The sequence below is a fragment of the Parasteatoda tepidariorum genome, chromosome 8 (genome assembly GCF_982258835.1).
Source record: "Parasteatoda tepidariorum strain Cologne lab strain chromosome 8, Ptep-v5.0, whole genome shotgun sequence".
Taxonomy (NCBI): domain Eukaryota; kingdom Metazoa; phylum Arthropoda; class Arachnida; order Araneae; family Theridiidae; genus Parasteatoda; species Parasteatoda tepidariorum.
In genome coordinates, this window is record NC_141762.1 from 107,532,430 (window position 1) to 107,604,518 (window position 72,089).

The 72,089-nt window shown below is 30.4% G+C and overlaps 2 protein-coding genes and 1 long non-coding RNA gene across 6 annotated transcripts in view; 1 reads left to right on the plus strand and 2 right to left on the minus strand.

The window, feature by feature from the left end:
• Positions 1-1,616: 1,616 nt before the first annotated feature.
• LOC107448776 (transmembrane protein 126) lies at positions 1,617-40,914 on the minus strand. 4 transcript variants are annotated; one of them, XM_016064116.5, is made up of 3 exons: positions 40,784-40,914; positions 31,752-31,873; positions 1,617-2,182 (listed from the first exon to the last, which is right to left on the minus strand). In XM_016064116.5, the coding sequence occupies exons 2-3, from the start codon at positions 31,853-31,855 to the stop codon at positions 1,699-1,701; spliced, it is 588 nt and encodes a 195-aa protein (XP_015919602.1). In that variant the 5' UTR covers positions 31,856-31,873; positions 40,784-40,914; the 3' UTR covers positions 1,617-1,698. The 4 variants fall into 4 exon arrangements, with proteins under 4 accessions (XP_015919602.1, XP_015919594.1, XP_021000514.1 ...); XM_016064108.4 differs by having other exon boundaries at positions 40,461-40,886; XM_021144855.4 differs by having other exon boundaries at positions 40,792-40,866.
• A 48-nt stretch (positions 40,915-40,962) lies between these two features.
• LOC107448768 (JNK1/MAPK8-associated membrane protein) lies at positions 40,963-43,445 on the plus strand. The gene has a single exon (XM_016064097.4). It carries the CDS (start codon positions 41,103-41,105, stop codon positions 42,006-42,008), a length of 906 nt encoding a protein of 301 aa, XP_015919583.1. The 5' UTR covers positions 40,963-41,102; the 3' UTR covers positions 42,009-43,445.
• Positions 43,446-67,721: 24,276 nt separating this feature from the next.
• The window catches only part of LOC147806659 (uncharacterized), a 10,771-nt gene continuing 6,403 nt past the window's right edge, over positions 67,722-72,089 (minus strand). Inside the window, exon 2 of the long non-coding RNA XR_015428472.1 lies at positions 67,722-72,089. This exon is cut by the window's right edge and continues 3,304 nt beyond it. This is a non-coding gene — a long non-coding RNA (uncharacterized LOC147806659).

Below are 72,089 nucleotides of genomic sequence, written 5' to 3' on the forward strand. Positions count from 1 at the left end.
ACATCTCTGTTATCATTGGTGTATTCATCTTAAGAAATGCAGTCAAAACCATAATAAGTTATCAAAAGGTTTATTAAAAGTTATGCTGGTGGTTATAACTGTTCACATCAGCACTCCACAAGGGAGGGGGTGTGGACAAGACTCCGGATGGTTCCGGCAGATGTTTATTGGAACACGTTATTCAGCAAGAGACATGCGAAAACCTTCGGTTAAATACTACGGAGAATGGTGTAATTAGGTTCTAGTCATACATACCTTTGAACTCTACGCATTATGGAAAATCATTTAATGCTTCCTAATATGGAAGTGAAAGAGAGAGAAGATTTTAAAAATAACTCCTCCTTTGAAATATAAATCTAATTATTATTTCATGGTATGTTTTCAGCCTTGAATTCCCAAAATAGAATCTCTCTACTCTTACTCTTTAACAAAGACATTTTATGAAACCGAAAGAGTTTTAATTCTTTTATTAATACAAAAGTATTTATAATTTTTGTATTACATTTATATATATATATATTCCGCTTTTTCTGAAAACTCGGTCGTTGAAATAAAATAATTGGATCTATTTCCGATTTGATTATAATATATCGAAAGATATATAGAAAATTCAAACTACGTAGCTGCCGACCCTTCCGCGTATCCACTTATTTCAGCTATTAACTTTTAAGAGCAGAAAATAAGATTTTTCTCATTTTTACCCATCCCCTAGATAGCTTGTATTTTTGTATTTACCTGATTTAAAAGTTGCGCGTTACGATTTTTATTCATGTAATTTCAATATCGTTCATTGCAATTATTACTTACGAGATTTAAAATTCCATTATCGCGATTTGTATTGAGGCATTTTTAAAATTCTATGTAACGACTCATATTCACGCTAGTTTATCTAATGTCGGGATTCGTTTTTACGGTTGAAATATCAACATCTATTTTCGTATTTAAAAATCAGGCTTTGGATTCGTTTTCACGCCATTTAGAAATTATGCATCGTAGTTCGTATTTACGCTATCTGAAAATTACCCATCGTGATTTGTTATTTTCACATTTTTGAAATCCAATATCGAATTCCATTCATATGATTTCAATATCGGGATCTATATTCACGTGATTTTAAAATCCAAAATCGCTATTTGTGTTCGCGCAATTTTAAAATCCTTTATCGCTAATGCAAAGACTGTTGTGTAGTGAGTTCAACCAGAATAACTGCCAATTCAAATTTCAAGAAAGTAACCTAAAATTTTAAATCTTTGAAAGTTTGCAGTTACTTCAACTATCATTAAATCATAATTATTATTAAATCATAACTACAGACACTCAAAAACATAAATTTATTATTTTATTAATCTATACATGCATTTTAAATAAATTACTAAGCCAATTAACTCGATATATATGTTAATTTATTAATATGATTGCTTTGCTACTTTTAGTAAAGTAAAAAAATTCTTTCACTAATTGACAATGTTATTTAATAGAACGTGTGAAGTCCATAGAAAGCCTTTTTAGTCCATGCCTTTTTAGAATAATAATGCCCTTTTTTTAAACGTTTGCACCCTGCCCTTTTTTCTGCCTAGAAGAGCTCTGTATGTTTGTAAAAATAAGAAAAAAAAACATTTCTTAGACATGAAACACAGAAAAGGTTTTATTTTCAAACACTAAAGAAAAATGTCTACATTATAACAACTATAGTCTGTTTTAGAAATTGCTAATTACAAAAGCCATTTTCTGCTGCGTTATTAGAGTAGCCAAAAATACTTGAGCTGCGGCACTGATAAAGATGGGTCGGGGAATCTTTAGAATAAACTTTAACCATAACTGATAGACTTCTCTAGGAGCACGTCCTAGTGGAGGAATAGGATATGTGAGTAACTTATCAGCAATATAGAAGTTAACAGTAGGAGCCATCAATAGTGGATAGATCAGTCCTACACCCAGCTGTAAGTAGGATGCTTTTGTTAGAATGCACAATGGACAGCGATCAGCACTGAGGATATTTGAGTTAATGATACCACTTTGAACAACAAAGCAAGCAGCTGTAGAAAGGCCGACGACCGGTGTGTAGCAAGTAAGTTTTGAATAGTGTCTAAGTTTGAGTTGTTTGCGAAAGAAGTAGCTTATGTAGAAAGAAGTCAAAGCGGCACTGCCACATAGAATATCATCACCGTGCTTAAATGACCACCTGAAAAAGAAACAATTTAAATTTAATGTTTTTTCTCTTAAAAAAAATATCTTCTAGATGTAACTTAGCCAAGTGAAAAATAACCCCAAAACAAAAATGTAGTCAAATTTGCATAGAAAGAGTTGCCACTCCACAGGGAATTTTAAAAATCACCTGAAATAACAGGGAATTTTGTTTTGTATAAAATGGTTACCACTCAAGGCGTAATCTATGCAGGATATCCGCAACACCTGGAAAGTCATGAATTTCGGTATTGAAAATTTTTTTTCGTGAAATGTCATGATTTTAACTATTTTTTTTTAAAAAAATCATGGAAATAGCTCACTGGATTTTGCCCCTCCCTCTAAATTTATAGTGTTCCGAATATTTGAATTTGTTACAAATCCCCACTCTCAGTCATGTTTTATTAGAATATAAAATGTTTTTATAATGTTCTTTAAAAATGATGGTGTTCTTTCAAAACATGAAAAAAAAGAACATTTCTAGAGTGAATTATCTTTTAAACTTCTGTGATATCAGAATTATATTATTATTTTTTTTTTATTGTATCAATTTAAAATTCTAGCTGAAGCAAACCAGTCATTGGCGAATTTTTTTTTTAATTCCAGAAGGAGAACAGAAAAATCAGGAGTATTTCTTTACTTTCTGATGAACAAGAAAATTATCTTTAAATTATAATTCTGCAGGAAAAATTTTTTTTTGCTTTTGTATTTTTTTCAGCTATTTTATTGTTTCATCTTTTTTTTTTCTCTGTTTTTTAAATTTATAAATATGAAGATGCAGAGTATAACTGTTTTGGTTATACCTATCATTTCAATGAATGTTATTTATAATACTGTTTTAAATTTATTGTTGTGTTTTTGCCGGGAGAAAATAGTAACTTTGTTAAGTCATGAAAAGTTCTTGGAATTAGTCACGAATTTGAAAATCTAGAATGTAGCAGATACCTTGTCTATGGGATATTTAACCACAATATTTTAGCTATACTAAACTATTTCATTTACTATAGCATTATTTAAGAATGTTCAGCTGTTTTTTCCAGCAATTAAAAACTAATAAATATAGTTAGTCCACTATAGCTCACACAAGAGCACAGTAATTGTTGTTTTTCCTCTTAGTTTTGTTATGACCTTATTTTAATATGCCACATGGTCAAATTTATTTTTATGAGTAAATCTTGATAATTGAGTTAATCATCATTAAAATTGCTTAAGTAAAATATATAACTTGTGATCATCATTTCTAGACATATATTTTTATGTTACTTTATTTGTATGTGTTGGTGATGATTTGGGATAGGCCTTAGTTGTAAAATGCATTAGTACTAAATTTGGCAATTATCCCACTATACTTTACCCAAATTGTCACCACAATATAGTGTGAATAATATGTACAGGGAATTTTTGTTTTACTGATTTGAGTGGCAATCCTGATAAAAGATGTTAAAAATAGTATAAAAAATATCTCAAATTAATCTCGCACAATATATATAAAACTTCTAAAAAAAGATTGAAAAAATTTCACATACAGGGTATCTGCTAAATTTTAGATTTTCAAATTCGTGACTTTCCACGACTAATTCCAAAAGTTTTTCATGACTTAACAAAGTTACTATTTTCTCCGAACTAAACACAACAATGAATTTAAAAAAGCATTAATTGAAATGATAGGTATAACCAAAACTGTTATACTCTGCATCTTCAGATTTATAGATTCTAAATTTAAAAAACAGTAAAGAAAGAGTTGAAGCAATAAAATTGCTGGAAAAAAAACAAAAGCAAATAATTATTTTTTCTGAAGAATTATATTCTAAGGATACTTTTCTTGCTCATCGAAAAGGAAAGAAATACTCCTGATTTTTCTGTTCTCATTTCGGAATGAAAAAAATTCAGGAATGACAGGCTTGCTTCAGCTAGAATTTGAAATTTATAAAATAAAAATTCTGAAATTACGGAAGTTTGAAAAATAATTCGCTCTAGAAATGATATTTTTCTTTCATTTTTTGAATGAATACCATAATTTTTAAAGAACAGGATAAAACATTTAATATTTTAATAAAGGGACTTTGTTACAAATTCAGATATTCGGAACACCATGAAATGGGGGAGGGGGTTAAATTCCAATTTAAAAAATCCATGACATTTTCATGACAAATTTTGTTCAATTCAATACTGAAATCCAGGTGCACGCATACCCTGCACATAATTTAACTGATAAAAAAAATGTTGTGTGGGGAATCGACGACAATGCAACTTCATCTATGAAAAGGTACCCCCTTGTAGAATCGAGTTAACATGTCCTATACCAGTGAATTGGTATTGTATTTTTGTAGTGGTAGATACGCTACAGTACCCCCCCCACACCAGAATTATATCTGTGATAGAATTCAATGAATGGATATCACTAGTTGCATCATTGCTGTATTGTGAGAGAAACCGGAAGAGCTGTATTAAGTTCACTGTCGTGGTTGTGCCTGTGTTGCCATTAGCAGTCGAGTGTATGCAGGCCAACGTTGTGTGAAATCGAGACTGAGTAGCTATAGAACAAGGAGGTGGATACTGTTGCAGTCACAAGTAACAAGTCAACTTTTTAATGTGGACCATTCATCGAAGTAGGCGTGTTCAACTCTAAGAGGAAGTTTCTGTCAAAGTAGGCGTATTCATATCGAACTGTGCATTTCTGTCAAGGCATGCATGTTCACCGGGTCACCAATGTGGTGATAGGGTTATCGACGACAATGTCAACCTTTATCTATGAAAAGGTACACCACCATAGAATCGAGTTAACATGCCTTATATACCAGTGAATTGGTATTGTATTTTTGTAGTGGTAGATACGCTACAGTTGTTTTAGCCAATTCAAATGGAAAATTAGCACCTGTTCACACTTCATTTTCAATAATAGGACCTAATTATGGGGTATTCTTTGAGTGAAAAAACAGATAGTATGGCAGTAAATGAGTATAGGGTGTAGAAGAGCATTGGTATAAATGCTATAACAATAGAAGGAATTTTTTGACTTGTACACATGTTGTATCAGCCACAATCATACGGTTAAAAGAATGATTAGGACAATTAGTCAAATTCTTAAAAAGATTGTGAGTTGCTAAAAATATTCAATCTTTCTAGCGTAATAAAATAATTAAAATGTTTTAATGTTGTATTATCATACATGTAGATGAATTTGTAGTGTATCTACCACTACAAAAATACAATTCCAATTCACTAGTATATAAGACATGTTAACTTGATTCTATATTGGGGTTCCTTTTCATAGATGAAGGTTGACATTGTCGATAAATACACTCCCACATTGGTGAACTCCGGATGTGATGTGAAAACGCCTATCTTGACAGAAACTCCCACTTCGAAATGAACACACCTATCTTAAGAATAACACTCACTTCGATTTGAACAGCCCTACTTCGATGGATGGTCCACATTGAACAATTGACTTGCGACATTATCCACCTCCTTGCGCTGTTGCTACTCAGTCTCAATCACACACAACGTCAACCAGCATACACTCGGCTGCTAATGGCAATACAGGAGCGACCATGAGCTTAATACAGCTCTCACGACCAGCAAAAGTACAATGATCCTAATACAGCTCTCCCGGTTTCTCACAAAATAGCAATGAATTAACTAGTGGTATCCCATTCATCGAATTCTATCACAGATAAAATTCTGGTGGGGGAGTACTGTAGTGTATCTACCACTACAAAAATACAATTCCAATTCACTAGTATATAAAGACATGTTAACTCGATTCTATATTGGGGTACCTTTTCATAGATGAAGGTTGACATTGTCGTTAATCACTATCCCCACAAATTCGTTCATATTTAGATGCTATAAATTAGACAATGTTAAAAAACTGTTTATATTTTAAATTTCTTTATTTACATTAAAGATAGAAATAGCGTCTGAATATTTTTGTGACTGCACCTTTGGAAATGTTAGACGTATGAAATGCATTATATCTAACACTTATTGATTCCAGAAAAATTGGCAAATTTCATATTTTTAAATGTAGTTTGTTTCATCAGATTCTGCATTTTATAAACATTTAGCCAGGAACATTAAAAAATGTCAAATAAGCAACAGTAGGTATAGAATCCAGTCAATTGTTGATTTGCACAATTACATCCTTTGTTATTGCATAACATGATTAACTTCACATAGTTTCCTTACATTGTTTATTTTTTCCTCAATTTTTCAAAAAATATATAGATATTGAACATGGTAACTTATTAAATCTGGTATCTTATTAAATTAGGGCTCTAAATTTAACTGTACTGAATGTTAAAACACAAATAAGAAGAAAAAAAAACACAAAACAAAATATAGAATACAAATATGCAGATTATAGGTATTATGTTTCTCTTATTTCAAATTCTTATTTATTGTAAGAATTCTTTTGTAAATAATACAGTTTTGTATTTTCTGCCTCTTAGCAGAACACAAGAAAGGCAAAAAATGCATTAAAAAACTTGTGATATTAGTTTATGTAAATATTTAATACCAAATTAAAATAATTCTATAATATATATTGCAAGGGCAAAGTGAAAAACATATGGATTGTACATTCATTATTTATTCAAGACATTTTAAAGAGTCGCAGAGCTTCAAATCGCACCACGAAATCGGTGTGCTAGAGCACTTATCTTAGGATAAGTAACACAAGTTAGTCTCTATAATATGTTACGCCTTATGGAAAAAGGGAAACCTTTAGGCATTACAACTGGTCCATTAAACGTGTCGAGGGAATAACATGGTTCTCACAGTTAGTGAAAAGAAAACTTTAAAATGTTAATTCCTGCGTACTTGAATCCGAAAAGAGAAGTGAATAATTAAGTGTGAGAAAATGTTGAATAACAAATAAAGGAGAACTTGGATAAATGTTGTCATTCCCAAGGAAGGATTGCTATGTTTTTTTTTCTTTTTACTACCGCCAGATGGCGTTCTTTTTTTATGTATTTGTCTGCTTTTTGTTAATAAATGTATACTTTCTGTCTGAATTTTGATCTCCACGAATTACAATAAAGAAATAACATAAAAAGATTAGCTTTTTAAGTTCTCCCAAAATTTTAACTACCATCTAAAAAAATTTTAATTAAATATTATTTACTTGCAATACTTTCCCTATACTCGAAACACAATCAACATAAAAATATCCACATGCTAACAAATATATAAAGTAATACATATGAGTTATAAAAAACACACTTCTGTCTATAGTTGCGCCACTTATAAATTGAATTTGATCTTCATTTTTAACAGACTTCTTTTAGTTCTAAGTCATTAGTTTGATAAAACTTTTCACTAAGAGACACACTTCATTATAACACAATTCAAATAAATTTTTCAATCAAACGTAATCATGGTTTCATCATATAGTGGCAAAATTTTTTTCGAGCTTTGTGTGACAAAACTCTCCAACACTAGTATCTTTCTGCAAGATATTTTTCGCATTTTGTTGGGGGGTTGACGCACATATATACCTTCTCATTTTGCAAATAATTACCACATTAAAAAAATAATTAAAAATCGTGAAATCCGTAGTAGTAACTGCTGAAAAAAAAATATTGACGACAAAATAGTGCGAATCAGATTCCTCGAATGCATGTCTCGTTTCGAGAATAGGTTCTTTTAATAAATAATATTGTATAAAAAACATCGAATTTAAAAACTATAGAGAAATCAAAAGCAATAAGAGCCAAAAATTCAATAGAATTGGCTTAAAAAGTAAATACTCAAATGCACGATTCGAATTTTCTATATTGAGAGAAAGAGTTTAATGTTGAATAATAAATTAAGCAGAATTTAGATAAAGAGATTAGTTATAACTTTTTATGTTACATATATATCTTCTTAATGAAAACACAGACATTTGACTTTGGTTCTACCCAAAAGATGAAAATTTTTTAACCTTTCAAGATTATGTAAAAATATTAAAATTAAATTATTCTAAAACTAATGAAATTAAAAAAAAAAGCTTCAAATTCCCAACAAAAAAAATTTTGATTTCTCAGATAACAGGAAGTAAACTGAATCATGCAACGCCAAAAAGAAATCTTCAACTCTGATGTAAAACAAGTCAGTAAGCAATAACTGCCTATAAAATTTCCATGAGTGAGATGTAACTACCACTATGAATATTGCATACCAATTCACTAGTATCAGGAGTCTGTCCAGGACATATTTACTACCGTTTAGCGGTACCTTCACAAATTCAACTTTAGGAAAAACGGTAGTTTCACAAAATACTTTTTCTTAATATTTCATTTTTGTATCCCATAAGAAACGATAAATATGTATTTTAATCAAATTTTTGTGTTGATTTTTTAATATAATTTTTAGTTTTCACAAATTATGTTTAAATTTTCACAAAATTGGTATTTCTCAAAAAAACCTAGACAGACCCCTGAGTATAATAAGACATATTAACTTAATTCCATCTTGATACATGAGAGACGAACGTTCACATAGTCTATATTCAGGGGTCTGTCCAGGCCAAATTTACTACCGTTTAGCGGTACCTTCACAAATTCAACTTATGGACAAACTTTCACAAAATACTTTTTCTTAAAATTTTATTTTTGTGTCTCATAAGAAACAATAAATCCATATTTTTTAATATAATTTTTAATTTTAAAAAATTATGTCTGAATTTTCACAAAATAGGTACTTCTCAGAAAAACCTAGACAGACCCCTGATATTAGACACCCCATATCGGTGACCTCCGGACATGATGTGAACTCGCCAGCAGCGATGGATCGTCCACATTGAATAAGTGATTTGTTCATAAAAAAGTGCTCAAAAATCCAGTGAAGTAAATACAATCTCCCAGACAATAAAGAAAAAAATAATGAGCTAAAAATAAATAAAAGCATGAATCATTAGTGGCATTTGTTCATCGAATTCTATCACAGATTAAATTTCGAAGAGGAGTAATGCGGCGCAACTTTCACTATAAATATTAAACATCAATTCACTAGTATATAAGACATGTTCCATTTTGAAGTACTTTTTGATAGATGCTCCCCGGCAGAATTTTTTCGAGCTATCCGCGAAAAACTCTCGAGCATTAAGTACTTTCTACAATAGGGGTGCACAACCTGCGGCCCTTCGACTACTGAAGTGCGGCCCGCGAGAGTTTCTGTCATGCCTCCATGTTGTGATGGCGCTGTCATCAAGGTAGATGTTGTAAAAAGACAGAGGAGGGAACGCTCTGATGGAGAGCGGAAGCGAATTCTTTAGATGTCTTGGTCATATTAATTTTTTATTTTTTTTTCATTATTAATAAATGTTTCTTTTGTGTTGTTAATTGGTTACCATTTATTTGGCCAATTGTGATTTTGGGAAGTATCTGAATGAAGAAGGGAAAAGGAGGAAAAAGTATACGTTATATCACAGCACGCTCTCATACGAGAAACAGAGCATAAATCAAGGTATGAGATTTATCATATTCTGCTTATAAAGAACATTTTAAGAATTGAATTATGAGAAGTATTGATTTTAAGTGATATTCTGAAAGAGGAGAATAATTGTATTAGATAGTAGAGAGTTGTAGGAGATTTAAAGAAATTATAATTATTTTGGGAATAGAAATAAATAGAACAATTATGTTTAACATAAGGGGGATGAAAAAAGAAGATTTGGTAGTAGCTGCCGAAGAATTAGGTTTAGAAGTAAAATCGGAGCATAAAGTTGTTGATTTAAAGGATTTGATAGAAAAAAGTGATCAATTTAAAAATGACTTTGATTTTGTGAAAGAATTTTTATTTACTACTGTTTCCGAACGTATTGAACGAGAGAGAAAAGAAGCAGAATTGTTAAATGCAGAAAAGAATCAAAACAAAACAACAACTGAAGCAGCATTAGAACTCGAGAAGACTAGGCTTGAGATTGTTAAAGCACAATTAGAATTAACTAGAATGCAGACAGAGAGTAATAGCTGTAACTCCAATGTAGGGAATGATTTTAGTTCAAATAATAATAACTTAGAAACATTAATCAAAAGCGTTAAAACTTTAACTATTTCCGTTCCTAGTAAACCCGAATCTTGGAATTTATTTTTTACGTCTCTTGAAAAAGCATTTGTAATAAAAAATGTTCCGGAAGAATTAAAAGTCGAAATATTATTTAACTTGTTAGGTGAACGAGCGGCACATTTGGTAGTTTATGCAAACGCGGAAGAAATAAAAGATTATCCTAAAGTTAAAGCTTTAATTTTAAAAGAATTTCAACCTACCCCAGAAGCCTGCCTAGATAACTTTCTAAACGCCAAAAGATCTAAAAATGAAAACCATATGCAATTTGCTAGTAGATTAAGAGCCAATTGGGACTTTTATTGTGAACTTAAAAATGTAAAAGATTTTGAAACGCTGAATGAATTAATAGTTAGCGATAGATTACTAAGTGCGTTAGACAACGAAACTCGAAGCTATGTTAGAATAAAACAATTAGACACTTGGCTTAAACCTAGGCAGATCGCTGAATTGTGCGATAATTGGTTTACCTCTAAAGGTAGAAATTTTTCAGAATTGTATGATAATTCGGTCAACAATCGCAATCCGAATGGAAACACTAAGTATATTCCACCACCTTTGAGAAAATCCCCATTTACTAGAGAAAACAAATATTTTCCCCACACACGCGAATGTTATATCTGTTCTAGTAACTCACATATGGCTAAGAGTTGCCCAAATAGAAGAAATAAATACTATGAACAATCAAATAAAGTCGGTAATGATATTCAAAACAAAACGCGAAGTAACACCCAAACGTCTATGAATAAATCCAGTGGTAATACTGCAGTTGTTACAAATATAAATTCGAAACATTTGCAGAGTTCTAAAACTTTAAATGAAATTAATTTGTACCCGTTACAAAAAGTCTCCATTTCTATTGCAAGTAGACAAATAGACGCGATCATCGATAGCGGAGCTGAGATTTCAATTTTGAATACGACCCTACTTCCGTCTTTAGAAATAGAAGCTAAGGGAAAAATAATTTTACAATCCGCATTTAAAGAACAAGTCGAGGCGAAATTAGCTATATTGCCAGTCTATTATAAAAACCCTAACGATTGTCTATTTTATAGTTCAAATATTTTGTTTGCTTTAACAGATAAATTAAACATCCCTTGTTTAATTACACCGGACGCTTATAATTCTTTGATTTATCAAAATGATGATTCAGCTAAAATCGAAAACACTTTAGTTTTAGAATGCGACACGTCAGTAGACGAGGGGGAAGAAATGAATAAAAGTTCATCAAGGCCAGAGGATTCATTTTCACAATCAGAAGAAAGTGAAACAGGGTGCGGTATTTATTTAATGTCGAATACTAATAAATTATGCAGTTCTAGTGATGAATATTCGGAGGCTAATAAATTTCGAGAAATGCAGAATGATTGTTTAACTTTAAAGAACTCTTTTAAAGATGCTAGTTTGAAAAAGAATAATTTCTTTTTGCGGGATGATTTATTATTTCATAAAGATAAAATTTGTGGCGATACAATATATCAATTAGTATTACCTAAAATTTATAGGGATAAAGTGCTTCAATTAGCTCATAATGAGAATCATTTAGGAATACGAAAAACTAAGGAACGCATAAAATTATCTTTTTATTGGCCTAATGTTTCAAAAGATGTTGAAAATTATTGTAAAACTTGCAAAAATTGTCAATTAAAAAGTCCGGAGCGAAAATCTGATAAAATTCCTATAACCCCTGTCGTTAGAGCTCCATATCCTTTTCACACGGTAAATATAGATTTAATTGGAGAAATTGTTCCACCCTCGGGTAGAAAACATAAGTATTGTTTATGTTTAATTGATCAAAATTCTAGATGGCCCGAAGTCGTCCCACTAAAAAATTTGTCTGCTAAGACAACATGCGATGCCCTTTTAGAGATATTCATGCGTACTGGAATTCCAGAAGTAATTTGCAGTGACCAGGGTACTAATTTTACTTCGCAATTGACGAAAGAATTTGAAAATAGGTTAGGAGCAAGTCCTAGATTTTCCACTCCATCTTACCCAGCTTCGAATGGTTTAGTAGAGAAATGGAATAGGGTATTTAAACAGATGTTACACCATGTTATCCGTTCAGATCCTACCGATTGGGATAAACATATTCCATATTTACTTTTTGCGTACCGCGAAGTACCAAATTGTACGACGGGAATATCTCCTTTTAAACTTATGTATGGACGCGAAGCTAGAGGCCCTTTGTCAGTTCTAAAATCTTCTTGGTCAGGTGAGATTCCATTACCCCTAAATCTTTGCAATTCGCCTGTAGATTATTTACAGGAATTAAAAATAAATTTGGAAAAGGCCGCAGATCTCGCTTCTTTGACTACGACTAAGAAACAAAATTCTTATGCTCATTATTTTAATCGAAGTACAAGAATGAAAGAGTTTAAGAAAGGTGAATTAGTCTATTTACTCATTCCGGATTCTTCGAATAAACTATACGCAAGATGGACGGGACCAGGCGAAATATTAGAACGAGTTAATCCTAATTCATATAAGGTTAAATTACCAGATGGCAATGTGCGACATATTCATGCTAACAAAATAAGACATTTTCATGCTAGAACACAAACCGTGGGAGTTATTTTTGAAGATGATGTTGAATTTGGTGAAATTCATCCCACACCAATTATAACACCTTCGTTAGGAAAAGATGACATTGAGGTAGATGTTAGTCATTTAGAAGAAAGTAAACGAACAGAGTTGCTTGAACTTTTGCACAAGCATGCATCATTATTCTCCGGTAAAGTACAAGTCGCTAATGTAGGTGAACATAAAATTCGATTAATACCAGGTGCTGAGAGGAAGAAACCCTACATTTACAAAATCCCCGAATCTTTAAAGACTGAAGTTAACAAACAAATTTCGGAATTAGAAAATCTAGGTCTTATTGAGCCCAGTGAAGCAGATATTGCTTACCCAGTAGTTTGCGTGGCAAAGAAGGATGGTAGTATGCGTTTATGCATCGATTTCAGACATTTAAATGATGTAACAAAACCCTTTGATTACCCAATGGAAAATTCATCAGATCTCATCAACCAAATTGGACATGCTAAAATTATAACTTGCCTAGATGTATTGAAAGGGTACTGGGAAATTCCTTTAGAAGAGGAAAGCCGTGATCTTACTTCATTTAAAACTCATCGTGCCCAATATAGATGGAAGGTAATGCCATTCGGTCTCCGCAACGCAGCAGCTTCTTTTCAGAAAGTGATGAACAGTGCTTTAAGTGAATATCGTGAATTCTGCAAAGCATATCTCGATGATATAGCTATATTTTCTTGTGACTGGGATACACATCTTAAACAATTAGATATGGTACTGTATAAATTAACTGATCTGAAATTCACTGTTAATGTCAAGAAATGTGTTTTCGCAAAAACACAAATCAAGTATTTAGGTCATATTATAGGAGATGGTAGACATGAACCAGATCCTGAAAAGCTTCGTGCTATTGAAATCATCGAAACACCTAAAACCAAGTCAGCTTTAAAAAGTGTCTTAGGTCTCTTTAATTATTACAGAAATTATATACAAAATTATGCTGAGATAGCAAAACCACTGACGGATTTAACCAAAAAGAAAGTTCCAGAGCTTATTCCTTGGACTAACGTAGAGGAATTATCCTTCCAAAAACTAAAGAAGAAGTTGATTGAAGCTCCTTCTCTTTATACTCCAGATCCTAAAAAACCGTATGTTATACAGTGTGATGCAAGTTCCTATGGTGTTGGTGCTTGTTTATCCCAAAGAAATGATAACGGTCAACTTTGCCCCATCAGTTTTGCTAGCCAAAAACTGAACAAAGTGCAGCAAAACTGGGCTACAATTGAACGTGAAGCGTATGCTGTAGTATGGTCGATTAAAAAGTTCGAAAATTACGTGTTTGGTGCGAATATTGACATTATAACTGATCATAACCCTTTAATATTTTTACAGAAGTCAGCACCCCAATCTGCTAAGTTGCAACGGTGGGCTTTAGCTCTCCAAAGGTACAATATTCATATCACACACTGCCCAGGTGCTCAATTAAAAAATGCTGATGGTCTATCAAGACTAGTAAGTGATTAAATGTTTTGTGTACTTATTAAAAATCAATCAAACATATATGATAACCTGTTTTATAACAAGGCTTCTTTTCATCTGTAAATATATATATGAGTATTATTGAAATTGAATATCTATTGCAATATCGTATCAATTGTATCAAGGATTCTTTTCATCTGTAATTGTTTATACATACCAGTTTTATAAAAATTTGATTTGTTTATTGTATATCTTATGTGTTATAGCCAGGCAACTATACATCTGTCATATTTCTACTATTTTCATTTTGCATATTTTATGTGTAAGTAATTGTAACAAGTATTTTATTCATATGTTTTATTTACAATTAAGTGTTAAATATATTTATATATATATATATATTATCCTATTGTGTGGATCAGATTTCGCTATACCAGGTGTAGCGCAATCTTGTCGGGGGGGTGTCATGCCTCCATGTTGTGATGGCGCTGTCATCAAGGTAGATGTTGTAAAAAGACAGAGGAGGGAACGCTCTGATGGAGAGCGGAAGCGAATTCTTTAGATGTCTTGGTCATATTAATTTTTTATTTTTTTTTTCATTATTAATAAATGTTTCTTTTGTGTTGTTAATTGGTTACCATTTATTTGGCCAATTGTGATTTTGGGAAGTATCTGAATGAAGAAGGGAAAAGGAGGAAAAAGTATACGTTATATCACAGTTTCTAAACACAATAAAAAAAATTTTTAAAAAATGGCAATTTTTAATCGCACTTTAAAGTCATCACGTTTTGACACAATCAATTTTAACAGATTCTTTAGTAAATGTACGTTTAACGAGCTTTCTTGATGCCGAATTTATCGTAAATATAAATGATTTTTTTTAAACAGTTATTTCCACTTTACTACGTGATTTTGAAAATTCCGAAATTTTATAACGAAGCGAGTTTCAGATTGCAAATTTAAATAATCACTTTTTGGGCACTTTATTTGTGACGATTTCATCTTAAATCTAAGTGATTTTCTATCTTTTTTTTGCAATTCTTTCTTTTTCTTCAAAAATTTTTCTCTGCAGTTACTGCTATGCGTTCCTACGTATTATAAAAAATTCCAATTATTCTGTTACGACATGCAAATTTTAAATCATGCATTTGACGCGCTTTATTTGTGCTGAGTTCAGCATAAATATATTTTTCCTAATTATTTCTATACTTTTCCTCGTGATTTTGACGATCCCGTTATTTAACTATGATGTTATTACGACACGTGTTTGTTAATCACGCAATTAAAAAACCACTTTTTGATACGGTATTACCGTACAGTTTTATCGTAAATCCTAGTTATTTTTCCTTCCTTTTTATTTCCGCAACGAATATGATTTGGTCGAATGTGGTATCGAATTTTGATTTGATCAAAAACCAAATATTCGGCAAAAAGAAGAAGAAAAAATCTACAGAACGCCGTTCACTTGGGGCCAAATAGCAAAATCTTTTAGCAGTATAGCAACACTGAAACTAAAATTTCAATGCTCAGAATAATATTTCCTGGAAAAACGCTAATTAACTCTAAAAAATAAGGCTAATCAAGAACGTTTTTGAAAATGTCGAAAAGCGAAACAGAGAACATAAAAATCAATCTTAATTTTTGAAATTTTTTTTAAAAGCTGAACATCTCAATTTTTCAATTACCAGAAAAAGCCAAGAAAAAAGAATTAAGTCAACAGAAATGCTATTAAAAATTACTGCGTTATTATGAAAACGTCTAAAAAAAGTTTTTTATTTTATTTAAAGAAAATAAAAAGATAGAAAAAATGTTCTTAGTTTTTTAAGTGAAATTTTATGCCGAAAATCTCAATTTAAATTTTTCTCATTGCCATAATTTTAGAAGAAAAAAAATTGCTATAAAAAATTTTTTTATTTTTAACTTTATTTTTAAAAAAATGCTGAGTCATAATAAAAATGCCTAAAAAAAGAAAAACAGAAAAAACAAATTTTTCTTAGTTCCTGAAACAAAACTTTAATGCTGAAAATCACACTTTTCTATGTTACTGGTTATTTATATTACAGAACAGGGAAAGAGTGATAATAAATTAATAGTATGAGACGTTCTGTTAAAATGCTGGGTTATAATAAAAACTGCAAAAAATGGATCCTTCTCAATTCTCAAAGTATCGAAAAAATGACAAAATTGACTTGTCTGATTATAAGTTAAAAAAAATAAATAATAATATCTAAAAAAATTCAAAAATAAAAAAAACTTAGAAAAATGCATTTCTAAAAAATATTTTGCCAAATATTTGACTGATCATTCAACCAACTGAATTTTTCACAGAAGGGCCAAATACTCGTTACATCCCTCCCTAATTTAAATGCAATGTTATTGCAACTTGAGAAATTCATAAAATGGCGGAAAACGTGAATTTTTAAACTGCTCACTGTTAGTAGTTTAGATTTCAATTTTTTGTAGCTTAAGTGATCTTTTTCGATAAAAAAAAGGAAAATGTTTACGATATAAAAAATCTAATAATTAATAAAATAAAAAAATTAAGTACATTACAAAATAAGCATTGAATTTTATTTTGAACTATCACAGTTTTGTTTTTATTTTAAGCTTTTGTTTAAAACCTATAAATTTTCTTCAATTAAAATATTTAATTTGAATTTATATTACTTAATTACGACTAAACTTTTTCCTACTTTCATTCTGTGGGCATTGCAGTTTTTTTTTTAATTTATTAGAATTTAATTCTAAAATGAGTTTTCATATTGCATGATATGATTAAAAAAAAAATATTTCTTTTCTTCAATGTTTATTTATTTTGATAAATCTATTGTTCATATGATAAAAATAGCAATTTTTTTTTCTAAAAAAAAAAAAAAAGGATAAGTTTTTTTATTTTTGAATGAATTCTAATAATGAAACACTACTAAGTTATTGATATTACTAAGTTTATTAATAAAAAAAATGGAATGGTTTAAATAAACATTATTACATTTGCCATTAACATGTCTAAATACATGTGCGGCCCTTCGTTAGTCAACCTGCTGTGCAAGTGGCCCTTCACTCAAAAAGGTTGTGCACCCCTATTCTACAAGATACTTTTAATAATAACAAACACATATGTTACTAATTTAAAATAACAAAAGTACTGTGTTTACAAAAAATATATATATATATTTTTTTTTAATTGAACATATACTATTTTTTGAAGTGATACTTCTTATGCGACTTCCAACAAGGTTGTGTTAAACGTTTAAGGCTACATTTTGCTTGGCCGGGAAATCACGTTGTAGGATCCAGTTTTCCCTCATTCATTTCCATATTGTTTTGGTTCTCACTAGCATAAAAATAATAAAAGTATTGTTTTTCTATCAATATTTTTTTAGTTTGATTTGATACACATATAATTTAATAGGGTAGTGTTTTTTATTTTCAAATTTAGTGGATAACAATTGTAAAAAATGAGTGAAAACAATGCGACGGATTTAAGGTTATGTCAAGGTACGTCTCTTGTGAATATCAATTGATTGTTAGGTTTTCTCTTCTGAAATTACATTATGACGCATTTACATACATTATTAATACAAATACATTTTCCAGGGCGAGACGATGAGGCAACCACAAGCACGGAATTACAGAGCACGGAAGCCATCGGAGCAGGAAAAAGAGTCGTTGAATAGAACTAGTGATCCTTCTACGACTGCTGATTCTTCTACAATTAACGTCGCAGGTTACGAAGTTTAACTTTTTCCGCGCGGAGGGACTCCACACACTATTTTTTTTATTCTAATATGGGTTATTCTCAGATTTTTTTGGGGTGGGGAGAAAAGCACAAATTATTTCCTTTTTCACATTTTGTAAATAATCATCACAATAAAAAAAATCATGAAATCCGCGTAGTAGTAATCGCCTAAAAAAAGATCGATGATGAAATCGAGCGAATCGGACTCCTCAAACGCGTGCTTCATTTCGAGATCAGATTGTTGTAATAAATAATATCGTATAAAAAATATCAAATATAAAAACTATGAAGAAATCAATAGCAATAACAGCCAAAAATTTTGTAGAATTATTGCCTTAAAAATTAAATACTCAAATGCATGATTATAATTTTAGATATTGTTTGAAATATATCGGGATATTTAAAATCCATGAGAAAATCAATAACCGCCGAATATCAGGGGTCTGCCCAGACATTTTGTAAAAGGTCCGCTTTTGTAAAATTTTGAAAAAATGACTCGTAATTTGTGAATATAAAATAAACGTTAAATCACATTCTTTCAGCCAGTGTCCTGCTTTTATGAATTTGTGCAAATACGGTCCGGTTATTGCAAACAAATTTTCAAGGAGTTTTTAACCCTCCTGGCGGCGGACCCGAAATAACTCGGGCATGATTTCTACACGTAAAGCAGCAAGCCCGAGTTTTTGGCTGGTATTCTTTTTCCTTCCCCTACGACCGCCGACTGGGTACTAATTGAGGGGTGGGTTATAGCTGTCATCATAAATCACTATAACAGAAGAGTTGTGAGTTTATTCAAGAGTTCATAGTATGTTAGCAGTTTAATTGTACTGATAGTAAAAGTTTGTTTTGAAGGGAAAAAATATTAATTTTATGTTTTCTTTTGCTAATACTAAATCAAACATTGTTGCTTTTCTTGTTATTTTACTTCTATTTTTTTTAAAAATTTAAGTTTAAGACGGAATTAATAAAAATAGGAATAAATAAAATATACTATCTAAAATTGTTTATAATTTTTTTTTAAATTGAATACTCGCATATTTTTAATAAATTTTGAAATATCTCTAATAATAATAATGTTTTGCTGTTTCATTATAAGTACTGTAAATTCGATATTTTGAAAATATTCATCAGCTAAATTTTATTTTGCGAACTTAACTATGAATTTTATTTTGCGAACTTACATACTTATGAAAGAAGAGATTTTAACTTAGTTTAGATTTTGACTTATTTTATTTCTTTCTAACTGCCAAGAAATACTTTACTATTTTGTCATTAATGTTTACTAATTTAAAATTGTTAAAATTTTTCTTTGCAAACATTATTTTAATCACATTCTTTTTTTTTCATATTATTCTAAAAATTTGCGCACAAATTTTCAAAATTATTCTAAAAAACGCTGAAACAAAGTCTTATTATGTTGTTGTTTTTGTCATGTTTTATGCCTTTCCCTTGAATTATTGCATCTGAAATTCGCACAGAAATAAAATTTTAAAAAATTTGAACAGAATACGAAAGACAACTGTTGAATTTTTAAAAAATAACATTTTTGCTAAAAGAAGAATCGTCCAACTACAAAGAAACGGATGAGATTAAATATCTGTTTAAGTTCAATTTTAATTAAAATTATTACATTCATATATAAACCATATAATATTTTAAAACAATTTTTCTCAGCTAAACTCTGATTATTTTTTGTGACAATTTAAATTTTATCGAATACTATCAAGTGATATATTAATAATGCACGCAAAATTCTTAATACTATATATGATTCTTTTTTTATTGCGTCATAGTAAAGGAGTTTAATAAATTACAATTAAGCATTAATTTTTGGTAGCTTAAATTATTTAACAAGAAACTACTTCAAAGTCTTCTCATGTACTTATGAACTTATTCATTATTTAATAAACTAATATGGCTTGCATAAAAATGTATTCCAAACAAACTAAGTAAAAATCGGAGGATAAAATAATTTCAATTTTTTTTTTAATAATTATTTAAACTAAATTTTGAAAATACTATTGTATATTCTTATGTATTTGTTTCAAATTTCTGATTTAATTATAATCAATTTATATCAAGGACCATAATAAAAGGAAAAGGCTAAGCAAAGTTAATTTATATGTATTACTCAGTTTTTTACTATTACTGAGACCAAAAAATAGGTCAAACAATCTAGTATTTATTTAATAAGGAGTATAAACCTTTTTTCAATAGAGAAAATTAAAAAAGTTATTTTTATTGGATAATTTAACAAAATAAATATATATTCAAACAGCATTTCGGAGGATTTAAAAAATTTTTGCTTAGGAATTAATTTTAAAAGGGATTTGACAACAACAACACATATTTTTCAGCCATGGAAAATCTGATAGTCCTGCAATTTGTGAGTGCTGACAAAATTGAGAACCATTCTGCTCATCTAACTTGATACATATTTATTACATAAACTACCACAGTGTAAAATTGATCGCAAAAGCTTAAAATGTAACAGCCTTTGTTTGTTTAGAGAGTTAAATTTTATTAGTTGACCTTTAATGAAGAATGGAAGAAAAACAAAATCATTATTATTAAAAGTTATTACCGTGTTTAAGAATGTATGAGTTGGTTGTTGGTAAAATTATTGAAAACACCATTGAAGGTGTCAGAATAAAAATATTTCCTTTTAAAATACAATTTTGAAAAAAATTCTAGTTAGAACAGATAAAATATCTGGGAGATAAAGCATGGATAACTGTCTAAAATTACATACACATATTTAGTTTTATTTCTTATTGCTTTTCCATTATATATGAGGCTGATTTTTAACGGACAAATATATTTTCAAAATTTCTTATTCCTATCAAAGCTTTTTATTTGTATGCACTATTTTATAATTATGGACAATAAAAAAATTGTTTGGTTGTAATTTGTTTATCGTTAGTTAAGTTCCATCCCCTCCTTTTTCAAAATGCATACATAAATACATCTCTCATTGCAAACTAGGATGCAATCATTTTTCTCCAGAAATGCTTTCTTGTTAGCCAACATTCAGAAAAGAGAAATTTGACAAAAATAGAGTGTCAAGTATTCAAAGAGTGATTTGTCTTCTTTCCAGAACCGTGCAGAACTAGGAATTTTTCTTGTAGCTGTTCCATACAATTAGCTAGTATTATGCTGAGATACAGGAAATAGCCCCCTGCAGAGAAGTAAATCTCCCTCTTTCAAACCACTGACCCTCCATTTTATCATGCATTCACAACTCTAACTGCTATCTTTTTCCTCCAAGAATTTCTTTTAACATTTGCTTTCATCCTTTGAAAATTAACACTTATCCTGTTGACTCCAGAATACCTTCAGTTTCTTTAGAATGTATTATTGCTTCAAAAGAAAGCGCAAAATGAAATGTGGTGCTTTTTTTCTGCACTTCACTAATAAAATGACTAAAAAGGGCTCTAGTAAAAGTAGATTTAATATAAAACTTTGAAATAGTGTAAATAAAGAGAGCATATACAAGAGCACTTCAAATCTCTTAAATCGACCACTCTTAAAGTCTATAATAATTTTTGTGAAGTTGAATTTTTTCACTCTATATTTAATTGTTTAAAAAATTATTAATTTTTTCTGTTACAAAAACTTTTAAACAAATATGTCTTATTGTTGTTGGAATTTCATGAAGTTTTTGCGTTTATGATTTCTTAAATATTGTTTGTTTCTCCTTTTTATAGATTACTAATTGAAACTAAATTCTAAATAATTTATCAACAGTATATCAATCGGATTCGTTTCAGAATAAATGTTTTACTAAATTATAATATAAAGTTGGAACTTTAATAGGGGTATCAGAAAATATTTATATTTCTGCACAAACACCGTGTGTACATTCTTATTGATATTTTTTTGTAAATAAATAATTGAGCAATATATTATTCATAAAAATAACGGATAAAATTTTATGTAAATAAAAATTAACTTATGTCAAATTTTTTGAAAAAAATATATAAATTTAAGAATTGTTTAAGTTTACTTAATGTGTAACACATTAGAAGTGATGCATTCCTAAGTTGTGTTATTTAAAATATGTCAATTGAAATTATAAAAAATGTGAGTGATTTTGTTTCCATTATTCGTCCGAAATGAATATTCTGCATTATACAGTGTAGGCCAGGGATGGCGAACCAATGGCACGCGTGCCATTTATGGCACGCCACATAATATTTTGGGCACGCCATCGATCACGAGTACACTGTGAAGCAATTTACCAATTAAATTAAAATTCACAAAAACAAACATAAAAAAATAAAAAATTATTTACAAAGAAATTACAATCAATGCCAAAAAACAATTAATTACCATAAAAAACAAGCTAACAATAAATAACTAGCAAAAAAATTAACAGACCTGCTTAAAATAACATCTTACAACCTATTTTAAGTTATTTGTCATCTAATCTGCAACAACAGAAGTCACACTGATGTTACTTTAAGTTGAAGAAGTTGAATTACGCATATAACTGAGACATTGCAAAATTTATTCTTTTTCATAGTAAATTTAGAGTTTTGAGTTGATAGTATTTAGTGTTATTATTTTCCCAATAATCACGAAGTCAAAATTGTTTGACGGCACGTCTATGACCAAATTAATCAATTTTTTAGAAAAAATGGCACGTTGGTGTATAAAGGTTCGCCTCCCCTGGTGTAGGCTAAAGGCCCAATATTTGTAAGTTGCATCTCTAATTTAGTTGCAGCGATGGCTGTTTATTTTTGAAATTATAATTTTTTTAATTATAATTTTACAGTGTTGAGCATAATCTTGTATCCATTTACAATATGAAACTCCTTGAAATAGTTTTTCTCAATAACAGGACCCTATTTGCACAAATTCACGAAACAGGACCATGGTTGAAAGAATGTGACTTACACATATTTTATATTCACAAATTACGAGTAATTTTTTCACAATTTTAAAAAAAAAAACAGGACCTTTTACAAAATGTTTGGACAGACCCCTGATATTGAGCTAATCAGTGAATGTAACATCATTTCCTTTTAATAAAATCATTTTATTGATTTCAGAACTGAAGGATTTTAAATTAAGCTGTTACCTGAAATTCATGAATAGCAGTTTCTACAAAAGATTTTCTTCAATGTGTTACTTTGCATTAAATTAATTACCACTATCATTTCTATTTTTTAAAAATTTCTCAATTATGTATAAGGAATTTTCTTAAGTAATCTTTGCTCTAGATAAGTTGTTCCCGAACTTTTTCTTGTCTCGTAGATTCCTTGCCAGGTTTTTCTGTTTTTGGTAGACACTCTGCTTATCTGATATTTATTTTTTGTAAATTCATCAGCATCAACTTCAAATGTATTTTTGACAGCTGGTATAGTGCTACTCACTGTAAAAGATTTTAATTTTTAACTGTAGTGAAGTGTAGTGTTAAAAACTTAAAAAAAGAAAAAAAACATCTTAATTTTATACATTTATTAATTAAATTCAAACTAATTTAATTACTAATTTCATTAATTTGTAAGTGGAATAAAATAGTGCACTATAAAACCCGTACCCCGCTACTAATATTATAATTACGGAAATAAGTTTGTATTCAAAGCTGTAGTAGTGTATTATCGGTCTGTTTGTTACGTTTACACGTAAAAGTTAAGCAACAAATCACCGTGATCTTGTGAGCAGGGAAAATACGAGGTCTAGCTAGCTTAAAAGTTGACACAGGCTAGGCTACAATTTGCCCCTGAAAAATTCTTTTTTTTTTGTTACAAAATAAAGTCTTACATGCAGAGAAAATAAAAACGTACGAGGGCGGAACTGCAGGCAACTGCTAGTTTATAATAATTCAGTTTTCATAAATCAAAAAATAATCCTAATAACTTTAATTTAAATACAATTTTTACTTCAAAGCTACTTTTATAAATTATGTAGAATGTAGATAGATATATGTCTTTATATTATAAGGTAATATAATGTAAGTAAATAGTGGGTAGCATCAGTGTATATTGATTATCCCATTCATGAAATGCCAAAATAAAAGTCACAACCTGCCTATTTGACCAAATGAACTTTCTTTTTCTTTCTAAAAAAGGCTGTAAATGTGAATGACACTACATTTTACAGTTTACAAATCCTTAGTAGAAGAACAAAATTTTCTAGAGCGAATAATTTAAAAAGTTTTATTCAGACTTCAATAATCAAGTTTTAAAAAATATTTTAACAATGGTTATCAAGCCATGTCATCTTTCATATTTTCGGGTTCGGCAATATTTTCGGTTTCCGCGTGGATATACTATCTACAAGCAACAAGGAAATTTATTTGGCACACAAAGAGTTAAAAAGCTTCAATTTTATAAAAAAAATGAGAAAAAAAGGAATTAACTAATACTAGTCAAAATTACACTTAGCTACATTTTGAATATTGATGAGGAAACTATATTCTAAATGGTGTACTTTCCAAATCAGAGATATAACTTAGAATGAAGATAATGATAATGGCATAGATTAAATAAAAGAAAAAAGATTGCCACTGTGTAAGATTTAAAACTATAGAAAATTAAAGGATTTTAATAGCAATTACATACGCCATGTATGTGCAGTGATAATAATCACAAAATAAATAAAAATTTGATAATAAAAAATAATGAAACATGAACTTCATAATATTGCTTTCAAATTTAATTTTTTTTATTTTAATTATTACTAGTTTTTTTTCTATAAAAAAAACTTGAATGATATTGTTCTAATAATCTTTATAAATGAGGAAGGGGAGAACGAAACACAATTATTATTTAAATATAAGTTGTAAAAAGGTAAAATCATTCTGTAAAGAAGCATTGTTTTCCACAAGTATTCTAAAAAGATAGTTGAAGAGTGAACTACTTAATGGGTTTCATCAATGAAACTGTCAATACCCTGACTGACCACATAGTGTGAAAAATTCTCTTAACAACAAACAGAAAAAAAGGGGGTAGGCATTCCTTTTGTCTGACCCTCGCCCATTTGAGGTACATCTCTGGTAAATATAGTCGCCCTTTTAATAGTAAAACTATTTCAAGCAAGCGCCACCAGGAGGGTTAAATTGTAAAGAGACACGAGATTATGCTCAGCACTGTAAAATTATAATTAAAAAAAATTTTTTTTTTTAAAAATAAACAGCAATTGCTGCTTCTAAATTAGAGATGCAACATGCAAATATCTGGTATTCAGCCTATACTGCTGAACGCAGAATATTCACTTCGTACGAATAATGGAAGAAGTGTCTGCCGAAGACAAAACTTAATTCGTTTACATCCATCTTTCTTGTTTTCCGCCATGAGAAGGATTTATACGATTAACAAAACACTAATGAAGATAAACAAATTTATGGCGGGTCCGTTTTTAAGTTAAAATATTGTGAAGGGTTCGTTAATGGACCCAAATTTCTTCCAAACAGACCCCTGAAAATACAATCGAAACATTACATCGATTTACGATATTGGTGCAAATTGAGCACATCAAAAAGTGATTAACTGCATGATTCAAATATCACGTTTAAATTTCTGTAGAAATTTTTTTTTTTAACTTTTTAAAAGAAAAATTTTAATGCAAGAACTCTGTAACGTTCTGCGACAATGTCTCTACCATGGGGGATAGATGAAGGTTGACATTCCCTTACATTATTATTATATCCCCTTATGAGAATGCTTTTTTTTTAACATTTCTCTAGAAATACGCATAACTTCATATTATTTCATCTTAGGTTTTGAGTTATAACACACTTAACAAAATTTTTCTTAAACAGTTGTGATGGCAACATAGTTTTTTTTTATTAAGTAGAGAGATATCTATTGATTTAAATCAATGATTATTTTTTCTAAAATCAAGTATTTTAAAATATGCTTGTCTAGATAATTACAGGGTTGCCACGGAAAAAAATTAACAAAATAGTTGCTTTTAGTAGCCTAAAGCATAAAAATAGTTGCCTAATTGAGAACAAAAATTCAGTAAAAATAAGACTAAAATTTTATGAAATGACTTAATTGTCATATACCATCATCCATTTAGTCAAGTTGGTGGGAAATATGATAATTTTTATATAAACGTTAGTGTTCTAGCACTAAATTATATATAAAAAAAATTTGTATATTTACAGAAAATTAAATACTTTTAATTACTAGAATTCATTCAAAAAATACTTTTTCATTAAAAAAAACATACTTTTATGAATAATTGATAAAAACACACTATTATATAAGAAAACATACTTTTATCAATAATTGATTAAACAAATCAATATATATATACTGTGATTACTCGAGTTAATTCAAAATTCAGACATCGTGATATCGTATTAAAAAATGGGTTTTTTAAAAATCCGGCAGAATTTTGTAGCAGCATCAATCCATGTCAGTTCATCCAGCCATGGCACCCACCATCTAAGATTTTGATGAAAAATTTGTGCACTTATAAAATTTTTTGTACTGATTTCAAAAATATCAATTATATTTAAATCAGTGAAGGGGTTCAAAAGTTTCATATTTTTGCCAAAATGGCGAATTTGTCGACATTTTGATTCATACATCAAAAGCTATTAATGATTGTAACTCACCTTATGTTTGTCATAGAGGAATAATTTTTTTTTTTTTGTTCAGAATAAAGTAGTCTGTCATTTAAACACTTTTTTTGCAAATAAGTATCTTACTTATTTAGTAAGTTAGTCTGTTTTGCAGTTTTTTGATCAACGGAGTTGAGTAACTTCAGGAGATGACTTCTGGCAACTCGCCCCCTTCAATTTCAAAAATATTTTATTCAAAGATATTTGAAAGTGCAAACTAACATCTGATATAAAAATTTTGATGGGCGGTTCACTCACTTTTTTAAAAAAAATATTTTTCTAATGAATTATTATGCATTAAAAGTACTGGTAGTTTGATGATTTATGGTCCTTATTTGTAACTAGAGTGTAATAAAATGATATAAAAAAATGGGAATGGTAGAAAAAAATATGTAAAATGAAGTAATCATTTATTAAATTATTTTTTTCCCTTCTTTCTTTGAGCCCCCCTTCCCTTCAAAAAAGAAAAGAACGGGAAAAATTTGAGAATGAACAAGACAAACACAATTTCTGCATCAGGAGCACAATTTCTGACCAGGGATTGCTATAACATTTTTTAAAATCTAAATTGCTCCTTAATGAAATAAGTTCTATATTCTCAGAAGAAAGTTCTAAAATCTTCTGCAAGTTTAAACTGCACTTAAAATCTTTCAAAGTTAATCCAATACTACATAATACTTGGGTTGTCATAATGCGTAATTTTTACTAAGCATAATTTTTAAATCGCATTTATACAAATCAAGATATACTATATGGGAATCAAAGTTATAAGAAAGGTGAAGTAAGTATCGAAGATTGCGTGAATCACGTATCACAATTCGTGATTTGTAAATTTAAATTGAATTGCGGTGTGTGTTTCTTAAACCGGAATAATATAAATAGCAAATGATACAAAACACACGAACTAACAAGACATAAACCATAATGTGAGATACATAAATCACTTTAATGTGAATTCTGCTGGATGATTAGCTAATTGTTTTCATGTGAATAGTGATCATTATGATGCAAATTGCAATTTGTGATTCAAAAGGTGCTTAATATAGAACAGCTATGTGTGATTCTTAAAACATTTTGATGAGAAATATGAGTGGTAATTCTTAAATCTCTCTTTTGTGAATCACAATGCGTGATTTGTAAATAACCAGAATGGGAATTGTGAGGCATGATTCTGAAATAACTTAAATACATTATATGATTTAGAAATAACTTTAATTGATATGAAGTGTGATTGATAAATCACTTAATGTGAATCATGATGCGTGATTTATAAAGTACCTTATTATGAATTCTGATGAGTAATTTGCAAATTACTTTAAAGTAACATTCAATATGTGATTCATTAATCACTTTCAGTTAAACCGCAATTCGTGGAACATTTTATATGAATTCCGATCTGTAAATCAAGAATCACTTTAATGTGAATCACGATGTTTATTCATAATCAATAAAACCTGTAGAACTACATTTTACTTATTAGCAGTAAAAATTTATTTAAAAATGATAAAAAATTAATTATTCTTAGTACATAAATTAAGAGAACAAATAGGATAACAATAATAACCTGTCCTAATAATGAAGTTAACACATTGAACATATTTTTAGATCAATTAAACACTATATATTATTCGAAAACTATGACTACAAAACCTAAAATTTGCTAGAAATTTCAGCTTTCAAAACACCAGAGAGATGAACAATAATCTGGTCGGAAAAATCTCGGAGAGAAAAGTTTTGCATCTTCTGTAACCCCTTTTCACTTCAAGTATTAAAAATTGCCTCAATCAGAATTTCTATAATTTTCCTTTGAATTTATTATTTTTTTACTACTTTTTTGTAAGAAGTAGTATTTTAATTCCTAAAAGTTAGTAGTTTTTTAATTCCAGGGATGAGATTAGCCAAAAGGCAAAAAAGCTGAATTTCCACGATAGTAAATTTTACGCAAGTGCAACCCTTTAATAATAAATTCCAGGCAGTTTAAGGTAATAAATAATGTGTTGACATACAATTGTGTACTAATCTATTATTATATAAATAATTACAATGATACTTAACATTTAGTAAAAATAAAAATTACCAATTGAAAAAATAAAGCTGGAAATTATATTTTCCCTCAGTTCACATAAGAGACAATTATTACTTGAAAAACTACCTGGTTTAGCAAATTAAAACTACTGAGAATATACATTAATATTTCATTTCTTTTAATAAATACTGTTATGTGATTTATAGTAAATACATCAGTAATATTACTTTTTAAATTTGAAAACAAAAACTTTAACAGTGGACAGAATCATTATGTTCATATCATAGTCTAATCTAAGTAGAGCCCTCTGAAACATATCAATAACAGTGAAGTAGAAATATATAGTGACTCCTTAACATACAAAAATTGCTATTTTAGTTTGAAAAATTACATGACAATCAGCAACTGTTTAGATAATTGTTTTTCATTTGATAAGAATTTCGCATTTTATAGCATAAATAACAGCAATTATAAATAAAATTTTGAAGATGAGTTAATTACTCTTTTTCCAAAATAAATAAATTAATTAATTAAATCCCCTTTTAAGTGATTGCTTTTGTTTGCTATATTTAGTCGTTAGTCCATCTTCAAACATCTTGTGACAAATCCTATCTTTTCTTCTTTGCAAGCACAGAATGTAAGTTTTGAATATATTCCCTTCCAGTTTCTCTGATGTTGTAACACTTACGTATAGTAATAATCGCCGTTAGAAAAACAGTCAACTTTATAGTAACTAATTTTAAAAAAATTACTTCTTACAAGAATCGCGATAGTTGATCTTAAAATTGCGTGAATGTGAATAACAATTATGGATTTTGAAATCACATGAATATGAAACTAGATATACGATTTTGAAAATGAGAAAATACAAACTGGGATATAGAATTTTTAAAACGCGTAAATACAAATCACAATTTATAATTTTTAGATAGCGTAAATACGAATCACGATGCTTAATTTTTAGATTGCATAAATAAGAATTATGATGCATAATTTTTAGAGTGCGTGAATGCGAATCCTAATGCCTTATTTTAAAATCACGTATAAATACGAAAATCAATGATTGATATTATAAACCACATGAGCAAATTAAGACATTGAATTTTAAACTTGAGTGAATACGAATCGCGACATAGGTTTTTAAAAAGGCGTAAATACCAATCACAATATCAGATTTTTAAATCTCGTAAATAAGGATCCCAACGTACAGTATTCAAATCGCGTGAATAAGAATCGCAACACGCAAATATTAAAAGCTATGTTTGATATTAAAATCGTATGAATAAGAGTAGAGATATTAGCAGATTCCAGGCTTGGGACCTCTAAAAGGTTTGTCAGATGCAGCGTCGTTTGAACTGCGAAAATCGGATTTATCTGGAGGGCGGGTAAAAAATTCGGAAAATCTTATCTGCTGCGGGTAAAAGGGGAGAAAATAGCTAAAATAAGTAAAAATGAGAAAGGATTGGTAGCTATGTAGTTTGAATTTTCTGTTTCTCTTTGAAAATCGGTGAATTTTCTGAAAAAGCGGAATACCTATAAAAAAAAGTGAAATTTTTAGAAAATCTGAATTTTTGATAAAAAAGCTGAAATTCAAGAGATAAAAGTGAAAAATGCGGAAATCCGCTAAAAAGCGGAAAAATCTCATCCCTGTAATTCCTAAAAAATCAAGTACTTTTCAAATACCCTATGGCAGAATTCAAGGACTTTTCGGGGCCCTGATTTTTTTTAACCAAATTCAAAGACTTTCAAGTACCATGGGAACCCTGATGTGTCAATAGTTTTCAGTATTTTTTTTTCTATTCAGAAGGGTTTTTTTATAAAATATTGGCTGTATATAATTATAATAAAAGTCTTACAGAATAAAAAAGGCCTGCAGGTGCTAGTGATGAAATAAAAGAATACAAATTATCAGATAAATGATTTTATATCACTGATACAAATTATCAGTGATATAAAATCATTTCATTTCAAAGAAAGAAGAAAAAAATAATTTAATGAAATATATTTAATTTTACATATTTTTCTACCATTCACATTTTTTTATATCATTTTATTGTACTCTAGTTACAAATAAGGACTATAAATCATCAAACTACCAGTACTTTTAATGCATAAGAAAAATATTTTTTCTTAAAAAGTTAGCCCATCAAAATTTTTATATCAGATGTTAGTTTGCACTTTCAACTATCTCTGAATAAAATTTTTTTGAAATTGAAGGGGGTGAGTTGCCAGAAATCATCTCCTGAAGTTACTCCGTTGATCAAAAAACTGCAAAATAGACCCACTTACTAAATAAGTAAGATACTTATTTGCAAAAAAAAAAAAAAAAAAAAAAAGCGTTTAAATGACAGATTACTTTATTCTGAACAAAATAAAATAAAAATTATTGCTCTATGACAAATATAAAGTAAGTTACAATCATTAATAGCCTTTGATGTATGAATCAAAATGGTTACAAATGTGCCATTTCGACAAAAATATAAATGCTTCTAACTTTTGAACCCCTTAACCGATTTAAATAAAATTGATATTTTTGAAATCAGCACAAAAAATCCTATAAGTGTACAAATTTTTATCAAAATCTGAGATGGTGGGTGCCATTTTTGTAAAATCCTGTATGATTTGACGTGGAATGACCCAGCAATAAACATTGAAAAGGCGATCGAGAAACGAAATAGATTTATGATGGAATCTGTGCAAATTGAACACCTCAAAAAGCGATGACTCAAATTTGAAATTCAAAATTTTTAACATTTATTTTTTAAGAAAAGAAATTCAGTGTGTTCAGAAGATCCCACAGGTTTTCAACCCATTTTATGCTAAAAAAAACATTGCTAGGAGTGCAGAAAAGTCTCCTTTTCCAGAAAATAGTTGCTTTTTTAGCATTTTCAGGCAAAAGAAAGTTGCCTCATGCTGAAAAAAGAGGCATTTTAGTTGCCTGTGGCAACCCTGTAATTATATTAAATATAAATTATTTCATAATTAAATGTGCATACATTAAACATATAAGAATATTTCTATTTAACAAAGTTGACTTGAATCGATTTCATTTTTGCTTAAAAAATAAATAAAAGCTATTTGAACCAATCACTTTTTTAAAAAAAATCAAGTGATTTAAATCATGCCATTCCAGATGATACAGAAAGTATACTTACACTTCACTTGCTGGCTTCCAATTGAGAATTACGTCCCGATAAAACTTGGAGCTATCCGAGATGGTAAATTTTGGTTTTAATCTATCACCAGCTTCCTGTTCCATAACTTTAGTTATTATTTTCTGAAAAATAGAGATGCATTTAACTATCATAACTGCTGAAATTTTAAAATAAACATGATTCTTTATCTAATACAGTCAAACCCCGCTATAGTGAACCTTCAAAGGACCGACATTTTGGTTCACTATAACCGGGGGTTCACTATATCCATTACGCATGCAATTTAACTAATGATTCCCAAACTCCTCCATTTTATCATTAATGGAGAACGTTTTACGTTTACTGGTCCCCATAGTTAAATTTGAGACACTTATTTGCATTTTTTTTAACTGAACTGAGAGCAAAGAGGAGTTGAAATGAGGGCCTTATCAACACATATTAGTGTCAAACCCTTTGACCAATAATAAATAATTACTCATTCCCTCTGACAGAAAATGCATATTGATCCCACTGACACCTTATAGGTGCATCATCTGCCTGGGTAGGAAACATCTGCTTGGTTTGTTTAGGGATAAGAAAGTGAAATAAAAGAAGCAAACAAGAAAAAATGCTTATCGCTACATTCCCCTCTTTAGATGGTTTTGAACGCTTGTATATGTATTTATTTTGAAGTAGAAATTTCAAACTTATTACAAAAAAAAATGAAGAAAAAAATCAGTCCAAGGTAGAAAAAAGTTCATTATATCCAACTTCCTCACTTTTTTGGTTCACTATATCCACAAAAAATAACATTATACGTGTATAACAAGGTACGGGACATCTCGTTCACTATATCCGGGAGTTCACTATAAACCGTGTTCACTATAGCAGGGTTTGACTGTAGCTTTAGTTTTTTTTAAAACTCTGATATAGTCACAATGTGTGTGGTTAAAACTCTTTCCATACATAAAAAGTTAAAGTTGTTTAAATCAGTGTTCCCCGTTAAATCACAGTCAATGGACCGGTTCATGGATCAACTGGTACTGGGCCGCCCATTTCATTGAAACTGAATTCAAATTCCTAGGTTTATACCCCAAATTAAAAATATTTGCACTCCATTAAAATTTTATTTATTTAAAAAAAGGGGCTACCCGAAGGTAGTGACATAATTTTTTTACTGTTTTAAAAAGAAAAAAAACATTACAACTATTTTCTCTTTCAATTAGTTTTAATTTTTAAAAAAATCAATCATAAATGTAAATATCATAAATAAAAAACAAAAGCGAAGCGCAAAATTTACATTGGAAATAATAAAGAACTTCGTCTTCTCTCTCGATCGTGACTCATTGACTTAACGTTCTAGCAAGTTAAAATGTTAAATCACTTTATATTTATTTTTTGGTGCGTAACTGTTTTTTTATTTTGAAGGCATGTTTAAATACAATTAAATTTAAATTAATAAATCAAATTATCAAATGTCGACATGTCCGCGGTAATAAAAAGGTTGGGGAACACTGGTTCAAATGACCAAGAGTGGCTCACTTTTTATATAAAATAAGCCAAAGGGTTAGAGTCAAATAAAATCTTTCAATCATATGTGCAGTACACTTTGGTAAATTGAATATCAGATTGATGAAAAAGGTGAGCTAATGCATTGAAAATAACAAACAAGTTTCTATATAAAGTATTAAGTTTCTTTTTTTTTTCTTAATGTACTGTTATAATTTGCTTTCTCTTTTCATACAAAATTATTTTAAATAATTAAAAAAAAAAATACCATTTAAAAAATCACGACACAATGTGGAAGGAAACTATGAACTGGGCTCTATGAGCAAATCTGTTTCGAAGGTAATTCGTCACCAACGTGGAAATTTTTTTACTGTTACTATAAAAAAAAAGAGAGAGAAATAATCCCCCTATTTAAAATAAGTTTTGTCTTTATCAAATTACGAAGAAAACAAATATTAAGACGGCATGTTGTGTTCCGTATTTTTACAACTTTGTATCTAATTGCACGTTTTGTATTCATGCAATTTAAAAGCTACTATTAAGATTCGCTTTCATGTAACTTAAAAATTACACATTTTGAAGTCAATTGAAATTTGTATTCGGGCAATTTTAAAATGAAACATCCAAATTTGTGTTATAGCAATTTAAAAATTAGACACAGAGATTCTTATTTACATATTACTTATTTACAAGATTCGTATTCATGCGATTTAAAAACCACACATTGAGATTCAAATTTACAGAATTTAAATAAAATCTCACATCAATATTTTTACTGAAATATTGATAACATTCCGTGGATAAATGCTTACTAAATACACTTTTTTTCTTGCTTAAATTTTAGCTTTTTATTTCTAAATTCTTTAAACAGTGTTTTTGAGCATTTTCGAATTTCTATTTTCAGTTTTTTTTTTACCAAACTCATCCCAATGATATGAATCAATATAGAGTTTATTAAAATAATGATATAAAAATTAGACATTCGCTTTTTTAAAAAAAAATCAGTTATTTTCAAATGAAGCAGCGACTAAAGAATTGAAACTAGTAGCTTCAAAGTTTAATCAATGCATGCATTTTGTAGAGTCCCCCAGTGGACTGATTCTTCAGATACGATTCCCAGCAGATCACCGAAGCCAAGCATCACTGGCTGCGGTCAGTATGCGTGTAGGTGACCACTCGAATCAGTCTACGGAGGGTGACTTCGTGCGCAAGTCGTCGGGCTTCAGAAGCGAGGGTGCCATCCCTTCTCCAGAGGCATAAAATTGTGATGGCACGTCTCCAGACTATCCTTCAGAATTCTCAGACCGTCAACAATAGTCCATTGTGCAGCTCTAGTGCAATGTAAAAGAACTACCACAACAATCGAAAATAGTTGAGATTTTGTGCTCGCAGAAAGTTTTTCATTTTTTTTAATTATGTCTACGAAAAGTTTGCAGTCGAACAAATACTGTTCAACTTGAAAAGTGAAAACATTCAGAGCATTCTAACTCTACATGTCACAAAACTTCTTCAATAAAACTTCTTCAAAAAACATTGATTTTTCAAATAAAACAGCAATTTTTCAGAAAGTTCCAATTTAATATTCAGGGGTGATTGTGAGCCCAACTCAAAAATCTTGAAAATGTCTCCAATAAAATCATTAATTACATATTGCAAAAATTTAACATTATAAATTTAAATCATTGATATTTTCAAAACATGAAATTCTAAATAAATTATATGCAGCATAATTTAAATGAATAATTATGCATAAGTTTACTTTTATCTCTAATCACATTTATTATTCTACTAGAAAAAATATTTACAAATGAAAGAGATGACAAGTATAAATTCGAGTTCTAATATTTCTAAATAAAACATAAAATTTTTTTAAATACATAAATGTGATCAATAGTTTCTTGAAACTTTTGAACGTTCCCGATCGCGTTCATCGAAAAATCCGGATTTTTTCACATCCGGATTTCCGGATATAACAAAAATGATTTTTAGTAAGTAACATTTCCTTACAAGAAACATTTTTCTGCTTATCATTTTTCAGTTAAAATATCTCATCAACAAGGAATTTTGTACTTTCGGTAAAAAAACAATAATTAAATGGAAAAATTTATCAAAAATCTATTTTTAATAATAACAATTATAGAAATAAATTATCTTTTATGGAATTTCAATTAAAAATTGCTTAACTTTTTCTAGAGATAGGGAGGCTGCATGAAATCCAGGGTATCTGCTACACTCTAGATTTTCAAATTCATGACTAATTCCAAGAACTTTTCATGACTTAACGAAGTTACTATTTTCTACAATTTTACTATTTTCTACAACGAAGTTACTATTTTCTAGTAAAATACAACAATAAATTTGAAAAGCATTATAATAACATTAATTGAAATGATAGGTATAACCAAAACAGTTATACTCTGCATCATCATATTTATAGATTTCAAATTTAAAAAAACAGAGTAAAGAAAGAGTTGAAGCAATAAAATAAGTGAAAAAAATACAGAAACTAATTTTTGTTTTCTGCAGAATTATTTTCTAAAGATACTTTCCTTGTTCATCAGAAAGGAAAGAAATACTCCTGATTTTTCTCATTTCTCAGTTCAGAATATAAAAAAATTAGCCAATGACTGGCTTGCCTCCGTTAGAATTCCAAATTGATAAAATAAAATAAAAAATAAACAAAAATTCTGAAATCACAGAAGTTTAAATGATAATTTGTTCTGGAAATGATGTTTTTTCTTTCATTTTTTGAAAAAACATCTTATATTTTAATAAAATATGACTGCGAGTGGGGATTTTGTTAGAAATTCAGATATTCGGAACACCATAAAATTGGGGGGGGATTTCATTTTAAAAATTAGACCAATTTGGCGACCTAAATCCATGACTTTCCATGATTTTTTTTTAAAAAATAGTTAAATATATGACATTTCATGACTAACTTTGTTTATACCGAAATTCATGACTTTCGAGGAGCGCGGACACCCTGGAAACAATTGAATTAAAGGATCATATGCAGAGTAGTCATAAAATAATATCTGGTGTTTTTAACTTTGTTACTTGAACACAAATGCAACACTTATCCTTAAAAAGTGATGCATTATCCAAAAATAAAAAGTATGGAATAGAGAAAACAGGGGTCAAAAATCCTGAAAATTTCTTGAGTAAAATCATTAATGCTGAATTTCAAATGTGTTTATAAATTTAAGTCATTGATATTTTCACAACATGAAACTCTAAATAAATTATATGCAGCATAAATTAAGTTAATAATTATGTATAGTAGGGGTGCACAACCTTTTTGGGAAAAGGGCCACTTGCACAGCAGGTAGATTAACAAAGTGCTGCACGCATATTTAGTCATATTAACAGCAAACACGATAATTTTTAGATAAACATTGGTGTCCTAAGCATTAAATATTTTAGTCAGTAAACTTAATAACATAGTTGCAGAAAATTAAATTCTTTTAATTATTTGAAATTTAAAAAAAATTATACTTTTTTTAAATTTCTTTCTCCATTTTTCTATATAATTAATTTATTAAATATACAGTGAAACCTCCGTTAAGTGGACATTCATGGGACCAAAAAATTTGTCCGTTTATGAGAGTTGTCCGTTTACGGGAAGGGTACCCTAATAACGAAATTTAACACCGTAAATTGTTTTTAGAATATTCTCAAAGATGTAGAAATAATTAAATAGTATCTACAAGGATACTGTAAATATCTACAAGAATATTTATTTAAACAATAAGAAAGATAAAAAAGAATATATAAAGAAGTTTGATATAATACATAATTCTGGATGTAGCTACAAATAAATAAATATAATTTTCCTATTAGCATAGATACTCAAGTTAGACATATGATACCAAATAGGAGCGTACTGTTCTCAGTCCGTTTCAATTATTAGGTTCACATCCCCTTACACCTACTTATCATTTGATAGGGAACATGGTTAATACCTTCTTGGAAAATAAACCTCCCATGATTCACAGAAAAAAAAGTAATGCATACCTGTAAGTCATGAGGACCTATGGAGATGATTATTCACTATTGATCAGCTATCAAGTGTCTGAATCAATGTTTCATTTATATAAACACCTCAAAGATTATACTTCTGTTCTCTTTTTTTTTACCCCATCATCATCATCAGTAGCTCGACAGTCCTCGGTGGACCCTGGCTTTCTCAAGAAGACTGCACCAGTCCTTTCTTCTGCATGCCACGGCTTTCCAGTCTCTGACCTTGAATGTGGTAAAGTCCCTTTGGAGGCAATCCGCCCATCTCAGTCGGGGTCTGCCTCTCTTTCTAGCTCCAGTTGGCCTTGCCAAAAAGATTCTTTTAGTTGTTCTGTCATCATTCATTCTTACAATGTGTCCGGCCCATTTCATGCGCTGGATCTTATGGTACTTCAGAATGTCCGGTTCTCTGAATATCCTGTAGAGTTAGTTCTCCTTCTCCACACTCCCTTGTCACACACACACCACCAAAAATGGACCGGAGTATCTTCCTCTCGAAAGCAGCGATGGTCCTCTCATCAGCTTGGGACAAGGTTTCAGATGCGTAAGTGAGAACTGATCTTATTAGGCTTTTATATATTAGCAACTTGGTGTCTCTTTTAATGTTGTCAGATTTAAGGAATTTTCTTATGCCATAAAAGCACTTGTTGGCTGCAGTTACTCTCTTCCTTACTTCTGTGGAAATTGAGTTTTCGGAGTTGATTTCAGAGCCAAGGTAGGTGAAAGAGCTCACCTTTTCAAATTTATACTCTCCAATCTCGATGTGCGTTGAGGTATCGGTATACATTGCATATACTTTGTCTTACTCTGATTAATTGAGGGGTGCATTTTTTTGGCCTCTCTTTCCGGGTCCAGGAATGCCTGCTTTAGGTCTTTAGGGGTTCTTGCTATGATATCAATATCATCAGCATAGGCCATAATTTGAACAGATTTTGAGAAAATAGTTCCTCTAGTGTTAATTCCTGAATCTCTTACTACTTTCTCAAGAGCAAGATTGAAAAGAAGGCATGCTAATGCGTCGCCCTGTCTTATGCCATTTACCCCAGTTGTGTTAAATACAGTCTTCAAATTGATAAGAAAATTAAATAAACTTTCAATGGGGAAGAAGCATTGAGAGAAGTCATTTCAACTTGAGGGGTCTCATAACCTGTGTGGTCTAGATGAAAAGATCAAAAGATGCCGATGTCAGAATTATTTCAGGAGTGCAGTAACATTTTCTTTCCTTTCTTTACAAAGATAAGGCAAGGTGACAGGAGAAAGATTGATTTTTCGGTGGTGAAATAGCTTAACAATATTTTTAGTTATGGATAAGGCAAAAAGTTTTATTTACATGCTTTAAAAATGGTGAAAAGTTGCATTTTTTTAGCTTGCAATTTATTTAGAAAAAGTAGTGTTCAGTTTGCAGAGATGAAAAACAACGTTTCAGGATCAAAATGACCGTCCGCGTCCGGTTAAGGAAGTGTCTGCTTTGCGGAGAATGTACGTAATGGTTTATTCATGGAAGATTCCCGGGGAATTAAAAATATGTCCTTATTGAGAGGTGTCTGTTTTGCAGGAGTGTCCATAACAGGAGGTTTCACTGTATATATATAGAGAGAGGGGAGGATATAACTTCTAACCAAAAGGAAGCTTACAAAAGTACAAAAAAAATATGCGTTTTACTGAGTAATATAAATTTGAATTAAATATTTTAATGAAAGAAAGTTTGTAATATTTAAAAAAAATGAAATAAAATTTTCTACTGCGTTCAGAAGATCCTGCGGGCAGCAGTCAGAAGGGCAGCATGTAGGCGGCAGGGCACAGGTTGTGCCCCCTTAATGTATAGGTTTAGTTTTCTCTATTCACATTTATTATTCTACCAGAAAAAAATATTTAGAAATGAAAGAGGCACCAAGTATAAATTCTAGTTCTTATATTTTTTAAAAAAATATATGCAAGAACTTTTATACATTAATGTTATCGATGATTTCTCGAAACTTTTGAACCTCGGATTTCTGGATCGCGGTTAGAGAAAAATCTAGATTTTTTCTAGATCACAATCATCTCAGAAAAAGGAAAGGTAAGAATACAGCTGCATTTTGTTTGCATTAAAAAAGAGAAGGAACCACTTAAAAGTGTATAATAAATCCGGATACATAATTTAACAAAAAGATAGTAGCCACATTATTCATCCAGTCGTATGGTTTGTCTACAGTGAGAACTCCCCCCGCGACAAAGTCTGAGGTCGCCTGCTGCTATGAAAACAAGAAGCACAGCTACAGAAGAAAAAAAGAGTTCTGCCTCAGTTAATATGATTTTAAATTGATTTTAATATCGAATATTACTTAATAAATCAGATAATTTGAAAAAAAAAAAAGATTATGATAGCTGAAATAAATGTATAATAAGCAACATCCAATAAACTTTGGATAGAACAGTATAATAAGAATAAAATAGTGAGTTTCAGAAATGAATTCGCATCAATTTATTAAATCTTAAAAAGTTGTATAATGCATAAAAAATTATTTTGATGCACCTGTTATACACAATAGACTAAACCATTTTGAGAGCAAATTGCTTCTTGAATGGATGACAAATTTAAAGAAATAGGGTGCATAGCCAAATTATTAAACAAAAAATAAGCACTTTTTAAGCACTCAAATAATATTTTTAAGCACTTTAAAAAAATATCATACTTAGGTAGGGTTGGCATGGTTTTTGACAATTGTTAACATTTTTACATCATGTAAATCGAATGGCGTTTTTATATGCTACGGACTGACGATGCTGGGGTTAAATTAATTGTGAAAACTTTAAATAGATCAATGTGAACAGTTTCTTTCTGCATAATTCGTAGCTAAAATCAACAAGGCACGAAAAATCTCAATTTGGAACAGGGAAAATTATGCACTTTTTAAAAACACCCATTGAAATAAGCACCTTTAAGGGCTTTTAAAAAACGAAAATTAGCACCTTTATGCACTTTCTAAAAAGGCTACGCACCCTGATATAGTAACACTTCAGCTAACACTTTGGTAAAAAAAAAAAAGTTCAACTGAACATTTAAAAAAAAAAAAAGTAGTCATCAGAAGTTTCTGATTCAGGCGTAAATCCAGGGAATAATATGAACAATGAATACTATGTTTATCCAATATAAAATAAATATTGCAAATAAATGCACACATTTAAAAAGTTATGAGACAACAGCAAGTAAAAAATTACTTCTGTAATTTTAATTGTTCTTCACATAAAAATTTCATAATTTCGGGTGATTGGAGAAGGGCTGCTTTCTTTTCATTTAAAACTTCTTCTAAAATTGAATTCTTGAGGTAATCACAACCAGCATCCACTGAAGAAGAAACTTGCGGATTTAAAAAAGTACTTTCTGGTTTATTAACAGAAGTCTCGCCCAAGTTAGAAGTTGGTGGCAAGGAATCAGTAGTTGTAATATTAGAGGGGATAACCTTTTTCTTCTTACTAGGCTTTAGTTTCGACATAATACAAAAAAAACTAAAACTACAAGAATGTATTTAAATATTCTTTACCTACTCACAAAAGTAATTTCGTACTTTTATAAGAAAAAAGTCGAGGTTAAATTTTAATAAACAAGCAATGGGGCTCTGTATATTCACAGCTCATTGAAAGAGTAGTATTCTAGCTTGTAGCTCACACCGGCAATCGAAACAGCTTACAGTTGACGTCACTAAGCTACAAGCAAGACAACGAAAAGCTCCAATGCGCCTGATGGTTACCCTCCGTCAAACAAAAACGAAACTCGATTATTATTCAACTGTTTTTTACAATTTACGTTTCTAATTTACTTTGATTTCTTCTCGATTGGAATATTTTCGTCAAGGCTTGGACATGGTTATGGACCATTCTACTCATTGTCCTGGCTTATACTGTGGTCGGATTCGCATCAATGGAAGTTGGGGTGATTGTGGTGCTTGTCCTCGAGGATATAGAGCTGCTGCAAATTCTATTTGCCTACCATGCAGAGACGTCCCATCTTTTTATGAATGGCTCTATCTAGGTTTCATGGTTCTATTACTCTTAGCGCTGGAGTGGTACATCATCGATCAGACTATGAAAAGACGCAATTTCACCAAAGATGTGTTATCTCTTCATATTTGTTCTTTTTTTGAAAATGCTCTCTCGGCTTTGGCGACTCTTCTTTTGACGGAGCCGAGGGGGGCATTGGATATTCACGCCTGCAAAGTAAAAAGACTGTCCGACTGGTACACCATGCTTCATAATCCCACCCCGAACTATGTCAAAACTCTGAGGTGTACGCAAGAGGCAGTTTATCCTTTGTATTCAATGGTCTTCATACATTATGCCCTCTCTCTTTTAGCGATGCTTATATTTCGTCCACTTGTGGTGAATCAACTCTCGGGTGGGAAGAAATCAATCTATCTTACGATGTATCTCATACCAGTACTCGTACTCTTGCAAGCAACGTGCGGAGGTTTATTGTATTATTCATTTCCGTACATTATCGTTATTCTCACATTCATCTCGGTCGCCGCGCACTTAGCCTTTCGATTAGACCAATCGATGAAGTCCTTATTTTTAACCTCTATAAAAGATGTCAGGAATTTAGTGATACTCTTAGGACATTGGTTACTTCATGCGTATGGCATTGTTGCGATCACTCAGTTGACGAATCCTGTTTTGCATGGGTCATTGCTCACTTTAGTACCACTTCCTACTTTGTTTTACATTCTCACATCTAAGTTTACAGATCCGAGTAAACTGCATGCAGATTAAGTTATTTAGCAAAATTTAGCCAGGGTGTGTAGCGTTTTTAAAAAGTGCTTAAAGGCACTTATTTTTCATTTTTTAAAAGCCTTTGAAGGTGCTTTTTTCATTGGGTGTTTTTAAAAAGTGCTTAATTTTCTCTTTTTTAAAATGAGATTTTTCCTTTACTATGTTGATTTTCGCTTTGAATTATGCAAAAAGACACAGTTCCCATTGTTCTATTCAACGTTTTCACAATTCATTCAACCCCAATCTATTTTGGCGTATTGTCAGTTCGTAGCATATGGAAACTCCATTCGTTTTACATGATTCAGAATTTCATGATTTTTGACAATTGTCAAATGCAATGCCAAAAGGTTTGTTTTTTTTTTCTTTTCGACATGATGGTTAAAACAAGATAAAACCGTCAATTTTAAAAAACTTTCCGATCCTGCCTAATTGTGATATTTTATAAAGTGCTTAAAAATATTTTTTTAGTGCTTGAAAAGTGCTTAAAAGGTTCTTATTTTTGTTTGAATATGCTACGCACCCTGACGGAGGATATTTCCGCATTGTAATCTGTCGCACCAACTACAATTGCCAAATAGATAGTCAAACTTGCAAATTTAAAAAAAAAAAAAAAATTGTAGATGCTTGTCCGGATTTGGTTACAATTATACCTTTTCAGTGGGTCCCTTTCTGTGATGTTTTTTTTTTTTTAGTTTCTCGTGGGCCACTGCCCGGAAGTCACCGAGACTTGGCAATTATTCTGCTGCAGATCAGTATACGGAAATCTCCCCAAAATACAGTTAGAAAAAGTGAATATATAGTATGAAAAATTTTATTTAAGTGATTTTTCCTTGCTAACTAGTATCTGTATGTATATATGACTGATACACCTGTTTAAATAAGAGTTTGGGTTTTTAATGTCAACAACTTTTTCTATGGAATGATAAACAAAACTAGGATAATAAACAAAATTATGATGATGTCTGATTTTATTTTATAAAATTAAATTAATTTAGGTAATTTATATTTCTTAATTTAACAATTACTTTACAATTTACTACCATTTAGCGGTTCCTTCACAAATTCAACTTGAAGAAAAACGGAAATACTTGTACAAAATACTTCTTTTAAAAAGGCAAATTTTCCTCCATGCCTTTTAAAACTTTGTGGTACAATTGTCTTTTTTTTATGAGTTAGCAATAGTAAATGATTGCATGTTATAAATTTATGTTTAAATATATATTTCTTTTATTTATTGCTAAAAATATTCGTCTTTATTTAGGACTTATAAATATTTAATTTTTACAATTACTCGGTATTAAGCAAGTACAATATCAAAACTTGTCTGAATATGTTAATGTTAAAAATCTGTTATTTTATTGCAGTATACTGTTGTCTCGATATGCTAAGTGTGCTGAGTACTTGGTAAAATACTAATTAAAATGATATTGTGTCCTACATGTTGTGTTGGTTTTTTTAATTTTCACAAATTGTTTCTAAATTTTCACAAAATAGGTAACCTTATAAAGAAACCTAGACAGAACTGTATGAAAAATTGTATTTAAGTGGTTTATCCTTGTTAACTAGTATCCAGGGTTGGCAAAATTTTGCCGCAGGTGGAAAAAACCATGGTAAAAACCGTCCTGGCAAAAACAGGTTTTTGGCAAAAAGTGGCAAAAACCTATATTTTCCAAGATGAGAGGACAAAAACACATTTTTGGTACAAAATTATTCCTAAAATTGAAATATATACAATAAATATAAATAATTACAAAAAAATTACAAAATATTTACAAAAAATTATTGTTCCATAATTAAATCATAATGTAATAATATATCATTTTAGAAGTTTAAAAGATTATTGATTGGAAAATTTGCGATTATTCTCTTTTTTCCAGTGAAATGAACTTATTTTAAATTAATATAACTATAATTTAAAGCATAAAATATCTATCAAGATGTGTAGTTAATTATTGTACAAATAATAATTTTTTATAATATAATAATAATAATATTATACAAATAATAATATTTATTTATTTGTAAAAAGAAAAAATTATTTAAGGATTCTAAAATGAAAAGAGGCGAAAACTTTAAATGTTTTAAAAATTATTGCCTTTATATTAATTATTAATGTGTTAAAAATAATCTTTTCATGTAATGTATCAAAATTATTATTCCTTATGATTGATTTAAATTTGTTTATTTTGTAGTAATATTTAATCAACAATTTTTTTGCCAGTTTTTGCCACTGTCCTGGCAAAAAACCCTTTTTGCCGACAAAGACTCCAACCCTGCTAGTATCTGTATGTATATATGTCTGTATGACTTCTACACCTGTTTAAATAAGAGTTGGGAATTTTAATGTCAACAACTGATTAAAATTTTTAGATGGAATGATAAACGAAACTACGATAATAAACAAAATTATAATGATGTCTGATTTTTTTTTTGTAATATTCAAAAAAATTTTAATTTATTTAGGTAATTTATATTTTTTAATATAACAATAATTAAAAATCATAGTTTTGAACTGAGAAAAATAATGGTTTTCATTTTCCTTTTATTGTTTGATAATACAATTTGAGAACTCTCACTTAATATTTTAATTTTGAAGGGTGAATTACATAAAATCCAATTTATACTATTGTATTAATTTATAACAAGGTACATTGAGTTTTTAAAAAGTTCTTCAAGGTGCTAATTTTCGTTTTTTAATAGCCCTTAAAGGTGCTTTTTTCATTGGGTGTTTTTAAAAAGTGCTTGATTTCCCCTTTTTCAAAATGAGATTTCTCCTTTACCATGTTGATTTTCGCTACGAATTATGCAAAAAGATGCGGTTTATATTGTTCTATTCAACGTTTTCACAATTAATTCAACCCCAATCTACTTTCGCGTATTGTCAGTCCATATCGTATGAAAACACCATTTGTTTTACATGATTCAAAATTTCATGATTTTTGACATTTGTCAAAAACAATGCTAAAAGTTTTTTTTTTGACATGACGTTTAAGACAAGATAAAACTGTCAATTGTCAAAAACTGTAAAACCTTGATTAGCAAGGGCGTCGGCAGCGGGGTGCACTTGCACCTCCCTGACTTTTTTTAGAAACAATTATAGAGTATAAAAATTCTTTTACTAAAAATATTTTAATTCCAAAAAAAAAAATGATTAAGTAATTATTGATACGTAACAATTAAAAAAATTATTTAATCAACCAAGAATTGTAATCGTCTTGTTTGCTGTCCAAATCTTTTTTTTTTTTTTTTTTTTCAATGAATTCTGAGTTATCTTTGATTATTTTCTTATGCGCACTGAACATGCACAAACTACTTAATCTCTCGTGAGGCATTGTAGACATATTTTGATGTGTCGCATTGTACTAAAAGTGCGTTCAATAGTGCATGTAGTAGCTGGAAGAGTTAGGCCAATTTTGATTGCCTCCGATACAGCTAGATAAAACGGTGTGGCCTCAATAACTAAATCAATGTATTCGAGGGATTCGTAAGAATTTTCACTATTCCTCCACATTTCGTACCACGTAAATTCGTACTTCTTTTTAAATATCTTGTTAACATGAAGAAATGTATCTTGAAAAATATTAACTGATGAAAGTATATGTAATAACAAAACAAATTTGAATAACAGAATATTCTTAAATTTTTTTTTTTGGGGGGGGAGGTAGTTTGTTAGAGGGTTGCACCCCGTTTTATACAGGATTATTCATAATTCCCTCCGCCTGTAAACGCCATTATTCTTTAATACAACTGGCTTCAGTGGTACATGTTACTGCCAGCTACCTTCAACTGCTTAAATTAAAACTTGAATACTTTCGGAATAATTTCGTATGTTCTTTTTTGCCATATTCGTCTTCGTTTTTTTACTACAGTAGGGAACCGATTATCCGGAATGATCGGGACCATCGCTATTCCGGATAACTGATTTTTCCGGTTTTCTGAATCGCTACAAAAAGCCGTTTTTTTTATTGTTAAACCCAACTAAAAAAAAATTCTTTTTGGGAAACAATCTTAAAAAGAAGAAAAACGATGAAATAATACACTAATGATTATTTCTAAAATGATGGTAAGGTGAACATCTTTCAAAAAAGAAAGAAAAATCCGAAAATCTTATGAGGGAAAAAAAATTTTGTTTAAAAAATGGCGGGAAAATTTATCGAATTTCGTTCCGGTTTTTTGGTTTTCCGGTTTTCTGATTTCCGGATAACGGGTTCTGTACTGTATAACGCTTCGAAAACCTGAAGGGAATTATGAATAACCCTGTATTATTCTGCCGGCGCCCTTGCATCTGTTAGTTTCTTTAATAATCAAAATTCAAAACCTGTTAAGAGATCAAAAAACTGATTTCAATGAAAAATTTTACTTAAAAAATTATATAGTTTAATCACCTTCGCTTGATTCAAGAAAAATATGTCAAAAAGTTCTCAATCCATTTAAAAATGCTGGTCTTAACTGATATATTTAGTGGTTATTTACGGATATGATGATTTAATAATCTCTACCAGCTTCTTTATTTCGTTCTGTTTCTTTAAGTATAGTTTAGATTACGGTATCTAAGCAAAATAGATATTTTTCTCTCCATAATATTTTGTTGTAACCGTAAACAAAAACGTATAGTAATTGTGTTTAATTTCAGAAAAAAATTCCTTAAAAAAGAATATATTTTGAATGGTAATTTCAGGTGTAAAGAAAAAAAAATAACACCAAAATTTTCAGTGTTTAAATCCTTTATTTTATGAATTATTCAATTTTTAATAAATCGTATACTTAAAATCTGCTTTGTTTTCTGTGCACCGTATATTCATTTTGTTTAGAAGTAAAAAATTTAACATTGAATTAATAATTTATTGCATACATTTTTTTTAAATTTCCGATTTTTTGTCAGTTAAATTACCGAATTCAAAGTTAAATTCATAAAGGTCCTTGGGTCTTAATATTTTAAAATGTTCTAACTTGTTTCTCACTGAAAACCTTTTATAAAAGTTATTTGCATGCGTGTAAAAAGAAACAATTCTTTTAGGGTAGTATAATGCTGTGACGTAGCTACCACTATAAATATTAAATACCAAATCACTAGTATATAAAACATGTTAACTTGAATCCATCTTGAGGTACCTTCTGGTAGATGAAGATAGGCGTAGTCTAAAATTAAATCCCCCACATTGGTGACCCGGACGTGAATTGAGCACGCAGTGACGCCCACTTCGATCTGGTAACGCGTACTTCGATGGATAGTCCACAGAAGTACCTTTTGATTTATAATTCCCCTCAATGCAATCATAATAAAATAGCATAGAATATAGGACCAATTTATGAACCTTTACTTTTTTTCTACTAAAACAGCTTAATATTTCATCTTTTTTTTACTCCCTTTAAAAAACCACAAAATATAATAATTACTGATTTATTCGAAGCAAAAGATATTTACTTTGGATTTTTATTGCTCGAATAATGAATGTTCCATAGAAACATCCTCATGTTAAAATAATGTAAGCTTAATTATTCAGCAAAGCTACTGCAATTTGGAGGACTTTTTGATGGAACTAACCGCATTTGCTTTGCATGGAGAGGAAGACCACGAGAACCTCCCACAGTTAGGGGACTCTAACCCATGATCCGTCTACTACTGAAGATATTTCACGTCAGCACTGTGGTCGGTGCAAGCCGGATGCGGAATTCGTATCGACCAGTCATCGCCGGGATCGAACCCCGGTTCACCTCCTTGGAAGGCGAATGCTCTATCCCCTGAGCCATCGCGGCTCAAAATGATAATATTTGATTAATTTATAATTATTTATTATAATAGTATCTTACACTAACCAGATAATCAGGTTGGTCAATACTTACGCAAACCAAGAAGCCGCCATAGAAACGAAAAAAATGTGCATTTTTTTTTATGGAAACTCTTTTTACTCCATCTTCTGCATGGAATTAACAATTAATATTCCAAAATATTGAGCTAAAGGTTGATTTCTTTAGGTTGAGTTAAACTGATTTCGTTAACTTAGTAGTTAACACTTATTAATAAGCATATTTAAGTGTACTCCTTTACACCATTAAGTTCGGTTTTTAATACGCGAAAATTCTATCATGAGAACAAAACTTATTCAAAGTGATACTTTTTTGCTGCTGAACTTGTAGGTAGATCATAGCTGGATTTAAGCTTGGTGGAGCCCTTATAAGTTAAATTCCGTTTCCATTAACCTAAAGTAAACTGTCACTATTTTTTATTGTTCAGTATTAACATTATATTATTAAAAAATTTGATAATATTACTTTATTGTTAAATATATTAATTGTGATGAGACTATTACGTAGAACCTTTCTTTTATTGCACATATTTTTTGAACGAGGGGAAAAGTTACAAAAGAAACACATTTTAAGCACGGAGTAAAAATTTGGCGTGCTGGGCCACTCTATATTTAACAGTTTTTTTTTTCTTTTTTAGATTCATTTTAAATATATTTTATTTGCAATTTTTAATGATTTTTTCGCGAATTTTTTTCTCAATTGTATTTTCTTTACGTTACAAAATCTACAAGACTTAGAAACATGAAATTTTGAATTTTCGTAGAAGATATGCGAAGAGTTAGAAAGAAAACAAGAAAATACAATTCAATTATTATTAGTTTTATTTTTTTTTCAACCGCTGTTGAACAACTGACTCAATTTTGAATTTGCGCCCTATTAACCAGGCAATCCCGGCCAAATTTATTAGTTTATTTTATATCAGTAATTGCACAGCCGACCCAATTTCGAGTTTTCGACTACTAATATTGAACTCAGTGACCTTTTAATTTTGAACCCAATCCGGAAGAAAGGGGAACGGCTAGATTAGTACCCAGAGGTATTTATTTGTTATGAGAACTTGGAGGACTTTGTGACCCCGACAGATTTAACATGCACCAGACACCATTTTATACATGGGTATTCTTCTGCGGGCTGGATTCAAAGTTCCATTCTCACGAACCCGAGTCCAACGCCCTATCAATCAGGCTATCCCGGCCAAATTTATTAGTTTATTTTATAACAGTCATTGCACAGCCGACCCAATTTCGAGTTTAAGACTACTAATATTCAATTCCGTAGCCTTGTCATTTTGAACCCTATCCAACAGTCCCTAGAGCAGGTGAGGGCCATTATATTAATACTGTTTGTAAAAATAAAAATAAAAACATTTCGTAAGCTGATATTATTTAATTGATGTTTATATTTTAAATATATATCTTCATTACTTTTGCTTTCTTTTTAAATATTTTAAGTACATTTGTTAAATTTTAGTGCAAGAAAAAAAAATTGTCATTATTTATGTAAATTTTTGCCTTTTATTTTTAAGAATTTATTAAAGGGTCTATTAAATATCAGAGAGAATAAATATCATGCGGGTTTAAAGTATTAGCTCTGCTCTTGATGGTGTATAGTGCTAGGATGTGAAAGTGCAACTGTCGCGGGCATCCCGCCAAAACGAGCATTCAACATATCAATGGAACACGCTAAAGCTTTATATCAATTAATTTTAGATAATTACAATTGTAGAATCGAATGATGGGGCAAAAAAATTTTTTTTTTACCTTTTAAACTAAAAAATTGTTCATTTATAAATAATTTATTAATACTCAAATTGCTTGAAAGATGATATGTTCCCTACAAGTGACAACGAAGTTTTTTGTTTTATTCAGTCATTTATTTATATTTATTATGTCTGACAATGTAAAAAAGAAAAAAAATGCATTTTCGGCTTCTGAGGGCCCAGCTCCGAATAAAACTTTAAAAAAAGAGGGGGGGAAAGTAGGATCTGGGGGCTCTTGTCATCTCGGGGCCCCAAGCTACAGCTTATTTAGCTTATACGTAAATCCGGCCTTGCAGGTTGATAAATACTTTTGTTACTTTTAATTTTGACTAAGAATTAATACTTAAAGTATGTATAAATCAATCATTAATTTGTGATTTAAAAAGTAAAAATTTCAACAGCGTGTGAATATTGTTTGTAAAGAGATGGCCTCAGATAAGTAATAATCCATTGCTCTCAAAAGTGTCGATTCGTTTCTGATTTAGTGTACCCACCTTATTTATCAGATAAACAATTAATTTAATATGATACAACTCGCAGGTAATCATTAAAAATAAACAATTTTAAAGAACGTTTATTTCTTTTTAAATAACTCAGCGTTTCAGCGAAATCAGCGTTTTCCAAGTATTCATTCTAAATTCGAATTTTTGGTAATTCGAAGATTTTTTACCTTTTCCGATTTCGAAGTACCGATTTTTATTTAAAGTGTTATAAAAATTTAAAACTTTCACCTTTTTTGTCTACCTAAATAAAGTGGTTTTAAAAAACATTTATTTTATTATTATTTGTTAACAGGAACTGATTTACTGGAGGGTATTCGCTCCCGCAGAACCCCAACTCGAGCTTGTAAGGCAGGGTGCGTAGCGTTTGTATAAAGTACTTAAGGGTGCTTTTTTGGGGATTTCGTTTTTAAAAGCTTTTAAAGGTGCTTTTTTCAGCTAGCGTTTTTAAAAAGTGCTTTTTTCCGAATAATTTTTTTTCCCTTCAGTGATATCTGGTAGATCCCGCGGACTTCATGTCGTACCCACGTTATGACTTGCGCATGCGCGCACACTTAAACCGAAACCCGAGTGCTCCAATTCGGATAGAGAATATCAGATCCTTATGAAATGTTTTTCTTTTTAATTTATTTTAATTTTGTTCTTGTTTATTTTATTTTACTTCTAACGCTTTTTTTGACGTAGGGGGTAAGGGTAATTTTGTTCTGAGTTCAGGGTCAAGTTGAATTCACTCGGTGATGTGGGAAAGTACTGATTGTTTCGATTTACGCCCGTTTCTTTTTGTTTGTTTTTTTAACGCTAAAACTGTTTATAAAAAGATTTTGTTTTTCAATAATATCATTGATTGAATATGAATTTTTTGAGTGCTTGAAAATTTTTGTAAAGTGCTTGAAAAGTTTTTAAAAAGTGCTTATTTTTGATTCAAAGATTTGGCTACGCACCCTGTAAGGGCTTCCAAATTTTTCTTCATAATTTTTCAGTAAAATATATTGTTGTATATTGTCAACAATAATTTTTTTTAAAGTTTTTTTCTCTTTAAGTTAAATCGGTTTGTGATTATGTTATTTTGAGCATTAAATTTAACTTTCAAGCAATTTACATTTTATTGTCAACTTTTTTTCAAAATGTTAAATACATACAAGAAATATACTTATTAAATAGAAATGAAATTTTTAAAAAGGAAATATATTTTCAATAAAGATATGTTAAACAAATTATAAAAAGAACAAGCATTTGTAAATTGTTGCATTTAATATTTCATATCGCGCCTATGAAATCAAATTAAAATAACTAAATTCTTTTATAAAAAAAATGCTTTTCAAATTACTATTTTTAACGCTTATAAAAGCTCTTATAAGTTCATTTCGAAATAAACCATATAATTTAACTTATTTTATTCATAATTCGCAATTTTGCCCCCCTCCCCCCTCTTCTTACATAACCGTACACAAGGTCTTACTCCCCCCCCCCTTAGAGTACGTACATTTTATTAGTCTACCCCCCTTTTTCATAAAAATTAAAATAATTATGTTTTAAATAAAATTAAATATTTATTTAATATAATTTATTAATTTAAATTATTTAAACAATAGCACCCAACTTTATGTACGTACTTTGTATAATACCTCCCCATCATACAAAACCGTACGAAATAGCAAATCCCCCCCCCCTTCGGGATGTACTTACTTTTTGAACGGCCCCTTTTGGATATAAAACCGAATTTAGGATTGATAATGATAAAAAATCTTCATTGCTCTAATTAAATATTTTAACCGAAAGAAGGTTGATTATTTAGGGTTCCGTAGGGGGAACCCTAAATAATTATTGTTAGTTAATTGGCACAAAATAAATTATTAATAATTACTTTTATTATAGAATGAAGTGTTTTAAAAGATCTGTTTATGTTTCATATTTAATCAATGAAAAAACATAATCTATATTAAAATCTAACGAATCAGAAATCAAGGTTGGCAAGTTTCTGCCGAGGTGGTTAAAACCACTGGTAGAAACCGGCATGGCAGAAACCCTTTTCTGCCACATTTGTGGCAGAAATTCAGAAAATGACATAAAAGTAAGTACTGAGATTGACATACAATGGATAATTCATAGAAAAAACAATTAAATGTTAAACAAACCATTTAAAATCAAATATTACATTGTTTGCACTCTGCAGTAATCTATAACAAAAGACAAGTTTTGATGCAGTTTCTAAACCTAAACAATTTCTCAATTTGCCTATGCACGAAGGAGAAATTTGAGAAGATTCTCTCAAGTCCAGCTGACTAGCAGGCATTGCCATCAAGGAACAAGCAAGATTTGTGAAACTTTCATCTATTGCATATTTTTTTTAAACTAGACCACCATGTAGCAGCTGGGGTAGTTGTCAAAACTTGACGGGAAAAACAAGTTTCAGGAAATGGGGCCGATTTGTTTTATATAAATATTTGATATAATGCACTCTTTATATTTAATCTAAACAAAACAATATATATTTACAAAGAATGAATTAAAAAGTTTGTTACAGTTACATGGAGTTACATTTTTCAGTTTACTTAAACAAATTGTCATTAAGCAATTACTAGAACTAACATAGACGTCTTTTTAGTTTTTACCGGTTATAACTAGTTTCTGCCGGCAAAAAGCCAACCCTGTCAGAAATAGCCCTAAAATCTTTGACAGATAGCTCTGTCAAAGCGTGACATGATAAGTGGTCCATCATTGAAATAACTGAACAAAATATTAAAAAACTAAATAAACAAAAAGAATGATTTATAATACCTGGCCAAATTATTTGACACACTGTAAGATTCTATGTAAAATCTTAATTATCAAGTGATGCTCCACAACTTTACGCAGCTGAAACCGGTTTACATTTGTTTACGTTCCTGCATTAATTGGTTAACATTGTTAATGCAATACGTTAAAAATAAATACTAATAGGAAGTATATATAAGATCTGTGTCCCGCAGTGATCGTTAAGACACGGTTCCCAGCAGATCGCCGAAGTCAAGCATCACTGGCTGCGGTCAGTGTGCGGGTGGGTGACCACTTGGATCAGTCTGCGTAGGGACCGAGGGTGTGCGGTATGGGTCCTCGTTAAACTGTTCTACCGTAAAGTGCTCGACTTCGCCTGCAGGTCGTCGGGCTACCGAAGCGGGGGTGTCATCCCCTCTGCGGTGAATCAAAATTGTGATGGTATGTCTTCGGATCATCCTCAGGGATGTTTCCCAAACCGTCGCCAATAGCCCATTGTGCAGCTCTAGTGCGACGTAAATGAACAAAATCAACAAAAAAAACCTGTAAGATTCTATGTAAAATCTTAATTATCAGGAGATACTCCACAACTTTAGTGTTTTTACGCAGCTGAAACCGGTTTACATTTGTTTACGTTCCTCTATCAATGGGTTAACATTGTAATGCAATACGTTAAAAATAAATACTAATAGGAAGTATATATAAGATCTGTATAAAAACCCAATTAATGTATGTTTAAATATAAGAGTATTGCATATACTCGCGCAAAACATTACAGTGGGTCTAATGATATGGTTTAATTATTATAATATACTAATATAATACCTGATATAATAAATATTCTATATTTACATAATATATCGTCTAATATATCCAATTGTCGAATTTATATTATATATCGTCTAATTTAACCAATGGATACACGAACGTAAACAAGTATAAACCGGTTTCAGTCGCGTAAAAACTTAAAAGCTGTATAGTATAACCCTGATAATTAGGATTTTGTATTGAATCTTACAGTGCGTCGAATAATATGGCCAGAGATTGTAGTTATTACTTAGTTGGCTTAAAAACTCTTCCTTCAGAACAAAGTGGGCCAAACTATCCTCATGATGGAAGGTCATGATCATCTTTTGCTCATAAAAAAATTATTTATAAAACTTAGTTTTTAATTTGCCAAAGTTTGTAACGTAAGTAAAAAAATATTGATGTAAACAGAGAGCAAATATTATAAGCTACTAGATAATTTGAAGTTTGAAATTACATTATAAAAATTACATTATAAAATTTATTACATTATAAAAAAAATTAGTATCAATAAAAAACTGTACATGCTTTCCATGTTTTTCTTAACTACACCCAGAAGTTGATTTAATTAAAACATTTGCCTACTTCCAAAAGGTGATAAATTTATAAGTCTCCTTAATAATCGAGTAAAATTTTGATACAATGGATCGAGTACGTTTAATAGGAAAAATAATAAAATAAAATCAATTAAGGTAAATAAAACAATTGGGCTAATTGAAAAAATTAAGATAGTTAAAAGGGACAAAAACTTTTATAATAAACTAAAAAAAAATATCTTAATTATATAACAAAGAAAAATTTGAATTAAACGACGACAGACATAAAAGAGAAATACTAACAAAACTCAAAAGAAATACTAACAAAACTAGAATAATAAGACTCACCCTCTAATTACAACCCTAGAAATGTTCTGTTCCAAGCAATTTATGACCAGAAATCAGACAAAAGGGTGGATATTTTCGAAGCAAGGACAGAGAGCAATTGACATTTTCCCACAGTGAGGCGGGACATCCTTATCCTCTTTCATTTACGTCGCACTAGAGCTGCACAATGGGCTATTCGCGACGGTCTGAGAAGCATCCCTGAGGATGATCCGAAGACATGCCATCACAATTTTGATCCTCTGAGGAGGGGATGGCACCCCCGCTTCGGTAGCCCGACAACCTGCACGCGAAGTCGAGCACTTTACGGTAGAACAGTTTAACGAGGACCCATACCGCACACCCTCGGTCCCTACGCAGACTCATGCAAGTGGTCACCCACCCGCACACTGACCGCAGCCAGTGATGCGTGACTTCGGTGATCTGCTGGGAACCGTGTCTTAACGATCAGTCCACTGCGGGACAGTGAGGCGGGACAAGTCTGGTGGTAGCTACGAAAATAGGCGATATTTTTCATCAGTGGAAAAAGTGTTTTATTGCTCTTTTGATTAGAAAAGTGAAGAATAAACAATTATTTTAAATTTGTAAACACTGTCTCATGTACTTTGGATTTGTCAGTAAATTGTGCTTAAATTTTTAAATATTTTAAACGTTGTTGTTGAGTATGCCTGTTTAGGCAGAGGGATGCGATTGTTCTTGTTTTCCAGTGGCGCCATCTATGGCCAAGAATTCGACTTCTACCACACCCGTTTATAGGACGGATCCATTCATTCATCATCCACAGATCGTCATTTTGGTCTGAATCAGAGAACGATCAATCTTCAATCCAGAGGTCTTGATTTGTTATGGGAGCATGGAGGACTTTGCGATTCGACAGATTTAACGTGCACCAGTCACCATTTACTACACGGGGATTCTTCGGTCGGTGGTGTTCGAACCCACGAACTCTCGGACATGGGCCCAGCACCCTACCAACCAGGCTATCCCGGCCCTTTTTAAACATTGATAATTTATATAAATTCAAAGTATACTTATACTGATCAAAATATAGCAGGTTTGAATAAAGTTTAAATATAATACTGGCTTCTAATACCGATGAAAAGATAGTGAGTTGGAGAAAAAACAAAATAATATTTGGTTCGAATATACCTGTAAAAATAATCGTAGGTTCAAGTACTGATCAAAAAAATATGCGGTTTCTAAAAACTAAGCTACTGAAAATGATGCTAAGCTACTGGGGCCCTAAGCTACTGAAAATGATGGGGCCCTTACAGGTTCAATTTTATTTATCTAAAGTAAACTGGTCGTTAGGACACGATTCCAGCATATCACCGAAGTCAAGCATCACTGGCGGCGGTCAGTGTGCTGGTGGGTGACCACTTGGATCAGTCGGCGTAGGGACCGCGGGTGTGCGGTATGGGCCCTAGTCAAACAGTTCTACCATAAAGTGTTCGACTTCAGGTGCAGGTCGTCGGGCTACCGAAGCGGGGGTGCCATCCCCTCCGAAGAGGATCAAAATTGTGATGGCATATCTTCGGATTATCCTCGGGGATGTTTCTTAGACCGTCGCCAATAGCTCATTGTGCAGCTCCAGTGCGACGCAAATGAAGTACAACTACAACAATAAAGTAAGCAGTCATTATTTCTTTTTGTTGAGTATTAACTTGATATTACTAGATTGTTAAATATATTGATTGTGATGAGATTATAATGCGGAATTTTTTTTTATTACACATTATATTTAGAAGGAGGAACACATTTTAAGCTCATAAGCAGATTTGAAGCACAGAGTAAAAATTTGGCAAGCTGGATGAGTCATTACACGTTTAACAAAGTTTATTTAGTTATTTTCGAAATTCGGAATATATGTTATTTTCAATTTTAAATGCATTTTTCTGCGAATTTTTTTAATTTTTTTTTTTTTTTTTTTTTGACATTACATTTTGATTTGCTGCTCAAAATCCATAAGAGTTAGAAACTTGATTACATGAAGAAGTGTTGAACATATACAAGGAGTTTGAAAGAATGCAAATAAATACAACTCGAATACTATTTTTATTTTATTATATTTTTTTTTCTATAACCGTCGTTAAACAGCCGACCCAAATTTTAGTTTACGATTACCAATATTTAACTCCGTAGCCTCGTAATTTTGATGATACTCTAGAAGACAACGGAAATCCTGGATCAGTATCCAGAGGTATTGATTTGTTATGGGAGCTTGGAGGACTTTTTGACCCCGATAGATTTAACGTGCCCCGGTCACCACTGTATATTTTTCGGCCGGCTATATTTGAACTCCCATTCATCCGAATAAGAGTCCAACGCCCTACCAACCACATTATCTCGACCCAATTATTAGTTTATTTTATAACAGTCATTGAACAGCAGACCTAATTTTCAGTTTACTACTAATGTTCAACTCCGTGACCTTGTAATTTTGAACCAATTCAGAAGGCAAGGAAACTCCTGAATCAGTACCCCTAGAGGTATGATTTGTTATGGGAACATGGAGGACTTTGTGACCCGACAGACTTAACGTGCATCAGTCACTATTTACTACACAGAGAGTCTTCGACCTGTGGGGATCTTACCCACGACCTCTTGGACATGGGCCTAATACCCCACCAACCAGGCTATTTCGGCCCACTCATAGTTTATATTATTTTATTTTATAACCGTCGTTGAACAGCCCACCCAATTTTTGGGGTTTACTACTACTAATATTCAACTCCAAAGCCTTGTCATTTTGAACCCAATCCAGAAGACAAGGGAACTCCTGGATCAAGTAATGAGAGAAATTTGACTTCATGGAGGACTTCTTGAAAGAACTAACCCGCGTTTGCGTTACATGGAGAGGTAAACCACGAAAGCCTCCCTAGGTAGCCTAACTGCAAGAGAACTCTAACCCATGATCTGTGTACCATGAGCGCATAATGGAAAATGTTGGATGATGGTGACCATGAAATCATCTAGGACCATCATGAATCACACTGAAACTAACACAAACAATCAAAATGTTTTGATGGGACTTCCAGTGGAGCATATCATCAGGATTAAAATTACATAGGAACCCATTCGCGGAAATGTCAATATCCACCACTAGGGGAATTTCTCTATTATGAAGTATTTCTTTGTGTGCTTTTGAACAGGTCATAGTAGAGAAGCGCCCCAAACTGCGTACAATGACATTTCTGGGCATAAGTTCCTATGCAATTTCAATCCTGCCTATGAGCCTTAACTTCCATAGAATTTTGTCGCAACAGTTACGTGAACCCCTGTTATAGATAGCGTTTTTAAGTCAGTACATTTCGACAAAAATAGACTTAAAGTATTTTTAAAAAAAATTTGTAGTAAACTAATTTCAGATAACAGAATTGCTTTGAGCGTAAATTTGATTGTGTTTGAAATATAATGCAGAACCATATTAGTTATTTGTGGGCTGCACGATTAGGGATTTTTAATTATAGAATAAATTAAATTTCACAAAATGTGGCATTTTACCTAAAGTATGGATGAAATTCCCAAAGCGAATTAGACAGTCTGTTTAGAAGGAATTTGACGGACCCTTCACAAAATTTTTGAACTTTAAAACGGACTCTTCACAAAATGATTTTTCTTTTAATCGGACCCTTCACAAAATTTGGTCATCTTCATTATTGTTTTGTTAATTGAATAAACCCTTCCCAGGGCAGAAAACAAGAAAGATGGACGTAAACGAATTAAGTTTTGTCTTCGGCAGACGATTCTTCCATTATTCGTCCGAAATGAATATTCTGCGTTCAGCAGTATAGGCTAAATACCAAATATTTGTGTGTTGCATCTCTAATTTAAAAGCAGCAATGGCTGTTTATTTTAGAAAATTTAATTTTTTTTATTATAATTTTACAGTGTTGAGCATAATCTTGTATCTATTTGCAATTTAAAAACTCCTTGAAAAAGTTTTTTTGCAATAACCGGACCCTATGTGCACAAATTCATAAAAGCGGACCCCAGTTGAAAGAATGTGAGTAATTTTTTCACAATTTCACGAAAACCGGACCTTTCACAAAATGTCTGGACAGACAGCTGAATCGACCTTTTTTTAACCAGTCTTTGTTGAACTGAATATTTGATTTTGTCATGATTAGCGCAAAACTAATTGCCAGAAAGAAATTCTTAAGTTAAAATTTATGAAAATATACAACTCAGTTAGCAAACAATGTCTTGAAAAGAGAAAATTGTGTATTGAAGTTTAGGAACGATTTCTGTCGTTATGGCAGATTTTAGCTTATTCCCTCAATAGAATGTACACAGAAACAATGCATTTTTTTTCCTTTTAACATATTTTTATACGCTATTGAATAAGATTTATAAGGCGTTTAATATATTGTTCGTAATCGTTCTACTTAAATCGGGTTTTGAATTAACCACTTCATTGATAACAATCGAATTCAGTAAAAAAAAAAATTTTAAAATTTCATTACACTTTGAAAGTTCAGATTTATGCTTAGTTGTGCATTTATAAAAAAAATTTTGGTTCCCCATAAATCTTGCAATTTACGTTTTCCTTTTATTAGGATTTGCCGACCTACTAATAGAAAGCCTCCATAAGAAGTCATAACGAAAAAAAAATTGAAATTTTTTTTTTTAAAGCAGTTATTTTTACATCCCAAAACGACATTTTTTCAGAAACAAGTTGCTTCTCAACTTCTCAATAACAAAATTTGGCAGAAAAATTTTATTGTACATAAAGTTTTTCGCTTAATCTCGTCTTTTCACCGTTTATTATAAAATAAGCAGGTAATAGCAGCCTCGTTTTGTAAATTTATTTATTGATTATGTATTATATATGTTACCGGCAAAGTATGAAACGCCGCCATTGTATAGAATGCCTAGGCATTGTATTGTAGCGTATCTACCACTACAAAATTACAATACAATTCACTGGTATATAAGACATGTTAACTCGACTCTATGTTGGGGTACCTTTTCATAGATGACGGTTGACATGGTCTGTAACTACTCTCCCCACATTGGTGACCTTCGGACGTGATGTGAACACGCCTACCTTGGCAAAAAAAAACGCCCACTTTGATCTGGATACGCCTACATCGGCAGTAACGCCTACTTCGTTGAATGGTCCACATTGAATAGTTGACTTGCTACTTGTGACTGCATCATTATCCACCTCCTCACGCAGTTGCTACTCAGTCTCATCTCGATCACACACAACGTCGGCTTGCATACTTGTGATTACTCGACTGCTAACGGCAACAGAGGAGCGACTACGACCGTGAAGTTAATACACCTCTCACATTCAGCACTCAAAAAATACGGTGATCTTAATACAGCTCTCCCGGCTTCGCACAAAACAGCAATGAATCAACTAGTGGCATCCATTCATCGAATTCTATCATAGCTATAATTCTGGTGGGGGAGTACTGTAGCGTATCTACCACTACAAAATTACAATACAATTCACTGGTATATAAGACATGTTAACTCGACTCTATGTTGGGGTACCTTTTCATAGATGACGGTTGACATGGTCTGTAACTACTCTCCCCACAGTATAAAATACCTAGGCATTCTACAGAATGACAAATGCTATTTAGGCAAAAAATGAAAAAAACATACTGATGAGGTTATTATGTAAATGATGTGCATGTTACCGTGAATGACCGAAATCGGTGAATGTTGACAATCACATAGTTGCTTTGGTGAATGTCCGAAATATTTATTACATCCGAATTGATATTAATTTATTCGTGGATATAATTACATTTATTCGATATTTTAATACTTACTGACGATAGATTCGAAGAAACATCAGTGTTTGGAGCATCGGGCAAATATATGTCGGACAATGGCACATTGACCTTAAGAAAACATCAGTGTAGGATATATCTGGCGAATGTATACCGGGCAGTAGCACTGAACCTTAAAAAACATCAGTGTAGGATATACCGGGCAAATGTATACCGGGCAGTGGCACTTAACTAGACCTAGTATGACTAGACCTTTGTTAAATGTCCGAAACTAGGTCTAGTTAAGTGCCACTTCCCGGTATACCCTACACTGATATTTTTTTAAGGTAAAGGGCCATTGCCCGGCTCGGTATATATTTGCCCGATACTCCAAACACTGATGCTTCTTCTAATATATCGTCAGTAAGTATTAAAATATCGAATAAATGTAATTATATCCACGAATAAATCAATATCAAATCGGATGTAATGAATATTTCGGACATTCACCAAAGCGACTATGTGAATGTTGACATTCACCGGTGAAAGTCGACATTCTCCTCCAGATTTCGGTCATTCACAGTAACACGTATTTTTCAAAGATAAAAATGTTATTCTGAAAAAAAACTGAGACTGGCATTAAGAAACATTTATTCAAAATGTGTAAAGAAAATTAAATGTTGTTCAAAACATGATTTATGCCTTTCTTATTAAGGGAAACAAAATTTTTGTATAAAAATAAGAAATTAACTTACTTGTCGTTGCAACATGGCAGGCTTGAATGACGTTTTGAATTTGTTGTTTTTGAATGACATTTTGACGAATCGGAGATGTATTTTATACTTTCCCGGTTTCTCATTCGGCATTCTATAGAATGCCTAGGAAATGTGTGAAATATAAATAGTTTCATACATTGCCGGCTAGTTTTAGGCATTGTATACAATGCCAAGGCATTCTATACAATACCGGAATCCAAACTTTGCCGGTAACATGTATAATTAAACATATATAATTAACTATTACATATAATTAATTATGTATGCACTAGTAAAACAAGATTGCAACTTCAGAAATGACTGATCTAGTTCAGTCTAGGTCAGGGATGGAGAACCAATGGCACGTGTGCCATTTATGGTACGTGACACAATATTTTGGGCACGCCACCGATCACAAAGTTCACTATGAAGCATATTAACAATTGAATTAAAATTTACAAGCTAACAATAAATATCTAGCAAAAAAAAATTAACCGTTTCTGCTTAAACTAACATCTTATAACCCTAATGTAAGTTACTTGTCATCTAATTTGCAACAACAGAAGTCACACTGATGTTACTTTATATTAACAATTAAATTAAAATTCACAAGCTAACAATAAATAACTAGCAAAAAAAATTATCCGTTCTGCTTAAACTAACATCTTATAACCCTAAGATAAGTTACTTGCCATTTAATCTGCAACAACAGAAGTCACACTGATGTTACTTTAAGTTGAATTACGCTGGTAACTGAGACATTGCAAAATGCTTTTTTTTTTCGTAGTAAATAAAGAGTTTTGAGTTGATAGTATTATTATTTACCCAATAATCACGAAGTCAAAACTATTTGTCGGCACGTCTATGACCTCATTAAACAATTTTTTAGAAAAAATGGCACGTTGGTGCATAAAGGTTCGCCACCCCTGGTCTAGGTAAAGTAAAAGATGTTATGCATATACATCAGGAAAATCATTTCAACCCTAATACGGTAACCTTAATGTGGGGTCAAATTTACTGCAACATAACAGCAAGTTAAATCACTTTTTGTTTCACTAACTGCTTATAGATGTCTCATTTTAGTTCATGTAACATCCATGCGGCCCTAAAAATATCCATATGGCCCGCAATTCTTTTGATATATTTGGTTATTAAGCATATTAAAAATAACATTAGGACGTAACCATAACTCCAAGTACTGAACAAACTTGATCACATTTTGAATCTTTTTACAAAAGATTTAGAAATAACTGGTTTTTTATATCCCTAATGATATAAAGTCGCAATAAATTACCGTTCATTTGAAGATTTCTTTTCAATGGTTGAAATTTTTAACTAGCGAGTTATTGCAAAATCTTATGTTCACGCAGATTGCGCACTTCAAGAACGTAACTGCGAGACCTCCCTATTTTCATTTCTTTGTTAGTAAAAATCATGAGCAGAATGACATATCTTTAATATAATCCCCATTTATTAATGTAAAAGAACTAATTTAATTATTTTGAATGACATTTAAATTATTAATTTTTATTCAATTATAAAACTTTTTTGTGCTTTTATTGTTCCTATAGTTACACTAAAACAAGTTTTCATTTTATAATTTCAATGTAGAAAAAAATCAAAAGCAGTTTTAATAAGCGAGTTGTTTTTTCCTCAGACGGTAATTAGGTTCAAACAGAAGAAAATATAAAAATATTTTTAAAAATCACTTTTTTGTAGTGGAGAATAATTAAAAACAAAAATTTGAAAAACGAAAAGCGTGGGGCGCATGAAATACAGTATGTGTGCTCATGAGAATATATGTATGTATATCTGTAATTGTATCTGAATGTGGATGCGTGTGTGGTTGTGCATGTGTATGAGTAAGAAAATGTGTATAGGTATGTGTATATGTAGTGCTATGTATTTCATGCGCCCCACGTTTTTCGTTGTTCAAATTTTTGTTTAATTATAATTCTCCACTACAAAAATGTGGTTTTTAAAAATATTTTTTTTTTGTACTCACTTCGAAAATCTCAATTTTTTCACTCACTGTGCACAAAACTTTTCAACTGACATGTGACACTCATTTGAAATAATCGAATCGACAACAAAAGACAATCTCGAAAATATTAATTTTTCTTTAATTTTATTTTACTTTGTATGTTTTTTTTTCGCTTCATTTTCATGCATTGTCATCCAATTCTGAACTATGTGCCAAATTTGGAGTCTGTAGCTAGTCAGGAAGTTAGTTTAAAATCAATTACAAAATTCCACCCGAACAGACATACATGAAGGCAAGTTAATATAAACGTTGTAAAATAACTTATTGCATATATTTTTTTCAAATTTCAGTTTTTTTCTCAGTTAAATTACAGAATTCAAAGTTAAATTCATAAAGGCCTTTGGGTCTCAATATTTTAAAATGTTCTAGCTTGTTTCTCACTGAAAACCTTTTATAAAATATTGAGCAAAATGTTATTTGCATGCGTGTAAAAAGAAACAATTCTTTAAAGGTAGTATAATGCAATCATAATAAAATAGCATATAATATAGGACCAATTTATGAGCATTTACTTTTTTTCTACTAAAAAGCTTAATATTTCATCTTTTTTACTCCCCTTAAAAAACCACAAAATATAATAACTACTGATATATTCGAAGCAAAAGATATTTACTTTGGGTTTTTATTACTGGAATAATGAATGTTCCATAGAAACATCCTCATGTTAAAATAATGTAAGCTTAATTATTTAGCAAAGCTACTGCATAAAAAAATTGCAATACATTTTTAATTTCGCTAAGAAAAATAAATAAAACTTAAAAATATTCAACTTACAAATCACGAACACTTAAAATACAAAATATCAAGTAAAGCAAAAAATTTTCAAATATTAGATATGCTTTTTACAAACAAAAAAATAGGTACTTTATAAATTTGTTTTGTTTAAAATAATTTGTTAAGTGATTTTTCTTCTTAAATTAGGATAAAATTATGCAAGGTTGTACTAAAAGTTATATTAATAAGAGGCAGTCAATAAAGATGCAAAGACTTGAGAAGATTAATTTCGAGGGAGAGGTAACAAGTACCACATCAAGCATTTTAGTTCAAATCTATTCTAGTAATTTAAAATGTTTTATTTTAACTTACATCCTTAAAAAATATAAAGTTCTACTTCACTCTTTTATATAAATATTTTATTTACTAGCTTTTAATTGCGCTTTTTCTTGTAAATATTAATCTCAATTCAAGCAATATTGTACAAATTATTTTATGATCTAATTATATTTTATAACACTTTGTTTTTTTTAAAAGTAAAATGTAATGTGATCTATAAATAAGTTTCTGTATTTCGGGTATATGTATATCGAATGTAGTTTTACTTGTGACAATGGTATAGCAAAAAAAGAGGTAATCGAAGTTATTGAAAAATAGGACTTCAATCATGGGCTACCGTTTTTTTGCTCATCAAAACAATAAGACCTGGCGAATGTCAAATGCGATCAATTCTTTTGGAATTACTAAAAACTGTCATTGCCAGATTCAGTATAATACTAATGTACATAGATTTTATCGTTTGAGAGAATAAAATTGCACTTAGATTTTTATTAGTTGTCAAAACCAGTTGTATGTTTAACAAAAAAAGCATTTATCAGAAGAATTAGCATAGTTTGTTGCTTAGCTGTTGGGCCGCATTCAGTTTTCCACAAACATGTTTGATGTTACGTAAATACATAGTTTAGACCGCTTTCTGTTTTCCACAAACATGTTTGATGTTACGTAAATACATAGTTTAAACCGCTTTCAAACTCATTTTATAAGGCAGTAAAAAAACATTTATAGAACTCCTAAGCGCCGCAAGTGTTTCTAAAACATACTCTCAACTGCTTTAAAAGTATTCCTTGATGTAGAAATTAACACTGAGATGTTTCTAAACGTTTTGAATGTTCCTTAAATTTATAGTTCAATTTCTTTGTTTAGGAGTTCAATACGTTAGGAGTTCAATTGTGCTACTAGTGTTGATCAATCTAGTTTAATTTTCCAACTCTTTATAATCTTTTCAGATTATAAAGAGTTCTAAATATTTAGCAATTTCAAAAACACAATTTTAATTATTTCTCAGGAAATAATCGAATTTTAACTATACCATTTCAGCTGCATCTGAAAAAAATAACGAGCAATAACATTTGCACATTGCAATGAATGCTGATATTAAATTCTATGCATTTTATGCATATTAAAGATATTCAGAGCCGTACACTAAGCTTCACGTAGGTAGCTATAAGAAGGAATTTAAACTCAATAGAAATTTTATGTGTAGGTTGCAAATGGAAATTTGTCGATATTATGTTAAAGGAAAACACTTAAAACATGCAAAATTAAAGAATTAGAAAGGTAAAAAGTGTGAATCGAAAGTTTCTAATTGCTTCAAATTTCGCAGATTTCTTTAAGTAAATTAGAAATGTGACTTTCCCTCAAAAAAATTAGACTTTATTTTGATTACTAAATTGTAATTTTTTGCAAGGACAGAAAAATCCCAGGAATTTAATTTTGAGGAAATTTTTATCAAAAGTAATTACAAAACGATAGCTCAATGACTTATTGCAATATGCATTTTGAAAGAAGAAATCTTTCAATTTGAGGATAAAACTCAACTCAAACTATGTTTTCCTGAACATTAAGGTATATACAATTTCAGAAATTAATCTCTGAAACAGATTTAAACCTGTCAACAATAAAAAAAGGCAGATGCTTGATTCGTAGCGAATAATCATTAAGATTTTTGCGTGATATTTTATGCTTTGTCACATTATGAACTGTTCAATACGCTCAAAATTTACGTATCAAATTTAAGCCTTTGATAGTTCAAATTAGTATACAGTATTGTGGTTCAGGAATCTATTTTTGTTCAACATTGAACCAACTTTTCTGAAAAGTTGTCAATTAAAAGAACGATAAATTAAAATTTCACGTATATTAAATGAAGTTACATGTAACACCAGTTATTAACTTTAATTTTATAATCTTTGGTAAAATTTTGATAGTCTTAAAAGTTGGATATAAGGTAAATGAGCAAAAGTGAATTTAGCATCAACTAAATTTATGAACTACCATATATACTTTCCATATTTCCTTTGCAATCCTAAAATTTGAGGCTAAACAAGAGCTAAGATCCATTGTGCAGTTGGTATTAGGATTAGAAATTTTATTTTTGCGCGGTGTACATGGCAACTAGTGTTTCAAATAGGTTTGTTCATAAGTTTAAAATAAAGAGTAAAAGTAAAATAGTAAATACTATTTGAAACGGCCCCCACGGAAGATTTCTGAATGTTTTAAGGAAAACCATTAAATACACATTAATACATACAAGACTAATTTATTTGTTCCTCATTTTAAATGTACATCAAAACTAAGAAAAAGTCACAAATTATAACAGAAATAAAACGCTCACAAATTCCAGCATACATTCAGTACAAGTTCTAATATACAGGACTACCAATGCTAAAAAAAATTCTATTGCCAAGCAGAGGTCAAACAAAAATTCACATTTGTAAATACTAATTTAGTTATACATGCAATTTTGAAGAAATTTAGCACTACTACATATAAATAATTTAAGAGAAACTTTACTACAGTTCACTAGTTTACAAGAACTAAAATTTAAAGTTCGTTCAAAAACTGGAATTCGGGGAACAAAAACAAAATTCTATTTAAATTTCTTTCCGCACTTTTTCTAATTAAACATATTAGATTAGCAAGAATCAATTGCAAACTTTCTATGCTCATTATAACAAAATGATTTTTATTAAGAGACTAAATTTATTAATTCAGTGAAAAGTGATATTTCGATTGTTTTCCAACTAAAATTTAAAATAAACTATCACTTAATTTATTAATTTTAGTTACTAATTTCATTTTATAAAATTTTCGAGGTTTTAATTATCAATGTTAAACTTTGAAGCCTCGTAATTTTGAATCATACCCAAAAGACAAACGTTTCTCAAACTCTGAAAGAGTCTTAGGTGATAACAAAAGTTCGGTCAGTTTTCCAGAGTTAAGTCTTAACGTCACATTTAGCAAGGATTCAGCATTTTTAAAAAAACTAGAGTATGAAATGGATAATTGAAACAAAATAAAGTACTGAAAGAAAAAGACTTCGTACTGGAAACAATTATTAATTGCATTTGCTATTATAAGCAATTTCATAAGCATTTAATGAAATTATAAAATAAACTTGCAAATTTAAGTGTTCCTCCAGACAGTGATTTACTTTTTATTGAATTTTTGGTTCAACAAAACATTTATAGGTCGCACATTAATAAGCATACATTAACAAACAAAAAAAACAAGATGTTGAAAATACAAATTAAACATTGACTGAGAGTTATAATTTGAGTTGGAAACTTGTTTACTTTGGATTATACAACTTAATTCCTTATCTCTATTGAATATCCACATTTTTGTTCTATGATCTTTCTCTATAGCAGGAAAGAACATTAATGGAAATTTATAAATTTCAGGCTGTTTAAAAAAAAGGTAAGTTTGAAAAGTTGTAATTACGCTGAATCCGTGAGATCAAATTCATGCCTTTTCTTATAAAAGCAGCATTTTAAAGAAAATCTGTAGAAACATTACTAATACCCTATAATCTGTTACACGTTCAATATGTAAAGTGCCTCAGTTGAATTAAAACAACATATGTAAAATCAATGATCTGAATCTGATAAATTTACTTCATATTTTGTTTTTTAAAAATTCCTTTCTTATTTAAAAGAAGTAAATTACATTACATTAAAAGGATCATTCAAGATTTTTTTTAAATGTGAGATTTAGAATACATTTTATTCTTATTTTATGCCACAGTTGAGATAAAACTTTCCCGCAATTCTAGCTTTTAAGGCTCAGTTTTAATAAAAGTTAATTGGAAGCTCGTATTTAAAGTGACAGTTTGATTTGAAAGTTTTGTTTCGAGAAACACCATTAAATAAACATCAATACTTACAAGACTAATTTATTGTTTCCTCATTTTAAAAATGCACATCAAAACTGAGAAAAATTGGCACAAATTATAACATCGAAATAAACCGCTCACAAATACCATCATACATACAGTACAAATTCAAATATACAGGACTACCAATGAAAAAAAAATTTCTATTGCCAAACAGAGTTCAAATGAAAATTCACATGTAAGTGCTAAATTTAGTTATACTTGCAATTTTGATGAAATTTAGCACTACTACATATAAATGATGATTTAAAAGAAATTTTACAGTTTACAAGAACTAAAATTTAAAGTTCGTTCAAAAACCAGAATTAGGGGAACTACATTAGGGGATTTCCTACTTTTTCGAATTAAACATTAATAAAAATAAATTGCAAGCTTTCCATGCATTAAAACAAAGTGATTTTTATTGACTAAATTTATTAATTTAATTCAGTGAAAAGTGATATTTCGATTGTTTCCCAACTGAAATTTAAAATAAACTATCACTTCTTAATTTATTAATTTCAGTTAGTAATTTCATTTTATAAAATTTTCGGGGTTTTAATTATCAATGTTAAACTTTGTAGCTTCGTTATTTGAAATCATACCCAATAGACAAACGTTTATCAAGCACTGAAATAGTCTTGGGTGACAACTAACCGAACTTTAGTTTTAACGTTATATTAAAGTTACCCGCATTCGCAAATGGACAAAAAAAAAAAAAAAAAAAAAAAAATCAACGAAAATCTCCAATAGGTAGCCTGATAAGGGGATTCAAGCTCATGATCCCTTTTATCACTGAGGATATTTTACAGTGGAACTGGAGTATGGGAGAGCCGCAAGCCTAATTCAAATCGACCAGGTCACCATCATCGCTGGGATTTGAATTAGAGTCACCTAAGAGGCAAGCGCTCTATCCCTTGAACATTAGTTTTCATACTTCTACGAAGCATGAAAACTAACACAGCACGAAGCCGAATTGTGCAAAAACAGAAATTTGAGTAAGTGAATCGTGAAGCTCCGAAAGTGTGAAACACAAGGCAAAAGCGGTAGCGGCCGTCTACCATTTTCACTTCATGCATCCCATTTTCACAGTCTCTATAATAAGAAATCCAGATTCCAATCCTACGTTAAATATTCCCTGCAAATCAAATTTTATTTTGCTTCTGAATTAAGTTAGTGTTAGGTTTCTGTTAAGATACGTTATAGAGTTACATGTTAGTAATTTATTCAGAGCAAAATAAGATTTGAATCTCTTCTGAAGAATTCAGAAGCCACTTTATAAGAATTTTAATTTTTATAAAGACTTCCTCCTATTAAATACTTTTACCTGAAACGTAAGGGACGCAAAAACTAAACTTTACGCGGATACACTAAATATGTTTAGAAACGTAGAAAATCCAACTAAACATTAAGGGGTCTTGTTCAAATATTTAAGTAAAACGAAATTTTATTTAATCTTTCTCCGTCTTCTCAAACTTTCCCTTATTTGCCAATATTTTCTTTCGCCACCAAAAGATTTAAAGTTAGTAAATAAAGAAATTTTTTAATTTTTGTTTAACTTAAAACAATTTATCCACTTGCAAAAGAACGGCCGCCTACCACTTCATGCATCACATTCTCCCAGTCACTTCTGATCATCACTTGCAAGTTCTTGTTTAATATTGTCCTATGTTGCATTAATTCAGCAATTCTCATTTCGGTATGAAATTCACTAAATTTAGGCTTTCTTTCAACGGAAGAAAAGTGGCCTTCAGTTATAAAAATTTAGGATCTGATAACAGTTTGGCTAACCATTGGAGTTTTTCGCCGTTTCCTTTCTATCTACTGCAAATGCTGCTCACTAAGAATGGGAATTTTCACCTTTAGTTCAAACTAAAATAATAAGTTCGTAAAATATTTCTAAGATTGAGTTCTGAGCGGCTTTGTATTAACTTGTTCAGATTCAACTTATGTACCGCTATTAGATTTTCTGTAACAGAAACGAGATTGAACAGGGATTAAATAAGTCAAAAAGTGACCCTGAGGGATTAAATAAGTGACCCTGAAATTACCGTTATTTTATAGAAATTACGGAGAACCAGCTTTCAGGACGGGAAAATTGAAATGTATGGTCGTTTAAGAAATACGAAATGGCTATTTCGACTAAAAGTCAAAAATTCAACTCTCCATAATTAATCGCATTAACAGTTTTTATCTCTTACTGAAACATCTTGTTAAACTAAAATAAAAATTGACCTTACTATTTTAGAGACAATATCTGGAATATAAATAAAGTTTATAAAAATAAAGATTAAATTTCATGAACGATTGTAAAGTCGAAAGAAGTTTAAAATAGTCCCTTTAAATTTTAGTTCTTTAATTTATCATTTAGCAAGGATTCAACATTTTTAAAAAGGGATAATTGAAACAAAATTAAGTTCATGCTACTGAAAGAAAGACACTTCGTACTTGAAGCAATTTAATACCATTTGCTATAAACATTTTCCTCAACATTTAATGAAATTATAAAATACATTTTTATACAAAATTAGTCTTCCTCCAGACAGTAATATACTTTATACATTTTCTACTGACTTTTTAGTTCAACACAACATTTATTGGTCCACATTAATAAGCATACATTAACAAAAACAAGCAAGATGTTAAAAATACAAATAGAACATTCACTGAAAGTTATAAATTGAGTTTGAAACTTATTTACTTTGTATTATACAATTTAATTCCCTATCTATTGACAATCCACATTTTTCTTCTATAGCAGAAAAGAACTTAAAAATTACAGAATGTTTAAAATAAAGCAAATTTTGATAAATACGAATTAAATACGTTAAATACGTACAGTATTTTAAAGAATCTGTAGAAGCACTACTAATACCCTCTACCTGTTGGAGATTTGAAACAACATCTGTAAAACCAATGACTAAATCTAATAAATTGAACTTCATAAATTTGTTTCTTTCAAAAAAAATTCCCTTCTTATTTAATGCAAACTATAATTACATTAAAACATCAAAAAGCCCATCGAAATTAAAATTTGAGATTAGATTTTAAATGTGAGATTTAGTTAACTTCTCCTATTAAATGCCACAAACTGAACGAAATTTTTACCGTAATTTCTGCTTTTTCAAGGCTCTGTCTTAGTACAAGTTAATTGAAAGTTCGTATTTAAAATAACAGTTTATACTTTGACAGTAAAGCTTCTGTTCTTCGGAAAATAGTCAGCACACTTCCCACACCAGTTTCTGAAAATTAAAACACTGCTTTTCATGCAAAATCAGTGCATGCTCATGTTTGATTTCAAATAAAATTTGATTCCACTTAATAAAATTTTTATAGCAGTACCCAAACACTTATACTGAGCAACCTTTTCTTAAGATACCAGTCACTTTAGCAGAAACTTCAAATTTGAATTATGAAGAAATTAAAAAACTAATTTAAATTTCGCTCTCAGAAATATCTAAAGGAGAATCCTATATAAATATTGTTCTGTGAAACTGGCGTTCGTTCTTTAAGAAAGGCTTATTCCGGATTTTTAGAAATCCTGAAATTCTACCTATACCTTTCTGGAGATAAAAATTTTATATATTTACTAATCTTTGTGAAGTCAATATGATTACTGGTTTTTAGGAGAAAAAGTCATAAGTAATTTTAGAATTAAACTGAAGTTATGGACTCTTTAAATTTAAATTATGAAAAACAGGCATTTAAAATTAAGTTCGGTGAAGGGGAAGCAAATTTCTGATCAAAGACACTGTCTTAACTACTTTACCTTTTTTTTAGCAAATTTTGCTTTCTTTAAATTGTGAGCTTAAGATCATGCTTATAAAGTTTTAAACATGAAATTCTGAGACTATTTTACTACTACAGAGTTTATTCAAAAATTTTAGACTCATCGATATTATTTAACTCTATATTATGGTTTTAAGTGTTTCATTATTCCTAATCTTTTGAGCAACGACGTAGAAATGTTTCATTATATACAACATTTCTTTGTTGAAAATAAATAAAAGACCTAAAGAAATTTGAACTTTAAAGAAACAATTTAAGAATAACATATCTACTACGACCACAGTGACTAGAATTCCACTTTTTATTTTTTGCAACAAAAAAGCAATCT

Bases quoted from the DNA above. Each gene is read 5' to 3' on its own strand.
- LOC107448768 (XM_016064097.4), top strand. From the start codon at position 41,103: ATGGTTATGGACCATTCTACTCATTGTCCTGGCTTATACTGTGGTCGG.
- LOC107448776 (XM_016064116.5), bottom strand. From the start codon at position 31,855: ATGGAACAGGAAGCTGGTGATAGATTAAAACCAAAATTTACCATCTCG. The intron at 2,183-31,751 runs GTAAGTATACTT...TTTCTTTTTCAG, and splicing joins TGGAAGCCAGCAAGTGAAGT to GTGGTCATTTAAGCACGGTG.